The sequence below is a fragment of the Lissotriton helveticus genome, chromosome 8 (genome assembly GCF_964261635.1).
Source record: "Lissotriton helveticus chromosome 8, aLisHel1.1, whole genome shotgun sequence".
Taxonomy (NCBI): domain Eukaryota; kingdom Metazoa; phylum Chordata; class Amphibia; order Caudata; family Salamandridae; genus Lissotriton; species Lissotriton helveticus.
The window spans coordinates 1,229,444,821-1,229,516,909 of record NC_136069.1 but is presented as its reverse complement, the minus strand read 5'-3'; positions in this window follow the sequence as shown (position 1 = coordinate 1,229,516,909).

The window sequence follows — 72,089 nt, the reverse complement described above, 5'->3', positions numbered from 1 at the left end:
AATTCTTTACATTTATCTCCAAGACCGGTACCTGGTACTCGTGCCTTATCTTCAGCTTCTAGAACTGCCCAATCGATCTTTTTCTCTCCCACCTCCCATTCTTTTTCCTTGAGTTTCTCATATACCCCTGCGGGCAACAGGACCTTTAACATTTTAATAATATCTGGATACGTGTATTCTCCCATACGGAGCATGTCTTTTAATTCTCGGTGGAACCCTGCTGGATCTTTATCATGACAGGGAATTAATTTTTTCATTTCTAAGAGTTCCATCTTTGTAATCGGAGTGTAAACAAACACTCGTTGCATTTCACCATCATTTGTCCTAACTGGGTGTACTTCTCGTAACGGATTCTGTCTGTCTATGTAAAACGGTTTACTTTCTGGGGGTGAGACATGAACAAAATGTGGGTTCAAAAACATACTATATTTGTGGCGCTGTTCTAGAATGACACTAATTAAATCGGTACCTAAACCTTTCCATTTATACTGGAGTAACTCGTTCAGGACATCGTGTAACGGACCTGGATCAGAATGTTGACCCTCATACAAAGTAATGAGGTGCTGGATCATATACATACCCGCCAGTCGTTGCTCGGCTGGGGGCAATTTCAGAAACATTTGTGCCACTATTTCGTCTGGAAAAGTGGTAGAATCAGTAATCCATCGGACTGCTGATCGGGCTAGTTCTTGTTCATGCATAGTACTTAATTCACTGTAACCGATTTGTGATTTCAGAATGTGATCGGTAGCTTGAAATACTTGTTCCAGAGAACCTTGTTCTGGTGCTGGATGATGTAAAACTGACTTGTGTTCTAGGCGCAAATGGCGATCTGGAAATCTAGATTTTCCTACATACGCTATTCTGGCGGGATTCTCGTCCTCTACCTCTTCTGTAGAAGAGTCATTTTCTTTCTCGCTTACTTGTGCTGCTTTACGTTGTTCTTGTAACTTTAATATTTCCTTACGAATTTTCTTGTACATACTCTCTATACTACTGATAGTTTTGTGTTTACCCTCGGCTATATTATCACTCCACCTCGTCAGGATTTTCATTTCGGCTTGATCTTTGGTCGGATAGTCTTGTTCTCTTATTAGACAATTAATCAGAAACTTTAATAGCATGAGCTGGACTTCAACTTTTCTTTGGCACATGACGTCACTAATACTTTCTGGATCACTCCCTGTACGGATGAAACGATATATTCTGTCTAGATCTCCTTTCATATCTGGTAGGGTGACTAGATACTCGGTCACCTTTCTCACGCGTAATGAATATAAAACCATATTATCCTCGCCTGGGACTGGATCATAGCCACATTCGTTAAGGGCTTTTCTTATTTCTGCAACAGACTGATATCTGGGCGTACGCTGTGACGCTTGTGCATGTAATTCGGCTAACGTTAAACGCTTGTGTGGCGGCGGGGTTCCTGGAGGACCTCCCCCTGCGGCCCCTAAACTAGAGTCGTCTACTGATGCTCTTCGTACTAGCGCGGCGGGAAATTGAAATGCGGGCTGAACTTGTATGGCGGGCTGAACCTGGGGGACCGTAGCAGGTACTGCAAGGGGTGCCCTGGTGTCTGGAGGAGCAGGAAGTGCCTGATTTACAGGGACTGGCGGAGCAGGAACAGGATTTGCATATTCTGGGACTGTGTCGTCCAGATAGGACGAAATGAAAATATCAGCTGCGGTCGGTTTGTGACGTAGCTTGGTCGGAACTAGTGGTGGCGGGAAATTACTGGATGCCTCTGGGGTCGTTTTTGGCAAGCCCTCGGCAAGAAGAGGATACATACCCTTGATAAGAGCATGCCTCTGTCTGTCTGACTGTTCTGTTTTAACTCGTTCATCTATCTCGATTAGTTCCCTTTCCTGGGCTCGTTCTAAGGATTCTCTACTTAGTTCTGACTTTCTGATTTCTTTTTCGGTTCTTTTATGAGATTCTTTGCGCCATAGCTCGATGGCATCTTTCTGTGACTGTCTGGCTTTCTTTTTCCATAATGCTTCTTCTACTCGCATGATGCACTCGGCATCCCATGTGCCTGATACAGGCCATCTATACTTTTCTTCTAACTCTTTGGTATACTCTACCCATAAATCTAGATATAATATGGCACTTATGCCATGCTTCTGATACATAAAATGACCTGGACTGTCCCTAGGCGGGACAGGAACTGCTTCTTCTAGCAGACCCTTTCTAGTTTTTAACTGACGTAATCTCGAAAAGAGGGACATTGCAAACTTGAATCTGAACACAATACAATACACGAGGAACAATAACAATTGAGAAAACAATTCAGGCATACCACGATATTGAAAATACATTGAATAACATTATGAAGCAACAGTTCGGACAGAATACTACCTGGAACACTGAGAACAGAAACACATGAATTTCTCGAGAACGGAACAGACTAGAATTACTGGATGCGCTGCTGAAACAGCACGGAACATACCGGTCCCATAAAGGGACGCATCAAGACCCGTATCCACCTAGGTGAACACTTCGTTTCAGATCTGCGTACCCAGACCCATCGGACCAGAGACAATTTAGATTGACCCTGTCTAGATACTACCCCAGCAACGGTACTCACCGGGCAGCAAGAACGGAAGGCCTCGGACTGGACTGGACTGCTTCGACGCCGGACGGACGAACTTCGGACTTCTGTTACGGGTGGGCCTCCGGATACCTCGGACCTTGGACTCTCGGCTTGGGCTCTGGTCGGGACTCGCCGCGTTCCTCCACCGTCTCGTCTGGATGCTGGACCGCCTCCTCCGTCTCCTCCGTGGGCCTGAGGGATACTTGAAGCAGAAATATCTGCCGGTGCGCAGAAGAGTTCCGTCACGACTGCAGAGGGTCAGGGGGCCGGCGTGGCTTCACCGACGCGTGGGGAAAGGGCAAGTCCCTATTCGGGCGCCATTATGTGGTAAATAAATAAATAATACCTCTATTTTTGAATGGATAAATGAATAACAGATAGCTCAATAAATAAGAGTCAAGATTCGAGGTAGTAGGAGTTTGCAGGTTTATTACAGCATAAAGGACAGGAACAGGACAACCTGCACAGGAATAGGATGGCAGAGCCCGGCAGCTGCCGGGGCTGGATCTGGGATGAGCGCGCTCGTATTTAATAACAATACACAAGTATATATAGTAAAACAGTTGCATTACAGTACATATGACAGGCGGAGCAGTGGGTGTGGTCAATAGCAGTCGCGAAAGATAAGGGTGAAAGTAGGTGTAACAGGGCGTATACATAGACATGTGATGCAAACGTAACAGAATATGTCATGAATGGGGCGGAAACATGGAGGGGGCTACCTAAGGAGCCGGGACCTCTAACCTAATGGTGCGCGCAAACTGGCAATGACGTGTTACTAGGAGAAGCTGGGGGCTACGAACTCTGTGCTAGGAGCAGAGACTGAAGTCTGGAGAGTCAGGGCGACATGTACCTAAGCAGTATCTAGTATCTGATGTTTAGAGAACATGTTGATATAAACTAAGAGTCAGGAGGGGAGAGGCTAACGGACTCTAAGACTGGAGCATGCATTATTCTACATGTAGTGCGTGATGAAGAATATTAAATGACCATTAAATGCAGTATTTCTCTTACATGGAGACGTAAAGGCTAGACAATGACGGAAACTATTGATGCGGTTCAGTAGCTTAGGAATGCAGAGAAGGAGGGCTGGACTGATAACTAGAATCATAAAATACTCTTGGCAGATTAAGAGGCAGAGCCAGGCTGAGCCGGGCACTGTGAGGCAGGAAGTAAGTGAAGGGTCGAGGATACAGGTGGGGGCTGTATCGCTCCTCAGCGAGGCTCAGGAGACAGGAGCTGAATCTGGTGTCCGGGCCCTTTTGAGGCCTAGAAACGGGGACTTTATAATGAAATAACGTGCACACTGAGAAACGTGGCAACGTGGCTTTACATAGGCCTGATATTCGTAGTATTCACGAGAACTGGAAACTGGCATACTAGAGATGGACACAACTGTAATTGCGTCATTAATCGAACATGGGGAATACATATGCATATTAATCATGCACACACAACATATGATGGAGGACGCGTAGGGACACAGAACATGGCAAAATTTACTTTTCCACATGTCCCTGTCTCTGTCTCTATCAGTCTGTCCTGTCTCTGTCTCTATCTGTCTGTCCCTGTCTCAGTCTGTCTCTGTCTGTCCTTGTCTCTGTCCCTGTGTCTGTCTCCGTCTGTCACTGTCTCTATCTGCCTGTCACTGTCTCTATCTGTCTGTCCCTGTCTCTATCTGTATGTAAGAACAATTTTTAACCCCTTCGACGCTCATGACAAGCTCAGCTCGTCATGAGGTACGCCTGTCGTACACTCATGACGAGCTGAGCTCGTCATGAACCGCGGGATTCCGCAATCTTCAGTGCACATCGGTAAAACACTTAAGGCTCCATTAGGATGACGGGTGGACATTGTCCGCCCGCCACCCTATCGTAGAACGGGACCGCCCGCCATAAGGGCGGGGGTCCCGTGGGGCGAATTAGGATGTGCCCGCCACAGTGGCGGGCACATCCTGTAGTTTTAGCATTGTGGCAGGCGGTGCACTCTGCACCGCCCGCCACAATGTTAAAAATGCTTTTTTGCATTTGCATATGCAAAGCGGCAGGCACCGCGCGGTGCCTGCCGCTTTGCATATGCAAATGTGGGGGGGGTAACATAGGTACGCCCCATGTGCCCCCCGATAGTGGTGGCAACCTGGGGGCCCTGCAGGGGGCCCCCGTGTAAAAGGGGTCAGGAACAACCAATAAACAAAGATCCTTAAGTATTGCCCGGCGGTATCGCCTCTTTAACCCACAAAATATTAATCAATGAAGAGGCAGGCGCTGGAGACTGGAAGGCAGGAAACAAGGGTTTATTCTCTCCGGAGGAGAACACATCAGTTCGGACAGCAAGTATCGTCACGAGGTGCTCTAACCGCATCTCTGAGGCCTGGCCTCTTATACACAGGTTTATGATCTTTATTGCAGGTAACACATTCTTGCAATGCTTTGAAGTATGAAAGGACATCCTCGGAATCTACCCTTCAGGCCCGTTCCCACACACATTTACAGTTGAAGTCCCCACCCCGGTCACAACAGGTGATGATTATCGCGCAGCTGGACATTCCGCCGATTCACGGGATGTGTGGGGTTGATCTGATCTCATAGGGAGGGGCTTTGATCAATTCGAGGGTCCTTTAATGGGGGAAGCTTCCTACTGTACGGGGGGGGGCAATAAACGGTATCCGCAGGGCCAGGTGGCGGCCTGGGAACGAGGAAGACAAACGGGCACACAGGAAAAGGGGGTTTGTATCGAAGGGCCTGGGACCATGAAAGGAATGAAGGGAGGTGTCGCGCTGGGAACAGGATGGGATTCCGGGGCAGAGCTGCGCTGAAGAGGGGTTTACGACCCAAGGCATGTGAGAGCGGGGGGGGTCGTCAGCGTGCGGGGTTGAGAGAGAGAGAGAGAGAGAGAGAGAGAGAGAGAGACGCGCTGGCTATCAGCGAGGGGCAGGGAGGCCATGGTGCTCAAAATGGTTGCCGCTTACATGCACGGATGGGTTCAAGAAGAGCAAGATGGCGCCGATAATGTTGATGTTTGCAGCCTAACTTTTAACAGTCCTCCCTTTTCAACATATCTAGCCAACTTGCCTACTCAATGTCAATCTTCATCAAATTCCTAACCTCGGCATCATATAATGCTCCCATGCGTTCGTTCCCAAAGTCCACAGTCTTAGGGCAAATACAATTTGTACATAATGAACACAGAGGTGGCAGACATTGAATTCCTAAGCATAGACCGCATATCACAACTACAGGAATCAGGATAATGGTGAACAGTCTCCAGCCCCAGTTCTTAACGGTGTTCCAGAACCAACCACCAAGCGACCATTCTTCCTGATCCTGGTGGACTTCTGAAGAGAGTCTGTGAAGGTGTTCGATGGCTTTGTACACTGAGGGTGAGTTGTCCGGTATGTATGTACAGCAGCTGGACCCAATAATGCGGCATGCCCCACCACGGTCCGCAAGAACCACATCTAGGACAAGGCGGTTCTGGAGGGCCACCAAGCGGACCGCTTGAAGCTCGGCAGTGTTGTTAGCAAAGATACCAGCTGTGATGTTCATTGTTGTCTCAACTGCCTGAGTCAGATGTCGGATGGCACGGCTGTTTGCCATCGGGCCCCAGAGGGGAACAAGTCCCTTCATGGCATCGAGGAACTGCGCTCCTGTTGAGTCGGCTTGTTCAATGTCCTTGGCTCGTTTTTGTCTATGATGATTCGCTGGGGCCACATAAGTCGGAGGAAGGATGAAGGAGATGAAACAAGTGCCCCCCCAGCCTTTGGGGAGCCAGGTGTAGGCTTTTGTGCCGCAGATGAAATACATGTTTGGGGACGACACAAAGGAAGGTGGATCCGTGGAGTCCAAAGTTCTGGTAAAACGGCAAGCACTGCGGCCCACCAGCTGTGTCCCAAGTCCTTCTATGCACATGTGGCCTGTGACGTTGATGACTGGCAGGGCCACAGTCAGGGTGGCAGCCGTTCGTTTCCGCAGGTAGGAGAAGGTGGGTCTGGTTGGATTGTTGAACACCTGCATTTTAATTCGCTCTTTAGCAGGGATGTCCATGTGGATTGAGTCGTTGGAGGTCTGCGGGCAGAAGTGTGTCTTTGATTTGTTTCGCCAGACCCCGTGGAAGAAATGCGTTACGGTTTTGCTGGAGGTGGCATTGTCCTTATAGCTTTCTTGCAGGAGGATCAGCCAAGCAAGGCAGGAGCCATGAACTGAGAAGGGTGAAGGGATGAATGGTATCGAGTGTCCAGTGGCGTGGGGTAGCAACCCACAGATCCAACAGTTGGTGGCATTGGTGACGAGATTGTGCTGGTGAAGTAGCTGTACGAAAGAGTTATTCCAAAACTCCTTTCGTCTCTCTCTGAGTTGAGGAGAGAGCGAAATCAGATAATGTTCCTTCATGGTGGTAGGCTGAGCAGTGGTCAGGAATGTTTCGTGAGCAGGTGCATTTTCTTCCATAATCCAGAGTGTGGTCATGAGGAGAAAGCAGAAAAGGATTGTGATGAAGAGTGCAATTGTCTTTGAGCTGTGGAGTCTGTCTGTTCTTGGGTTTCTGTAGTGGGTATTTCCTGTTGCTTCCATCATCTTCTTATCTGGCGCTTCCATCATCTTCAAGGTGCTCGGTAGCGGGCAGAGCCACAGACTTCGTTTTGCTTCTCTCCGGGTGACCCTTGGTGGTGTTTAGGTCACCGTTCTGAGATTTAACTTAGTCTGTGGTCTACTTAGCCGAAGCTCCCTCCTTTCGACGCAGGAAATACCCTTCTCTGGATGGCACAGTGGGATCAGAGAATTTTGAAAGTTCAAGTGCTTCGGTATCAGGATAGCAGGTTAGTGACGGTCGGTCCTTGTTCAGGAGCTCTTCTTGGTTGTCGATGTTTTCTGTCGTGGCCAGGGTCGAGGAGACCTTCTTACAGTGGTGTGCATGCAGCCAGTGCCGTTTCCCCTCCACACGAAGAGCCGTCCGGGTGGTGATTAACACTTGCCAGGGGCCCGTCCACCGGGGTTCCAAACTCTTCGACCGCTGAAAGTTTCGGATCAGCACGAAATCTCCAGGTTGGATGGCGTGACCCGGACCCCTGGAAGCATCGGGGATGGCCTGCTGCACCTGCTGATGAATGACAGACAGAGTTTCAGTCAATTTATACAGATAATCAGACATTAGGACGTCCGGGACGTCATGAATGGAAGTTGGTTTCGGTGCAGACCAGACACTCATGGGTCGGCCGAAAACAACTTCATAAGGTGTTAAGTGATGTTTGGTGGGGGTGGAACGCATCGATAGCAATGCCAGTGGAAGGGCGTCTGGCCATTTCAGACCCGTGGTAGCCACTATCTTGGCCAGTTTCAGCTTTAGTGTGGCATTGTGTCGCTCAACAAGTCCAGCAGACTGGGGGTGGAAGACTGCGTGGAACTTCTGCTTGATGCCCAACCCCTTTAAGATGAGCTGGATGACTTCGGCTATGAAGTGGGGGCCATTATCGCTCCATAAAATACGACAAAGGCCGTAACGGGGGAAAAACTCCTTTAACAGTACTTTTGCAGTGGCCATAGCAGTGTTGTCACGGGTTGGGTATGCTTCCACCCATTTGCTAAATGCGCATACCACAACAAGTACATATTTCAGACCTTGGCACCTGTCTAGCTGGATGTAGTCCATCTGCAGGACTTCGAACGGGTGATTTGGGACCCCAAATCCTCCCCGGGGTACTACAGTTCCTTTCCCGGGGTTGTGTTGCAGGCATATCAAGCATTGTTGGACCAGACGTTTGGCGGAGTCTGTGATTTTATCATTGTGCCAAACTCTGGAGACAAGTTCAATCATGGGGGCTGATCCTATGTGGGCAGGGGAGTGTGCCATAGTCAGTATGGGAACCAGGTACGAGTCAGGTAGCAACCATTTGTTTGTGTCTCTTGTCCGCCAGCAGCCTTCGTCATCTTTTAATCCCACCCGTGTCCATTCAGTCAGTTCGTGCTGTGTGCTAGCCATTTGAATGTCTCTAATAGTGTCCCTAGCGTCAGTCCATTTTTCTGCTTGTGACCTGGTCACGTACATATGTGTTGTCGTCCTATTTTCAGCTGTCGTTCGGGCAGTGATGTCGGCTAGTGCATTTCCCTGCCCAATCATGTCTGTCACCTTTTTGTGGGCCTGGCATTTGACGACTGCAAGCTTTGTGGGGAGAAGGACAGCTTCGATCAAGGCGGAGACTAGATCCCCGTGCAAAATGGGGGTGCCGTGTGAGGTCAGGAATCCCCTTTCCCTCCAAAGGAGCCCAAAATGGTGAACCACCCCGAAGGCATACTGGCTGTCGGTGTAAATGTTCGCTGTGGTTCCTGCTGCCAGAATGCAGGCTCGTGTCAGGGCAATCAGTTCCGCTGCCTGGGCAGATCGTTGCGTGATGCGGGCTGTCTCGACTACAGTTCGAGCCGTGGTGACTGCATAGGCAGCGGAAGTGGTGCCATCGGGGAGTTTGATGCATGAACCGTCCACCCACAGCTCTCCGTCAGGGTCAGGAAAAGCCGTGTCTCTGAGGTCAACCCTACTTCTAGTCTGTTCGTCCGTAAGAGTCACGCAGTTATGTACAGGGTGCACATTGGGATCGTTCTCTGGTAAGGGTAACAGAGTTGCCGGGTTCAGTGTGGTGCATCTTTTCAGGGTGATATGGGGTGCAAGCAAAGTCAGTTCATATCCAGTCAGTCGTGCACTCGTCAGGTGTTGCGTCTTGGTTTGGCTCAGGAGGGTGTCAACTGCATGGGGAACCAGTACCGTGAGGGAATTCGAGAGCACGATCCCCTCACTCTGTCGGATAGAGATTGCAGCAGCAGCTACAGCTCGAAGGCAGGCAGGCAAGGCTCTGGCTACAGGGTCATCGACATATTGCACTAACACCACTCCATCGGGTAACTGGACTTGATCCAGTTGTCTCTTGAGGGCCTGGCTGTAGATGCTAGGGCTTTCTGTGTAGCCCTGGGGTGCTCGGCAGAACCTATATGAGCGGGCTTTTAGGGTGAAGCCGAAGAGATATCGGCTGTCTGGGTGGATGGGGATGGAAAAGAATGCGTTTTTGAGGTCAATGACAGTGAAGGTGGTGGCAGTAGAAGGAATCAAAGTCAGGATGGTGGTGATGTCTGAGACCACGGGGTACTGGGGTACCACCACTTTGTTGATCTCTCGAAGGTCAATGATAAAACGGTATGCTTTCTCATCTCCCTCTCCCTGTTTCTTGATGATGGGCAAGATAGGGCTGTTGCAAACGTTTCTAACCACTTCCTCTACCACTCCTGCGTCTATCAGCGACTGAATAATCTTTACCAATGCCTTCTCGCCCTCGGGCGATATCCGATATTGTGGAAGTTTTGGGAGTGTTGCGTCTGGTCGGACAGTAATGTGCACTGGGTCAATCAACATGCGCCCTACGTCCGAATTCGTCTTGGCCCACAGATACGGAGGCAGAGTGTCAAGCAGGGATGTGTCGGCGTCGGTGATGGAAAACATGCGTCGGGGAGGGCAATGTCTAAGCAGAACGGGGTTGTCGTAAAGGAAAACTCGGACTCCGTCTTGAGAACATCTGATTGTCGCTCGGAAGTGTTTCAATAAGTCAAGTCCCATAATGGCGTCAGGGCTATTGGAGGAAAGCAAAAACGTGGTGTCAGTGGTGTTGTTTTCTAAGTCGAAGAGGATCGGGGCGGACAAAGGGTTAGTGGAGGGCGTTCCATCGAAACCTGTCGATGTTATAAGTGAGCCAGACAAGGGTGCCCTTGGAATCAGTCGTTTAGATAACGCACTACGTGTTGCGCCAGTGTCTACCAGAAATGGAGACTTTGTACCCAAGACCTTAGCAGTGACGTAAGGGCCTTGCTGGTCAACATAGAGCTCGACTGGATCCCTCCCTTGCCCTTGGCGGTCCTATGCAAAGTTGTGGGCGTCATCGTAGTCAGATTGCTGGCATTGGTTCTGTCTGGGTCGATCAAATGTATTTGGTCTGCCTGATCTGTCGTTAGTCGCGTCATTTGGGGGCCCTCGCTGTTGTCCCTTATTTCTCGGTCCATTTGCTATGTCCTTGGGGTCTTTGCTTCTGATTATTTCCAGAAGAACTGGGCATTGGGATTTCCAATGGCCAGTTCCTTTACAGAAAGCACACTGGTCCTCTCTAATGTCTGTACGTCCACCGTGGGGAGTCAAAGTGCGGTCCTTGGGAAGTGCAGTCTTAGGGACGTTCGTCTGATAGTTTCCCCGGTATTGGTCTCGTCCTATAGTCACCCCTTGCAGTTGGGCAATCATCACCCTCTCTTTCAAGTCCTTCTTCTTTTTCTCTGTTGCTCTATCGTTTTCATTTTTCTGATGTTCATAATATTGGGCCATCTGGAGGATAGCCGTAGGTTTGGAGGCTGCCCAACTACTCTCGCTAGCCTGCAGTTTCTGGGAGATCTCCGGTGACAGACCCTTAACATAATTCTGGACAAACAGATGGTGTCCGGTTGCAGTGGTCATGTCCTGGCCGCTGTAATCGGAGAACACCGTTTCAAACCGGGAGAAGTAGTCCGATACATCCTCCTGGGGTTTCTGGCGACAGGCCGTTACTATTGACCAGTCCACTTTCTTTTCTGGAATCAGGGTTTTTAATTTCTGTACGATTTTATCTGGAAGGTCTAGAATGGGTTTCAAAGGCTTTTGTCCAGGTCCTCGTTGTTTATCAATGCCATCGAGTTGTGACCAGGTATGTCCAAACAGTTCAAGGTGGTCGACTTTCCGGATTTGCTTCCACACATCAGCTGGTAGACATAACCCGAAAAACAAGTCGATGTCAGCCAGGGTCATAATCGTTGAACCTAGGGCTGTACCCAATTCAGTATAGAAGGCAGTGGGGTTTTTTCGTAGGTCAGGCAGAGATTTCCGGAATGTCAGAATCTCTTGCCGGTCCCATGGCTGGTAGACCCAGTTGTACACTACCCTTCCTTTTGCATCTTTGTGGTTTGCATCATCGTTAGTCCCTTCACCTCGTGGGGGAACCCAGTAAGGGGCAGCCTCTCGTATCGGCATCATGGTGTTAGATTGCTCAGTTTGTGGTTCGGTCGCTACGGATGTCGTGGGTTTAGCTCCCGATTCTCGTTCCGTGAGGTGGCGGAAAACCTCGAGCGTACGCGCAAGGAGGTCCGTCACATCACACTCGCCCTCATCCCCGATATCGACCTTCCGGTACAGAGTCGTTAGGCTCCCGGGACCTTTGTCTCGATATCGGTCCTCGTATGCGTTCAAGACGTGGTAACACAGTCGTACGGCAAAATGTCGTCTGTGACTCCCTGTATACGAGTTAAACATATCCGTGATGTACTCTTCATCTTCCTTCCTTTCTACCAGTGTCCTTGCTATCTTGTCGATCCCTGCTCGCTCATCTTTGCTTAGTCTGCTTGTTCTTGCAGAACCAACCCTTCGGGTCTCAGGATCGCCTAACGTTGTCGTTTGCGTAGTACTTAATACAAGGAGTTCGGCCGGCACAGAGGCCATGGGGGCCGAAGCTGTGGCGCTACCCTCGTTTGTACCTGGGGGTGGTGGGTGCTGCGCTAAGGGTTGGGAAGGGGCATATGGAGGGGGAATGTAGATGATCGGAGGACCTAACAGCAGATCATCGTTGGCTCGTTGTTTCGAGGGTAAATCAGGGTAGAGCGTGGAGGACGTTCTAACCGGACACTGGCTTGATGTTTCCATTTCTAGTTTCTGTTTGGCTTTCTCTCTTTCCTTTATCTCTCCTTCTAGTTTCTGAGCAGCTAGGTGGGCTGCTTTTCGCAGCTCTTTTCCCAACCTATTCTCAGTTTTCTTTTTACGTTGTTCAGTTTCTTTGCGCCACATGCCGAAACTATCAAGCATAGTGGGCGTTGTCTTGTTTTTACCAAGGGCTGTTTCTAGCGCGTTTATTTTGTCATCATCAAAGGATCCTATCAGTGGCCACTGACTTTCTCGATCCTTTTTCGTGTATTTATGCCACAGCTTGTTATAGGCTATAGCGATCAATCCATGCTTCATGAACATGTCCTTATTAGGGGTGCCTTCCAGTGGAGCCGGATGGTTCATCTCTAATAAGCGGTCCGGGCTAAACAGGCTACCAATCAGTGGGGAGAAGACGGGCATGACGGATCACAACGGGGACAAAAGTCAGCACTGCCTATCTTATCACTGCGTGCAAAGACTAAACAGAATATTTCTATTCTACGTTGTTTGCAGGCAGTGAATACCTCATGAACCAATATCGAATAGTCAACGTTCGGTCAATCAAACAATTCAGTGGGGAGAATAAGTAGGCCCGCAAAGGTCTGCGTTACCTACCGTTTCACTATCTGTAAAGGGGGGAGGTGCCTTCCTGTTTGCAGACAGAGAATCTCCAGAAAACAATCCGTGGACAGTAGTCCAGGTTCAAATAATTAATCAGTGGGGGAGAAAGATAGGCACGACGGCTGCGTTACCTATCCTTCACTACTTGCAAAGAGAGAGCCTGTTGTTTCTCCGTTTGCAGACAGCGAATCTCCAAACAAATCGAAAAAGAGTAATACTAGTATTTTCCAAACAATCAAACAATCATTTCGCAATTCGTCGTGTTTACACGACCTTACCCGGACCGCATGGACAGTTTCTTGTCTTCCGAATCCAGCGCCCGATCGTCCTCTTTTCTTCGTAATCCTCGCGGCACTCCTGATGGTTCCCAGTCAGGACCGTAGATCACTCGAGAGAGGTCTGTTCGGAACCAGTGAAGTTCGGATGATCGGCTGTCAGACGAGGGTCTATCGGACAGGTGCACTTCCCGATCGTTGCAGTCGTTCACTCTGTCGTCAGGACCTCTCCCACTGGATCCACGAGTCACTGATGGGCCCCACGTATGGGACGCCAATTGTAAAAGGGGTCAGGAACAACCAATAAACAAAGATCCTTAAGTATTGCCCGGCAGTATCGCCTCTTTAACCCACAAAATATTAATCAATGAAGAGGCAGGCGCTGGAGACTGGAAGGCAGGAAACAAGGGTTTATTCTCTCCGGAGGAGAACACATCAGTTCGGACAGCAAGTATCGTCACGAGGTGCTCTAACCGCATCTCTGAGGCCTGGCCTCTTATACACAGGTTTATGATCTTTATTGCAGGTAACACATTCTTGCAATGCTTTGAAGTATGAAAGGACATCCTCGGAATCTACCCTTCAGGCCCGTTCCCACACACATTTACAGTTGAAGTCCCCACCCCGGTCACAACAGGTGATGATTATCGCGCAGCTGGACATTCCGCCGATTCACGGGATGTGTGGGGTTGATCTGATCTCATAGGGAGGGGCTTTGATCAATTCGAGGGTCCTTTAATGGGGGAAGCTTCCTACTGTACGGGGGGGGGCAATAAACAGTATCCGCAGGGCCAGGTGGCGGCCTGGGAACGAGGAAGACAAACGGGCACACAGGAAAAGGGGGTTTGTATCGAAGGGCCTGGGACCATGAAAGGAATGAAGGGAGGTGTCGCGCTGGGAACAGGATGGGATTCCGGGGCAGAGCTGCGCTGAACAGGGGTTTACGACCCAAGGCATGTGAGAGCGGGGGGGGTCGTCAGCGTGCGGGGTTGAGAGAGAGAGAGAGAGAGAGAGAGAGAGAGAGACGCGCTGGCTATCAGCGAGGGGCAGGGAGGCCATGGTGCTCAAAATGGTTGCCGCTTACATGCACGGATGGGTTCAAGAAGAGCAAGATGGCGCCGATAATGTTGATGTTTGCAGCCTAACTTTTAACACCCGCAGCAATCTCCGCCTGCCTTTCCGTGGCGGCATTGCCGCCGCGGAAAGGCATCTACTTTTTGCCATTGTAATATGTGGACACCGCCACCATGTTAATCTATTACTGCCGCGGTCGCAAGGCGACCGCGGCGGTAAAGCGACGGACGGTCTTTCCGTCCGCCGCTGTCCCCTCCGCCATCCTAATCTGGCGGAGGGGAAAACGAGAGTGCTTGTCAGGCGGATTGCCTCCGCCAGGGTGGGGCCACCGCCACCCTGGCGGAGGCAATCCGCCCGACATCCTAATGGGGCCCTTTGCGCGGATGCGGTTAAACAAGACGATGGGGGACTGCTCCTGTGTGCACTGGAAAGCTATTTAATATATGTATACATCCTATTTCTTTACTAAGAATACGCTCAACCTCTTGTGGTTCATCGTCACCAACCACTACTGACTATATTACCCCTAATCCAGAAGGAGCGTGTTAATGTTACAATAGATTAATTTTAACACATTTCAAAATCAAAAGTCCAACATTGGGCTTTAACCACATTGGTGCTAAGGCAATTCCCGCTGGGTGCTGCTACTCCAGATTTCCCATTGTTCATGACAAGGTCAGCTCGTCATCAGCACAGGATCAGTGCACTGCATGACGAGCTGACCTTGTCATGAGCATGGAAGGGGTTATTTCTGCTACAACAGATTGGTTCATTCTAAGAGGGAAACAAAGGCTTTTCAACAAATTGATATAGATTTTTTCTTGCAAGTAGTTGGAATTTGGACACATAGGCCCACATGCATCAAGCATTTTTGTAGTCGCAAACGGTGCGATTCCTTAAAATCGGCCGTTTGCGAATGCAAAAGTGCTTTTTGGGATGCATGAAGCAATTTTAGAATTCGTAACATTGTTGCGAGTTCTAAAATTGCGGGTGCTTTTAAGAAGTCGCAGATGTGCGATTTCTTAAAAGCAATGCATCATTACTTTTACAAGTGGAAATTCGCAATTAGGGTGCCAAATTTACCGAGTGGTTGAACCACTCGGTAAATTTGGAAAAAGTGTTTAAAATGGTGAAAATGTTTTTTTTTCAACATTCATGTCTCACACACACATGTCCTTAGGACATGTGTGTGTGAAACATGATGCGAAAAATACATTTCAGGGGTGCATGGGGGGTCCTTTGGACCCCCCCTGCACCCATGAAATTTTCTAAGTGCCACTCTCAATTTGCTGATGCCTTCCCATTGACTCCTATGGGCCTTTTGGCCCATAGGAATCAATGGGAATTGCGAAAATTTACTTAAGAATTCGGTATTCATTTGGGATTCGGTAAAAATTGAGATTTTTACCGAATCCCAAATGAATACCGAAAATAATGATGCATAGCATTTTGCACTTCTTAATTTGCGATTCCTTATTTTTCGCAAATTAGGAAGTGCAAAATGTAACAATGATGCATGTGGGCCATAGTGAAGATGGTGAGGAAAATAGGATGCTAAGAAAGAACTCTTTCATCTGAGATACTGTTTAGTTTTTGGAAAGCGAACTAATAGATATCAAGGTGAGCCAGTGGGGTATTTTGATATGGATAATTAGGGTGAAGTTATAAGAGTAGAGTTATACATATGTATAGCCCTTTAAGAAATGGAAGGATATACATCTTTTTTGTTTTGACAGACATATTACAATTTGGACCAATCTGTTGTAGCAGAATTAAAGCTCAATTTTAGCCACCGACCAAGTGGATTCAAATTGGTTGGAGGTGAGATTACTTTGCCTTTGTTTCTGGTGGGATCTTTCTCTTACAAGGATATGCCTTCTGGGTTTATTCACATCAGAATGATGAGGTTTAAGAATTGATTCTTACAATCACTTATTATAAGGAAACTGAGAGCATAGTGATAGATTTAGATAGAGATGTAATGTATGGAATCCACCTTCCGCTTTAAGGAATGTTGTTTGTAATGTTTTTCCATGGCGCTAATGTATCTATGTTAATTTGTTGAGATCCATGAAAATGTTCTAAGATTGTTGAATAGGCAGAGTAGTAATTTAAAGCTCTAGTTATTACCATCCGTTCTTGTCTATGTTTATAATCTGTAATGTACAGTTTGGATGATTATATGTTTGGATTTTGATTGTGTATTCTTTACTTCACAGCCCCGACGATGTCCCGGATGGGGATGAAACACGTTGGGTGTTAAAAGTATTAACTATTGTTTCAAGTTGGCTGACACTGAAAACTTAATTGAATAAAGAAAAATAATTGTACATCAGACGACTGGAAGACCTTCTTTTGGACTTTTGATTTTGAAATGTGTAAAAATTAATCTGTTGTAACATTAACACGCTCCTTTTGGATTAGGGTGAACGCTATCTGTCTGTCCCTATCTCAGTCTGTCCCTGTCTCTGTCCCTATCTGTCTATCCCTGTCTCTATCTGTCTGTCCCTATCTCTTTCTGTCCCTGTCTCTGTCTGTCTCTATCTCTGTCCCTGTCTCTGTCTCCATCTCTGTCTCTCTGTCCCTGTCTCTGTCTGTCCCTGTCTGTCTCTATTTGTCAGTCCCTGTCTCTATCGGTGCCTGTCTGTCTGTCCCTGTCTCTATCTCTGTCCCTGTCTCTGTCTCCTCCTGTCCCTGTCTCTGTCAGTCTCTTTCTCTATCTGCCTCTGCATCTCTATCTGTCTATGCGCCTCTATCTGTCTTTGTCCAAACAGGAAGCTTCCCAAAAGGCCCTTTTAAAAGTCAGCTGTGAAGGTGCTTACAGCTGACTTTTAAAAGACCTTTTGGGAAGCTTTCCAAAGCTGCCCTGACATGACAGAGGTCGGCAGTTAACAGGAAAGATGGCCACAGGAGTATACGTAGTGAATACGTTCTCACTACCTATGCTTCTGCAGTCTTCTTCTGTGTTTACTGCCGGCCGTAGAAACTGCAAGGCAAGGTCTGTGGGCTGCCAATGAAGGCCTGCTGGGCCGCTGGCAGCCCGTGGGCCGTACTATGAGTACCACGGATCTAGACCAATCAGTGTGCAGGGCACCTATATCTACCAAGCTCAATTTGAGAAGGTTATCAATAGGAGCAGCTGTTGTCTGGAAAGAGTGGTGGTGGGGGGTCACGGAGGGGGAAAGAACAGATGAAAATAAAAAATAAAACGATAGAAAAAGAACTTACCAGCCGCCGCCACATTGCGCTGTTCTGCTCCTCTGCACTGCAGGCACAGGCTCCTAGACTCCCCTGCAGCCAATCCAGATGTCAGCATGAGTACAGCATCAGTATTGGCTCGAGCTCCCTCAATTTGCACTTCTAAGGAGACTGGGAGCCTGTGCCTGCTGTCTCCAACCCGGCAACGCAGCTCGGTTTGGAGACGGCTCAGGGCGCATGTCGATTTGACCATCCTGAGACAGCCGGCCAAACCAACATGTGCACTGATAACTATGCCCACCACTCCTCCTCGTCTCTGTCACCCCAATGGCCCTGCCCTAAGAACTCGGTCCTGGAAGGAAAATTAAAACAATAATAAACACATTTTATTATTGTTTTATTTTTCAAACAGCCTGGCAAAGTAGAAGAACCAATATCATGGGTCTCACTTGATGCCAACAAAGCATTTAAATCAATAGAATGCTCATATAAGTTCTGGGTATTGTTGCACAACGAAGATATTTACAAACATACACCACTACGTATACTAAAGAGTACTACTGTAGCACTACTTCCTGTACTCATAATTTCATTTGTGAATTGGCCTCTAACTGTTTATGAATCTTGACTGAAAGGGGGCACTGTTTTTCTCATTAACTTGACCTTGACCGCACCAGATGTACTGTTGAGGGATTGGAGGTTCCAGATATGTCCAGATACCCAAAACTATTTTTAAAACAAAACCTCTTTGTCGCAAAAAAGACAAAATTGTTAAAAATGGGGGAGTCGATTAAGCAATGGACCAGAAGCATGGATTGGTGTATGGCTATTAAAAAAGGTGACATACCAATGTTGGTCTCTACCCATATAGAATTTGGAGATCAATATAGAGAAAGCATATGGTCTCAAAAACCCACATTGCCATAGTAGTATATTGCACTTAAAGGGAGCTACTTTGTGTGAGGATGTGCTCCTAGTGAAAAAGCAGAATGTCATCACTCAGAATGAAATTAGCCAATAGCTGAAGTGGGCTGATTTATTTCCCCATTCTCCAGCTCTAGTGGGTGGGCGAAAGAAAGTGAATGACACAACAACAAACCGGATCACTGACATAATATCGACGGACAATATATCGAGTAGCAAAAATATCGAAGAAAATTTATCGACAGCAATTATATCGAGTTCCTATATTTATTTATACAACGGCAAAAATATTGAGGATAAAATATTGAGTATATAAAATATCGACAACACTAATATAGATAGCCAAAATATAGACTACAAAAATATCGTTTTGTGAACATTTATATATAACACTACAAAAATATCGACAGCAAATATATAGATAGCTAAAATATCGAATAAAGATGAATATCGACAGCAGATTTAATACATTAAATATGTAAAATACTATAAAACTATCAGTAAAATAGACATTATACACTCCACAATACATATACAAATAAATACAAACATTTTTTGAAACATTTTAAAAGATTTAAACGTTTTACCCACATATCATCAAAACATTGCTGCACATATATATCAATAAATACTATTGTTTCTACATATATGATCACATTATTATTACATATATTTGAAAATATTTAAAATCCAAACGAACTTCAATGCAGAAATCCTCACAGATTAAGATTCCCACAACAACAAACCAAGACAATTAAATGTAAAAAAGTTCAAACTAGCCAATGAAATACTCCCTTTCTTAAAACATCCAATCAAATGAAGTGACACAAAACATACACTCTATAAAAGGAGTACATTCCCACTGCTATTTCCTGATTCTAACTCTACAGAAAAAAGAAGGCTACAGTTTGACAACGTTATTCCTGAGAAATCTACTTTGAAAAACAAGATTACTACCTAAATAATTCAAGTAAGCTAAACATTTATTTTCTTTATTAACAAGTATTAGGCTTGAAATGTAACTATATCTCTTAACATTTTAAATAACATTTATTTTTCTACTTTTACTTTTGTTCTACAGAAATCACTAAAACACATCAAATCACCTGTTACAAAATCTTTGCCACTAAATACTGATTGTAAGTATATATAAATGTTCTCTAACACACCAACTGCATTTCTTTTTAACTCTTTTGTAATAACCATTTCTTCTATATTCTATCTTCTTAACAGATATTCAGAATACATCCTAAATCTACTCCAGCAAAAGCAAAGACTATACAATTTTAAAAAGTAAGTATATTAGTTGTCTCCCTAAAACGCCCTAAAATGCTAAAGCTTTTTTGTAATAGCCTTTTTTCTATCTTCTATCTTATTCACAGATATTCATAATTCATCATAAATCTACTCCACCAAAGCCAACAACGACACATATTTTAAAAGTAAGTATATCTGTAGTCTTCCTAAAAGGCCCTAAAATGCAAAAGCTTTTTTCTAATACACATTTTTTTCTTTTCTATCTTCTTTACAGATATTCAGAATACATCCTAAATGTACTCCACCTAAGGCAAAGACTACACAATTCTAACAAGTAAGTATATCTGTTAACTTCCTAAAATGCCCTAAAAAACTAACTACAAAACTGCTTCCCCCTAGAAAATGCTCAAAATATTATAAAAGATTAGTTTTTTAAAATCTTGCATTTCCTACCAACAGAAATAAAAGAACATACAAGAAGAATTTTGAAAACACCTCTTCAGCTTTTCTCTAAACAAGAAAAATTAATTGTAAGTATAAACAGTGAAATATAAATGTCTAAAACACATTTAGAACTATATTTTACATTAAAATATGTTTCTTTCTATTTTTTCCTAGCACAACTATTATAAAAATGACAGAAGGTGCTGAATTTGTAATGTCACAGAAAAATAAACTTTTGCTATGCTACTTGGGGTATGTTTATAATCAGGAAAGACAAACAGGAACCAAAGTTTTTTGGAAATGTACTAAATATTATTCAAATAAATGCTATGGTAGGGCTACTACTGAAGTAGCAAATGTATTATTTACTAGAGAACACAATCACCCCCCTAATGTCACAGAAATAGAAATCAGGGATGCTTTGGAAAGTATCAAAGAGGCAAGTACAGGGACTAACAAACCAACTACCCAGATCCTAAAAGAGGAACTTTTAAAAGTTCCTGCCCATGCTTCAGGTCAACTACCCTCAATTGACTCCCTAAAACGCACAATTGCACGCCAAAAAAGACTCACAACTACAACTCAACCTAACCCAAAAAACGTTCGAAGAAATTGTAATTTCCCCAGAAATGAGCATCACACATAATAAGAATAAATTTGTACTATTTGACAACGAAAGCCCTACAAACAAAATTATAATGTTTGCTACTGCAACAAATTTAAGGAAACTTCAACAATGCGAACACTGGATGATGGATGGGACTTTTAAACCATGCCCTAAACCATTCTATCAACTGTATAGCATACCTGGATTGTACCATCATTACAATATACCATTTATTGACTGTTTGTTACCTAACAAACAACAAAACACATATACAGAAATACTAAATGTAATAAAAAATGAAACTAATAATTATTTTCCCCAGAAAATAATTATTGATTTCGAGCTAGCAATGATTAATAGCATTTTAAAAACATTTCCCCACACAGCAATCCAAGGATGCTATTATCATTTTAACCAAAGCATATGGAGACATCTCCAAAAATCCACATTAAGCATCCAATATGCAACAGATAGCAATTTTGCATATCAAATAAAAAAATTAATTGCACTATCCTATGTCCCTGTTACTGATGTAGCAGAACATTATAATATACTACTTGACAGTCCATACTACAAGAAATATGAAGATAAATTAGCCCCAGTTCTAGACTACTTTGAAGATACTTGGGTGGGAAGGTTACATAGATCTGGACACAGACGCCAACCTAAATTCCACATAGCTTGGTGGAATGTATACCTAAGTACATTGAATCAAGAGGCAAAAACAAACAACAGTGTAGAAGGATGGCACAATGCATTCCAAGCTACCACTAGCCGAGGGAAACCCACCTTCCACAATCTAATACAAGCTTTACTAAAAGAACAAAGCTACCAAGAGCTACGAATAGAACAATCTGTAACACAAATAGGACCTAAACTAACAAAACAAACAAAACAAATGTTCCGACTACTTCAAAGCCAGGTCACACTATATCCTTCAACAAGAGGTCTAGACTACCTATCCCTAACAGCAAAAACCCTACTGTAAATTATCTGTTAAAAAATTAACAATACTTTCTAATATTTACTCAAAATGTTACAAAAACTTGACATTTTGGTTTAATAAAAAATAATACATATTTGTTGTACATATTTATAAACATTGACAAAACATTTTGTAGACAAATATGAAATATTTATTATTATATCAAACATTAAAATAACATTAAAAATTACATTTCCCACCCTAATAATATAGATTTAAAAATACTTACAATTTCTTTCACAAAAGAAGACGTAATACAGCCACTGATAATGCATCCAATCCCTTGGCAATCCATTACAAATCCAATTTTGGAACAACTCAAAAACCCGAAAATAAATAAAAATAAAAAAAATGCTACTGGAAATTCCGATAAAAGAAGTGTGGTAACTTTATATTTAAAGTGATACACACACACATAGGTTAAAAAAAACGCTTATTCTTCTCCCAATCCAATGCGATAACCTCAAAACTCGAAAAACAGCGGAAAAAAATTGAAATGGCTCCAGCAACAAGAAACTAAAAAAAGTGTGTTGACTTTCTAAAAAAAAATTAACATACACACAGTTAGGGCTCCATTAGGATATCGGGTGGATTGCCTCCGCCAGGGTGGCGGTGGTCACCGCCACCCAGGCGGAGGCAATCCGCCTGACAACCACTCTCGTTTTCCCCTCCGCCTGATTAGGATGACGGAGGGGACAATGGCGGACGGAAAGACCGTCCGCCGCTTTACCGCTGTGGTCGCCCTGCGACTGCGGCGGTAATAGGACACCGCCAGCCATATTACGATGGCTTACATTAGGGGCCTTTCCGCGGTGGCAATGCCGCCACGGAAAGGCAGGCGGTGATTGCTGCGGGGGCCCCCTGTGGGCCCCCAGAGTGACGGCCAGAGGGGGGTGGCACACGGGGGGTACCTGTGGTACCCCCCTGCATTTGCATAATCGCAGCGGCAGGCACCGCGCGGTGCCTGCCGCTTCGATTATGCAAATGCGTGCATTTGTTTTATCACATTGTGGCGGGCGGTGCAGTGAGCACCGCCCGCCACAATGTAAACTTGAGGAATGCGCCCGCCACTGTGGCTGGCGCATCCTAATGCCAATGTCGGGCCCCCGCCCTTTAGGCAGGCGGTCCCGATCTCCGTTAGGGTGGCGTGCGGACTAAGTCCGCCCGCCATCCTAATGGACCCCTTAGTTTCTAAAAAAACACATTAAGTTCTCCAAGTCCATTCCAAACGGATAGCCATAAAAACCCGAAAAATATTAAATAAATGTAAAAATCGCTCCATGAAAACATGAAAAGAGGAGAGAGAGTTTTAAATATTAAATTTAAAAGTAATACACTCTTTTCTCCCAAAAAAAACGCTCCCTTCTCCGGAAACAAACATCGACATACGGAAACCTGTAAAAAAGCATACAGAAAACAAACCCACCCACACAAACGCCCACACATTTCCAAATATACATAAACAATAATGTAAAGCATTTAAATCCAAATATAATAATATCCTAAGCATTAAACTACACTATGCCTCAAACACTCACGACACCTCCGTCAAAACGAATTTTCACCTAAAACATTGCAAAACACGACGACATACACACTATAGCACTATAAACCTCTAATATACACTCAAAGACTACTACTCTGTAAAATATATTAGTTAAAATAGACCTTACCTTTCTCAACGCGACGCAGCTTCCAACCTCGAGCTTCTCCAGTCCTGAATGAAGCAAAATAACCTTACGCGGTAAAAAAGTAGTCCCCTTGAAACAATATTAGCAACCTAAACATACTAAATACAATGTTCTAAGTCGAAATAAAATATATAACTACACTTATAATTTTATACACAATTTTCTAACACATATAAAAATATTATTAGATTAAATATCCTTTGTTAATTAATATATAAAAAATATTTCATTATTTAATATTAATATTGTACAAATATATAAACATGGCAATAAATACATAATTCATATGTAATGTGAATGTATATATTATATATTTTTTCCTTTATTTAAGTGACTCTACAACTATATTCAATTTGTAAATTAATAATATTAATAAATAAAAGTATTCATTTATTATTATTATTAATAATATTTATATATGTCAATTGTAAATGAATAAAATAAAAATATAAATTTTACTTAATATTTGTTGATGAGATATATGTTCTTTTATTTAAAAAGTTATAATGTTTTCACAATTGTAAATTAACTTTAATAATGAATATACTATATTAATTATTATTATTAATAATTCTAAACATGTATGTTAAAAAATTTATTTACCAATGAAACATTATATCCAACTAACTAAATGATTTACTAATTTATATTGCATTAATAATAATGTTTTTCCCTAAAAGATTGATATACATGTAATAATAATTGTTTCTATAACTTATTTTCATTAACAACATTGTATCTAATATGTACCAAAGTTTTTAAAATTCTATATAGAATTAAAATTATAAAAATAAATATTTACTTGCTTATTAGTTTGAAGTCATGTGTATTGACAACATCTGTTTTTAATAATATTAATATATAATATATTAACATTATTAAATAAATGTGTAATATGTTTTAAAAAAATTAGTTATAAATAGGTTGTAAATATTACAATTTCTTTGCCAAATGTAAGAAACAACACTTTATAATTTATTTTTGAAATATTATCAAAAATATCATTATGTAAAAATGTACTACATTTATGAATATAAATAAATGTTATGTAATACATACTATTTAACTAACTACTTAAGATAATTGTAACAAATGTTGTATACTGTACAGTACATGTTATAAGTACAATTTGACAATATAAATTTTCTAAACATCCATGTCTACTTATTTAAAAAAAAATGAATAAACTGTAATGTAACAATTAGAAAATGTATGATTACAGATATAAATGTTAATCTTCATGTACCATTACATATATTAAAAATACAAATAAATAACAAAAGAATTGTTATTAATATTGTATTTTATATAGATTTTTAACATATATATAACTTACTATTCCCACTTCATTGAAATTACATAGAAAAATAACAATACGGTGGAGACTTACCCAATGAAATATACTACTCAAAATACAGTCAAATCAATAGCAGTGAAGATGCTGGACACTGACCAAATGTAATTTACTATTCCAACTCCAGTCAGTCAAATATCAAGGAAGGTGCTGGACACTGACCCATTATAATGTACTATTCCAACTCCAGTCCGTTAAATATTAGGGAAGGTGCTGGACACTGACCCATTATAATTTACTATTCCAACTCCAGACAGTTAAATATCAGGGAAGGTGCTGGACACTGACCCATTATTATTTACTATTCCAACTCCAGTCAGACAAATATCAGGGAAGGTGCTGGACACTGACCCATTATAATTTACTATTCAAACTCCAGTCAGACAAATATCAGGGAAGGTGCTGGACACTGACCCATTATAATTTACTATTCCAACTCCAGTCAGACAAATATCAGGGAAGGTGCTGGACACTGACCCATTATAATTTACTATTCCAACTCCAGTCAGTCAAATATCAGGGAAGGTGCTGGACACTGACACGTTATAATGTACTATTCCAACTCCAGTCAGTTAAATATTAGGGAAGGTGCTGGACACTGACCCATTATAATTTACTATTCCAACTCCAGACAGTTAAATATCAGGGAAGGTGCTGGACACTGACCCATTATTATTTACTATTCCAACTCCAGTCAGACAAATATCAGGGAAGGTGCTGGACACTGACCCATTATAATTTACTATTCAAACTCCAGTCAGACAAATATCAGGGAAGGTGCTGGACACTGACCCATTATAATTTACTATTCCAACTCCAGTCAGACAAATATCAGGGAAGGTGATGGACACTGACCCATTATAATTTACTATTCCAACTCCAGTCAGACAAATATCAAGGAAGGTGCTGGACACTGACCCATTATAATTTACTATTCCAACTCCAGTCAGACAAATATCAGGGAAGGTGCTGGACACTGACCCATTATAATTTACTATTCCAACTCCAGTCAGTTAAATATTAGGGAAGGTGCTGGACACTGACCCATTATAATTTACTATTCCAACTGCAGACAGTTAAATATCAGGGAAGGTGCTGGACACTGACCCATTATTATTTACTATTCCAACTCGGAGTCAGACAAATATCAGGGAAGGTGCTGGACACTGACCCATTATAATTTACTATTCCAACTCCAGTCACACAAATATCAGGAAAGGTGCTGGACACAGACCCATTATAATTTATTATTCCAACTCCAGTCAGACAAATATCAGGGAAGGTGCTGGACACTGACCCATTATAATTTACTATTCCAACTCCAGTCACACAAATATCAGGGAAGGTGCTGGACACTGACCCATTATAATTTACTATTCTAACTCCAAGCAGACAAATATCAGGGAAGGTGCTGGACACTGACCCATTATAAGTTACTATTCCAACTCCAGTCAGACAAATATCTGGGAAGGTGCTAGACAATGACCCATTATAATTTACTATTCCAACTCCAGTCAGACAATGTCAGGGAAGGTGATGGACACTGACCCATTTTAATTTACTATTCCAACTCCAGTCAGACAAATATCAGGGAAGGTGCTGGACACTGACCCATTTAAAATACTATTCCAACTCCAGTCAGACAAATATCAGGGAAGGTGCTGGACACTGACCTATTATAATTTACTATTCCAAATCCAAACAGTTAAATATCAGGGAAGGTGCTGGACACTGACCCATTATAATTTACTATTCCAACTGCAGACAGTTAAATATCAGGGAAGGTGCTGGACACTGACCCATTATTATTTACTATTCCAACTCCAGTCAGACAAATATCAGGGAAGGTGCTGGACACTGACCCATTATAATTTACTATTCCAACTCCAGTCACACAAATATCAGGAAAGGTGCTGGACACAGACCTATTATAATTTATTATTCCAACTCCAGTCAGACAAATATCAGGGAAGGTGCTGGACACTGACCCATTATAATTTACTATTCCAACTCCAGTCACACAAATATCAGGGAAGGTGCTGGACACTGACCCATTATAATTTACTATTCTAACTCCAAGCAGGCAAATATCAGGGAAGGTGCTGGACACTGACCCATTATAAGTTACTATTCCAACTCCAGTCAGACAAATATCTGGGAAGGTGCTAGACAATGACCCATTATAATTTACTATTCCAACTCCAGTCAGACAATGTCAGGGAAGGTGATGGACACTGACCCATTTTAATTTACTATTCCAACTCCAGTCAGACAAATATCAGGGAAGGTGCTGGACACTGACCCATTTAAAATACTATTCCAACTCCAGTCAGACAAATATCAGGGAAGGTGCTGGACACTGACCTATTATAATTTACTATTCCAAATCCAAACAGTTAAATATCAGGGAAGGTGCTGGACACTGACCCATTATAATTTACTATTCCAACTCCTGTCAAAAATATACCTGGAAAAGTGCTGGACAATGACCCATTATAATTTACTATTCCAACTCCACTCAGTCAAATATCATGGAAGGTGCTGGACACTGACCCATTATTATTTACTATTCCAACTCCAGTGAGACAAATATCAGGGAAGGTGCTGGACACTGACCCATTATAATTTACTATTCCAACTCCAGTCAAACAAATATCAGGGAAGGTGCTGGACACTGACCCATTATCAATTTATATACATTGACCTATTTTTTAAGATCTTTTAATTGCAAATGAAAAATTTATTTTTCTTAAATGTAGTAAAAATCAGATTATTTAGATACATTTATTAAAATGAACAAATGTTGAAAAGTATTTAATTTATTAGACATTTGTGGAATATCTTTTGTATAAATATCAAATAATTTCCTCCATATTTTACAAAAATTTGATAATGTGATATTTTTTTATATGTTTTATTTCTATTCATTTGTAATTATTGTGTTATAATCTTTGGAAAACATCCAACATATTTTTAACATTTACACTATTTATATATTTTGTATTTTTTAAATTTCAATAAAAATGTTTTGAAAAATTAAAAAAATTCTAAAAAAATGTTTTATTTTAAATTTTGTTTTTTTTCAATTTATTATCTACTTTTCATACACATTTTTTCATTACTCCCCACCCTTATCCCCTAATAACGCAACATCCCACTCCTAAACATTACATTTAAAATAATTATTTTTACATTTTTATAATTGGATAGTTTGAGTAAAAATGTTTGTAAAATTGTTATATTTTTAAAATTTTTATTTCATTTAAAAAAAAATCTATTTATTATCTACTTTTCATACACATTTTTAAATTACTCCCCACCCTTATCCCCTAATAACCCAACATCCCGCTCCTAAATATTAACTTTAAATTTAATATTATTTTTAAAAAAAGTAAAATATTTTTTACATTTTAAAATACATTTTTTTTAAAATACAAATTTCAATTTTTGTTTTATTTTTTTTTATTTTTTATTTCTATTTATTAAGTACTTTTCCTCCACATTTTTAAATTACTCCCCACCCTTATCCCCTAATAACCAACATCCCGCTCCTAAACATTAATATTCTATCTTTTGTTTTTTTATTTAAATGTTTTATGTTTTTGGATTCTTTTTATTAAAAAATAAAAATTTTATTTTTAATTTTTTTTTTGAATGAATAACCCAACATCCAGCTCCTAAACATTAACGTTAATTGTAATATATTTTAAAAAAAATAAAAATGTTGGTTACATTTAAAAAAAAAAGAAATTAATTATTTTTTCCAATTTTTGTTTTCTTTTTAAAAAATTTTATTTTCTATTTCTTAAGTACTTTTCCTCCACATTTTAAATTACTCCTCACCCTTATCCCCTAATAACCCAACATCCCACTCCTAAACATTAATATTCTATTTTAATTTTTTTAAATACATTTTTTAATGTTTTAGGAATATTTTTATAAAAAATAAAAATGTAATTTTTAAATTATTTTTTTAACATTTCTAAACATTAACGTTAAATTTAATATTTTTTAAAATACGTTTATTTTATAAATTTATAAATAAAAAAAAAAAATAATTAAAAAAAATTGTTTTTCAATTTTTTTTTCTTTTTTATAAATTTTTATTTTCTATTTATTAAGTACTTTTCCTCCACATTTTTAAATTACTCCCCATCCTTATCCCCTATTAACCCAACATCCCGTCCCTAATAGAAAACTTTTTCTAACAAATTACACATTTATTACATGAGAAATATTCACTAAATATAATTTTATTTATGTTTTATACACATTTTTATTTATTATTGTTATTTTATTATATTATTAACACTTGATATTTATATTTTCAATATTTTTACCAATACTAAAAAAAACGATATTAAGACTACTCGATATTTTTGACTAGATATTTTTGTGTTCGATATTTTATTACTATTACATTTAACGATATTTTGCACATCGATATTCTATTTTTTGATATTTCCCTATACTTGATATTTTGTACTCGATATTTTGTCCATTCGATATTTTGGAATCGATATTATGACCAGTTACCCAACAAAGCAATGGATGAAGAAGGCTGACTGAAAGGCCCTCAAATTATATATATATATATATATATATATATATATATATATATATATATATATATATATATATATACACACACACATATATATATGATTATATGATATTTGCATAGTGCACTTTATGGGATTTTTGGGTGCATACCTGGAAATCGGTGGTGACATGAAAATGTAGTGATCTAGCTTAGATTCCTGTTATGACAACAACGATGCACTGCATCAAAGGTATTGGTTTTATGTTCCAAAACCAATAGGATTAGTGTTGTGACATACAGATGTAGATTCATATCAAGAAATTCAACACAATGTACTCAATATGGCAGCAAAATGTTGACCTAGCAATGATGTGAGAAGCGGTCTAAATGCTTAGAACAGGAAGTGACAATGCGTCATGTGAAGTTCACATGTTTTTAAATTTCACAGTGGTTGTGGTAATGGGGTTGCCCGGTTGAAGGCGTGAGTCAAAAAGCGTAGGCCTCGTGTGTTGGGTGTAGAAATTGAATGACTGAAGAAAGTGGACTCACCAGTATTCCTTACTGCTTCATGGAGTGAGTGTGGCTGGACCATTTTAGATGAGCAGCCTTAAGTGAGTTGAACAATAATTCCCTAAATCTACACTTCAGGGGGCAGCTGAGCAAAAAAGAAGTCTCCTTCCTAGACCTTAAAGTGTATGTTCACAAGGGTAGGATTTGTACAACTTTATACAGGAAAGAGATGGCCGGTAACTTCATATTAGAAGCTTCAAGTAGCCACCAGAAAAATCTTAAGGAGAGTATACCATATGGGGAGCTTCTACGTATTAAAAGAAATTGTACTAACATAGATGACTTCCATATTGCTGCAAATGAGGCAATAGTTAGATTTAGAACACGGGGCTACAATGAGGAGTTACTACTTAAAACCTTGATGAGAGCTGAGAAAATACAGAGACACTGACTACCGAAAGACAGGGAAAAGCCAATCACGAGAGAAGATGATTCATGTCGATTTATCACAACCTACTCTAATGAGGCAGGCACTCTAAGAAAAATGTTGTGCCATAATTGGCATATCTTAAAAACTGATCAGGCAATAGGGAGTACACTTCCTAACTATCCACAGATAACATACAGGCGAAGCAAGTCTTTAAAAGATGTGCTGGTCAGAAGCCATAATGAGCCATTTCCATTTGTTCCTAGGATGAGTAATGTCACAGGATTTTTTCCATGCTCTAAATGTAAGGCTTGCAAAAATAGTCCCAGAGTACTCTCGTATACAATACCAGGGATGAAGGGTGTCAAATTGATAAATAAATGTTTAACTTGTAACACCCTTTTCTGTGTATACTGCCTGCAATGCCCATGTGCTAAACAGTATATAGGCAGCACTATACATCCAGTTAAAAAGAGAATTCTGGAACACGCCAGGGCGATTGAGAACAAGGACTTTTCGTATCCTGTGGCCAGGCATTTCGCCCAACATCATAATAGTGACAGGAACCTTCTCAAATTTTACTGCTTAGATCACATGCCTACCAGTGACCGTGGTGGTAACCGTGAATTGAAACTCAGAAGACTTGAGTCTAGGTTCATAATAGACATGCAAACAGTTATTCCAGATGGCTTAAACACTGAGGAAGAGCTCTCAATTCACTTGGGTTAGGAATAATATGGAGGTGTAGAGACATGTTAAACATTAATTCCTGGATGAATAATAAATTGATTAGGTATGAATATGTCCGCGGCTATACCCAATGGTTTGCTTAATATATTCAATTGTGCAACTTAGCGCCCGTATAAGAAATCAACTAGAATAGTTTATTTGATTTTCCAATGAATTATTTGTTTCATGTTTTGTTATTTGGAGTCGAGAGTGCAAAATAATAAGCCCATTCAGGGCTTAATTATGTTGGTCACATCAAGATCCAGGGTTCGAAAATCTATGTAGGAACAATTAGGAGGAATTATTATTTGCTTAATCATGGTAAAATGTCCATACCTTTCTCTTGAGGAATACACCCATCGAGAGTTTAATTAATTTAAGCTTTGGACATTTTAAAAAGGAACTAGTAGAGGTCTTGTAAATAGATGTGATGCACTGACTGATAAAGTATGTTGAAATTTCTTTGGTATAATGAGTGTATACTAACATCAGAACACGAGCAAAACAAAAGTGAAAAATGTATATGTTTAAAGATGGCGCCCGTTTTTGAATACTTTGTTAACGTCGAAGTCCACTTTCTATGTCAATTAACTGTGTGATGGAAACACTGCTGGCGGGAAGTTTAAATGGCGTTTTATTTTTGTGTGCACTTTATAAACGGTGGAAGAAGGCGCGAAAGCCGAAACGCGTCCTGTGCTCCCCAAAACTGATGCACGAATAAAGATTTGAAAGAAGTACCCCTGCGAGTGCGCCCCGTTCTTTCCTTCTTACTGGGGATTGAAAATTGAGCTGGATATATATAAATATATGACTTTGTAAGTGAGCAAGAATAAAGATTCTCACGCCAAATCCAAGAGGAGTTCGCGCCTTCTTCATCGCCGTTGGGAGGTTGAGGAAGGAAATCCAGTATGAATATATATATATATATTCACTGAAAAAAACATAGGTTTCAGTCACGATATAGTTGATATGTCATCAGCGATGTCATGAGTGATGTCACTGACCATGTCATGAGTGATGTAATATGTGATGTCATCAGCAGTGCATTGCGGGCGCGCGAGTTATAGTTAGCTGAACTAACTATAACGGGGGAATTTCAATGGTTTTGTATGAGTGAAATGTCCAGCTAACTATATCATGTGTGAAATCTATAATTTTTTCTGTGAATTTCTAATGTTTTTTAAATGCTAATTCCGAACTATAACGTGGCTGAAACCTATGGTTTTTTCAGTGAATTTCAAAGGTTTTGTAAATGATCATTTTTAAATGTATTAATTGTTATATTTTGTTATACTAATTTACTACATTGTTTTAAAGTATTTATTTTTAAATATATTATTTTTTATATTACATTACATATTTTTTATATAATTTGAATTTCTTTTTTAAATATTGAAATTGTAATATTTTTTATTTTATTCTATATATTTTTTAATTAATATATATTTTATATAGCAGGCAATGATATTCTATGGAAAGAAATTCAAGTTACTGTTAGTTCAGTTAAATTTACTTTTCAGGAACAGTAGTGAGCTGAAAGATGCAGCACTGAGGTCTCTCCAGATAACTGGTGAGTAAATCGGAATTCGTAGTTCAGCTGATTTTTGAGGAATTTTTTTAAGTTCCAAAATTCCACACACAGGAAAATTTCCAACTGAAACCAGTCAATTTTAGCCTATGACAGGAAATTCAAGTTACTGTAACTACGATTAGAATTACTTTTCAGGATCAGTAGTGGGCTGAAAGATGCAGCACCGAGGTCTCTCCTGATAACAGGTGAGTAAATCGGAATTCATAGTTCGACTGATTTTAGAGGAATATTTCGCTCAATAGTGAAGGAAGGGGGCGGGGCCTGAGGTGACATGTGTGCAAACACGCCCTGTGGCGTGTATTAGTTTGGGGAATTAATCAATCCTGAAGTCCCCTGTGAGCCCACTAGCCCACTAGGTACCTCCAGTATGCGCCAGGGAGCTGCGTTGCAGAGAGGTGTTCAAAGGGCATGTCCCCTATTTACAACACTCTGCAACGCAGCTCCGTGGTGCTTACTGGAGGTACCTGTTGGACTAGTTGGCCCCTATGGGACCTCTGGATTGAAGAGGAATTAATTCTCCAACTTAAAACGCGCCACAGGGCATGTTTGCACACATATCACCTCAAGCCCCGCCCCCTACCTTCACCACTGTAGCGCGTTCTAAATTGGGGGATTAAGTCCCCTTGCATACTGGGGGTCCATGGGGGCCAACTAGCCCACCAGGAACCTCCAGTATGCGCCAGGGGGCTGAGTTGCAGAGAGGTGTAAAAAGGGGCGTAGCCTCATTACACCTCTCTGCAACGCAGCCCCCTGGCGTGTTTGCAGAGGGGGAACTAATTCCTCTTGCATACTGGGGGTCCCTGGGGCCAACTAGCCCACCAGGAACCTCCAGTATGCGCCAGTGGGCTGCGCTGCAGAGAGGTGTAATGAGGCCACGCCCCTTTTTACACCTCTCTGCAACTCAGCCCCCTGGCACATTTGCAGAGGAGGGACTAACTCCCCTTGCATACTGGGGGTCCCTGGGGGCCGACTAGCCCACCAGGAACTTCCAGTATGCCCCAGGGGGCTGCGCTGCAGAGAGGTGTAATGAGGCCACGCCCCTTTTTACACCTCTCTGCAATGCAGTCCCCTGGCATGTTTGCACAGGGGGAACTAATTCCCCTTGCATACTGGGGTTCCTGGGGGCCAACTAGCCCACCAGGCACCTCCAGTATGCGCCAGGGGGCTGCATTGCAGAGAGGTGTAATGAGGCCACGGCTCTTTTTACACCTCTCTGCAATGCAGCCCCCGCGATTTAAAAAAAAATGGGGGCCTTGGGGTCCTTGTGGGACCCCCTGAGCAGGCCTAGGGGGTCAGGGTGTGTCTACCCTGCCCCCTTTGAGTATAGAACGTAGCTATGAAGGTCCATTGTATCCAGAAACTATAATAAAATGCTTAAAGAATATATGTAAAATAGGTGAAGAGCACGGATGTTGTTAAACTTGTTATCTAAGAATTTCCAAGATTTCCATCCTGGTTGTTCTTTCTTCCACCATGCCCTATTCATGCCTCTCGATTGTTTGAGAAATGAAACTAAGCTAACTAAAGCCCATGTTACTTGAGTTTCATTGTTTTACCTGTATCTTAATCACTGTGAGTAATTTTAGCTGCCAGATCTTGTTACCTTTGTTATAATTTTACATTTTGTGTAGTTAACATTCCATTATACTTTATTTTCAAACCAGAGACTCATGGATCCTAGGGCGGTGTTTAATACACTTGAAATTTGAATTCAGTTTGTGATGAAGTCTTTAAAATCGGAGTGAGAAAGCCCTGGAAGCTATGATCGCTTTGAGGCCATACTAAATACTAATATCATGATGCATGATGTTTAAATGAGTCTAGCATAACATTAGGAGGTTTAAGATATGTTTGACTCAAGTCTCTTGATTCTTTGTGGGTTGGAAGTCCAGCTAAAGGTAAGTTGTGGAGATGTAAGCGGTCAGGTGAGATGAGGCTACCCTCAGAGGGACCAGAAGTATGGGGTTAACCAGTTGGACCAGCATCTATTCTGTGTCTGAGGAATTGCTTTATATGAATATGTGATGTAGGCTCCAGCCTGGTGTTAGAAATCAGATATTCAAGTATGGACTAAACATAGGTATCTGGACCATAGTCGGGATAGGATTTTGGTTTTCAAGTGGAACCATTCTATTCACTGTTAAGGCATAAAAAGAGTGAATAAGAGAGGCCAGTCCTTGATTTTAAAAAGTGTGTATGCACTGGAAGATGAGTGCAGTTCCCTCAAGAGCGGGAAGTGATCGAATTTTGTATTTAATAGGTGAGGTAGCCATAAAGTTATTACAATGCTAACCCTGTATAACAACAGGTTCTTTAATTTCTTTATAATTGGTGACTTGTGATGCACCCAGTCTCCAACGTCAGAACTCAGCTGTTATAACTTATTACAGTTGAGTTCTGATGTCACAATGCCTGCTGCTAACAGCCGAAGGGAAAGGCAGGTCAGGTCACAGAGAATAATAAAAGTAACTATTTAAAGAAAGCAAAAGGCTGCTTCTGCTCCGTAATTCTAGCTTACAGTGACAAGCAGAAAGGAGATATTTATGGCAACATGATTAGTTGTAATTATACAAAAGTTAGAATATTTCTGCATGTTGCTACACATTCGAAATACTGTGGCTTTTTAAAAAAACTGACATGTATTAAGCTTAATATATTTTTGCAACAAATATCTAATAGCTTTGTTGATGTGTTAAATGTTGCCATAGAGCTTCTATTTCTATTCTTCATATTTGTAAATATGATCTCTCTTTCATATGAAAGAGCTACTCACCGTGGGAAAAGGTGATGGTGTGACCATGTATTATATGGGATAAAGTAGCCCCTGCAGTACATGATAAGGATTTTGCAAGTCACCTCGGAGTTCCATAACCTTATAAAGCAAATTGACATTCAGCCTCATTTCCTTATATGGTCAAGGAACTCTTCAGTGACTTGCAATATCCTTATAATGTACGGTAGGGGGAACGTCATCCCATATGTCCACAGTGGTCCAAAAATCCCATTAAAGACCTGCGTCTCAAGCCCATCCAAAGTAATGGCATTTGAGGAGTATGCTACTGAGTAGTACTGGCTAGAATGCAAGGCCCAGTATGTTTGTGTATCCCTCAGTATGTACTACATGTGTGTGTATCCCATGCACAAATATTTTATTAAAGCAAATGGCGCTGCTGCATCATTGGACACTCGTGTACAACACTGCTCAGTGGGCTTTTGGGAGATGAAAGAGTGTTTAAGCAAATGCGATCAATCTGTTGATGATCTAATGCTGCCCATGTGTAATTTTAAACAATATGTTTTATTTCATCTTTTTTAATAATTCCTCAAGTTCAAGTAGGTCAAATAATTATTTTCAATTTTCCTATTGTATTGATTTTATATCTCATAACAAAAAAGATGATCTATTTCTTGTTCCATTATATGATATTCATCATACTTCTTTTAGCCAAAGTTGGATAATGGCCCCAACTTGCTTCTTACGTGGCTCTCATGTCACAGTATTGAAACTCGTATTGTCAGGTCAGTCAAGGACAGAACACCAAAACGGACAGGGAGCTGAACCCTCAAGTAAGCCTACTTCGGCATAGGAGTACCCATCTTCCTGATGTCTTCATATGGATTGCACAAAGAATCGTTTAACTGAAAATCTCGACTCACAAGAAAGTACACAAGTAACCCAGCCTATCTACAATGGATCTGCAGTGCAGATAAAATAATTGCCATTCCCTCCTCCCAGAGATGGGCAGAGGGTCCCTCTGGACACCCAGCATCAGGCCTAGGGGGACAGGGCCTCTCTAACCTTTCCCCATGTGTTTTTCCCTTTTCTCAGGACAGGGGACTGAGTCCCAACTCCTAAAATGGCTACCTGCCACATCATTGTTGATGTGATGTCAGCTAATCAGATCTTATCTTAAGATCTGTGGGCTCCATGGATCCCAAGCTGCATGAAACATACAAAGGTTTGGAGGATTACATTTCTCAAAAACTACTCAACGGCTTTATACCATATCACAAAAAGCATGCTTTCTGCCCAATTTGATGTGTAATTAAATTCAATTATTTTGGCAGTAGCTGTGTCTAATTTTCCTTTGGAAAAATGAATGGGGATCCCTTGCTTGATTGATCACCCCGAAACTTTCCAGTTAGGAACTGAGGTGGAAGAACATGTTTTTGGAGAGTTTTGTGAAGATTCCTAAAACGGCGCCAAAGCAAACTAAAAATGCTTTTCCTATGGAAATGTAGTTCTAACTATAACTACCCAGTGGCAGTGTATGTATATATTGCCACTAGGTAGTTATACTTTGGTCTGCTTTTCTATGCAAGAGTATTTTTGGTTTGCTAATAACTTTGGCCCCGTCTGACGCATCTTCACAAAACTTCCAACAAAATAGTTCATCCATCTCATCTCTATCCTGGAGAGTTTCAGGATGATCCGCCAAGCAGGGGTTGAGAAAAAAGGTCCTTCAGTCCAAATTCCCCATGCATTTTCCATAGATATCACAAAAACAGCTGTCTAGTAATTACACCAAATTCAACAGGAAGCTTGACCTTGTTCTGCAAATTGGGCTTTTTGCAATTTGTTGTAAATCCGTTCAGTAGTTTTTGAGAAATTTGGGGGCAAAAATAATTGTATATTTAGGTAGTTGGGTCCCCGAGAGTCTCGACAATCTGTTGCGGGAGCACTGATTTAAAATTAGACCATTCTGATTGGCCCAGGGATCTTTATTTCCCTAGGGCCATCTTGCTCCCACAGAAGTCAGACTCCCTCAGGAGCGAACGCTCTGATTGGTCGCCAGCAACATTCAAAAAATTGTTGCTGGCAACCATTACAGGACTCGGGAACTTAGTCCCCTGTCCTGAAGTTATGAAAAATAAAGATATATGGGGGCAAGGTAGGAATACCTTACCCCAAAGCCCCATGGGGAGACCCAGAGCCGCTGAGGCCCAAAAAAAAGAAATCGGCACAAAAGGGCTGAATTTTTCAATGAAGGGGAGGGGTACTGTGGGGCCCACCTTCCTGAGCCTCTAAAGGCCCTGCGGAGCCTGCCCCCAGTGTATTAAAAAGGGAGGGGGCCACACGCCTACCCTCTCTGAGCCTCTAAAGGCCCGGGGCCGCTAACCTTATGTAAATGTGATGGGGAGCCACGTGGCCCTCTCTGAGCCATTAATGGTCCTGAGGACCCCATGCTCCGGAGCCAGCTCAGAGTTTATTTTCCGAGGAGCACACCCCTGGGTTCAATTTGGCAGGAGCTTTTTCAAATCTTCCGCCAAGCGGGAGCAAACACCAAGTCGCTCCCAGCAGACAGGAGCTTCAAAAATGGTGCCACCTGCTGGGTGCGGACTTTTGATCTGTTTCCTTGTCCACAGTGATGCATGTAGGGAAACAGATCAACATACTGCGCCTGCCTGCAGTTGATCTCTGTTACGTTATGTTATGTTACTGGGCACCTATAAAGCGCACGGCTACTCCACAGATTGTACCGGTGCTGGAAGGACCCAGAGACTGACAGTGCGCACACAAACGGGTAGACCTCATTTAAAGTTGCAAAAGCCAGGTTTTAAATTTTTTTCTGAAAGCAAGGAGATCCTGCGCCTGTCTTAAAGAAGGAGGCAGGCTATTCCATAACTGCGAGGCCACCACTTGAAAAGAGCGACCACCCATGCGTGAGCTGGAAAACTTTGGATTGGCCGACAGATGCTGAGCAGAGGATCTCAACGTCCTTAGTGGGGCATAGTGCTGAATTCTATTCCTGATGTAGGGAGCACCTGTTTTGTGAAGGGCATTGAAAGCCAAAACTAAAGCTTTAAATTGTATTCACTTCCGCACCGGGAGCCAGTGCAAGGACCTCAGGTGGGGGGTTATATGCGTCCTGGGGCCTACCATGAGTATGGCTCTGGCTGCTGCATTCTGTAACACCTGCAGACAGCCAAGTAGATAGTCTGGGAGGCCAAGGTACAGAGCATTGACGTAATCCAGCCTGGATATAATCAGGGCCTGGATTACCGTCTTCTTGTGTGGAATCGGGAGTCACTGGAGGAAATTGGTCAACATTTTCAGTAACCCAAAACACGTGCCAGCCACCGATTGGACCTGGTACTTCATGGACATGTCAGCATCCAGTTTAACCCCAAGGTTTTTAACTGTGGTTACTGAGCTAGCAGGGGGGACATATTCTGAGGCCACCTCTCTGTGGGCAAGAGCAATACTGAATCCCACTGTTTGCAGGGAGCCTGCCGGGGCCGTGGGGCTCCCCCAGCAGCCCCAATGAGAGCATGGTGGGCGCCCTTGGTGGGCACCAGGGTACCCACCTTTTACTGTGGAGGTCCCAGGGGATGGATTGCCCGGGGCCAACATTGGCTTGGTTTGGGGGCGCGTGCCCCTCTCTCCTTCAAAATTTCGCTGGGTCCCAGGGGATTGGGTTCCTGGGGACCAAATCAGCCAGGGGAGGGAGGCTGCTTGCCCCCTCTTCCTGAAAATGTCACGGGCCCCAGTGCATGGGGTCCTAGGGGCAGAAATCAGCACAAGGAGGGGGGCTACTTGCACCCCCCTCCCCTTTATTTTAAAGGCTTGGGAAGGCAGGTCATGCAGCCCTCTTTCCCTTTATTTATATAGGCGGCCGATAAGGGATCAGGGATGGGGAGTTATGTAGTCCCCTCCACTTAAAAACATACCCAGTCCTGGGGGATGCAGTCCCCAGTGCCTGAAGCGGCTCGGGAGGGGTACTCATGCGGGATTAAAAAAAAACAAGATGGTGGCCGGGCCGCATTCATTAAAGATAGCCCATACCCAGGGCTGTATTCAATAAGGGGAGAGGGCTGCATGGCCCCCTCCCTGATATATATTAAGGGCCCAAAGAACCCACCCCGGGGCTCAAGTTTGCATATAAGGGGAGAAGGTCCACCCTGCCACCTTACTTGATGCTCAGAAGCCTTGGGGGGCGTTCTTCCCCCAGTACTCAGTTCAATAATAATGGGGAGGGGCAGTGCAGCCCCCATCCTTGAGCCATTAATGGCCCATGGGAACCAAGCCCACCAGGCCGGCTCACAAGCTATGTCCCAGGGATCCCACCCCTGGGAAATAGCAGTTTCCTTGCCCGTACCGGCATGAAGATGGAAACCTGTGTTTGCTCCGGCTTGGCGGGAGCATTTTTGAATCTCCCACCAAGCAGGAGCAGACACAAAGTTTTCTCCCAGCGGGCGGGAGATTTGACATTCTGATGCAGACAGGGAAACAGATGAAAATATTGCTCCCGCCTGGAGGTATCAGCATTAGTAGCTGCTCCCAATGGGCTCCTACAGCATTTGAGAAGCCAGGTAGGCCAATAGAGACCACAGGGCTCCCCCGTGGCCCCCAACGAGTATATTCTCAGAAATGAGGGCACTGGGGGACAGGGCCCCCACGGCCAGAAAAGCCTCGGGCTATATGTCCTCTTTCCCCTTTAATAAAAAAAAAACAGCACTAGGAGTCTCCAGGGCCTTAGAAGGCTCGGGAGGGGGACCATGCTCCATCCTCCCCTTTAATTTTAGTAGTAGTCTTGGGTGATGGGGAGCCCAGGACTTAGCAAAGCTCAGGAAGGGGGGCTGTGCACCCCCTCCCCTTTATTTTAAATAGTGGCCCATGGAAGGGGTCCCCAAGGCCATTACGCCCCCCTAACCTTCAATAAAAAAACAGCCCTGGGAGGATAGCTTTCCGAGGGCCTATTATCATTCAGGAAGAGCAGCTATGTGGCCCTCCTCTCTTTTGATAAAAAAAATGGCCCCGGGGGTTAGGGTCCTCAAGACCTAATAGGAATCAGAGAGAAGGGCCATGCCCCCCTTTAATAATAAACAAAAGGAGTTGGGGATGATGCTCCCAGGGCCTATCAAGGCTCAGGGAGGGAGCCACAGTGCCTCCCTCCCTATTAATTAAAAAAACACAGATCTTGGGGATGGGGTAACCAGACTTAATACGTATCGGGGAGGGAGACCACCCAGCCCCCCGTTTAATTTAAAAAAAAAAGAAAGCCCAGGGGGATAGGGTTGGGGAGACTTACCCCACTCCCCTTTATTTTAAGTAGTGGCCCTGGTGGATGGGTTCCCCAGGGCCTAACACGACTTGGGGAGGGAGGCAATGCAACCCCTCTCCCCTTTAATTAAAAAAAATGGCCCTGTGGAAAGGGGTCATCTGGGCTTAATAAGGCTCGGGGAAGGGGGCCACACAGCCCCCTCCCCTTTAATAAAAAAAGAGTGGCAATGGGAGAAGGGGTTCCCAGGGCCTAATACGGCTCAGAGAGGTTTGCAATGTGCCCCCCCACTTTCATTTGAAAAAAATGGCCCTAGGGATGGGGTCTTCAGGGCCTAATAAGGCCCACCCCTTAATAAAGAAAAGGCTCTGGGGGATGGGGTCCCCACGGCCTAATAAGGCTCGGGGAGGCTGGCCAGGCGGCCCCCTCCCATTTCATATAAAAAAGGCCATTGGTTCTCCAGAGACTAATTTATTTATTTATTTTATTTATTGAGCTCGACATTCATCCCCAAGGAGATATCACAACACATAAAAGTTCCCTACCTTTCCCTACAACTGTGATAACAAGACTGGAATTAATAAGATCCTCAAAGAAAACATTAACCTCTGAAAAAGCAAGTTGTAAACTTTTTCCTGAACCAGAGATGGTTTTTAGAAAGACGGAGATCCATGGGTAAAGCATTCCAATAGGACACTGCCAGGTGTGAAAACGAGCGTTCGCCAGTTCTAACTTTTTGTATCCGCTTGACTTGGTGAATGTGCCATTCTGTTTTGGACTGTAGAATTACATGCCCCAGTGTTGTAAATTGCAGATGAGCATGGCAAAGCAGCTTCAAACGGCCTCTCTTCGCATAGGCAGCCAATGTAGGCTTGTCAGGCAGGCTGAGGCTGAGGGAGAGTGGAATCTGTCCATGTTGCAAACTAGCCTTACAGCGGCCTTTTGAATCATCTGGAGTCTAGTACATAGATGGTCAGCCATAGCCACATACAAGGCATTACCATAGGCCATAGTCCATAGTAAATAGACCATAGTTCATAGTCTAGTGCCCCCCATCCCCTTTGATAAAAAAAAACCCTGGGGTGTGGGGTCCTCAGTGCCTACCTAGTAAGGCTAGGGAGAGGGACCGCACATCCCTCACCAATTAATTTAAACAGAGTAGCCCTGGGGGATATGGACCCCTGGGCCTAATCAGGCTTGTGGAGCATGCCACACAGTCCCCCTACCCTTTAATTTAAAAATACAGCATAGGGGATGGGGTCCCCAGTGCCAAATAAGACTCGCAGAGGGTGACCATGCGCCCCTCTCCCTTTTCATAAAAATAGGCCCGTGGGGATGTGGTCACCAGAGCCTAATAAGGCTTAGGGAGGGTCGTCACTTTTCCTCTCTCCCCTTTAAAAAATAGAGGCCGTGGGGGATGGGGTCCCCAGAGACTAATAAAGCTCAGGGATGGTATCCATGTGCCGCCTCTTCCCATTTAAAGAACGTAAGGTACTCTGGCCAACCTCCCACTATGCACTGCCTTTGGCAGGGGTTTGCTTTATGTATGAGTAATAAAATGTAACTTTACATTTAAAAAAACTAGAAATTTGCCAAACAAAACAAAGTTTAAAGTAACGTTATAGTTGGGTGTGATAAGAAGATGTTTTTGTTTTAAAAAAATCACTAGCAAAACCAAAGGATAATGTAACGTTACAGTTAGGCGAATAGGTTAGTGACAACATTATAACGTGTAATTTTAAAGTGCGCCCCGCCATGCACTGCTTATGACCTTATATATCACATCACTCATGACATGTTCTATGACATCATTTATGACATCACTGATGACATCGTCCAAGCTTCTTTTGTACACATTGCTCTATAAATGGGTGTAGCATTAGAGATATGAAAGCAAGTGCAAAATACAACCTCCATAGGTAAAGCCAGCTTATGTTATGTGCTACATGGGCCCTTTACCATACACTTCATGGGTAGCTGAGTTCATGTTGACTATAAACCACAGATGAAAGGGTAAAATATCCTGTACATGGTGTTCAATCCGTATACAACTGTTTAGGAAAAACCTAGAGGCTTATTCGTGCGAGCCCTGCATCACTTTTGCACCATGTAAAGTGGTGCATGCATGTGAAGGACTCTCATAAATATTTATGAAGCCATGCAAAGCTACCCATCACAAATCATGAGTAAGGCGACGCAGCGCTAATCACTGCATCGCCTTACTCTGTGCCCATGAGGCATTCCATCGGCATTGCTGTGGGTTTTCCCAAACAACAATCATACAATTTGATGCTGCCTCAGATTTACAAAGTGATGTAAACATTGAGAAACACCAAATCTGTATGCCTCCTGAGGTGAGGCATAACAAGGAAAAATATGTTCATTTCTCCTAATTTTTACTCTTTCCATGTATCGTGCCATCTGCAGCACACATAGAAAGTGTAAAAGACCACGAATTATTGTTTTTGCGCAGGAAGGTGCCCCTTCATGCACAATAATAAACCTGCCTGCAATGGAGGCACCCTTGCACCATGGTGCGGACCCCTCCTGAGACCAATTTCACCCCCAGGGACCCGATCCCCCTGGGCCAGGCCTTAACCTTTTTTTTTTTTTTTAAAAGGGCATGGGGAGCCTATGCAGCCCCCTTACCTGGGACGATATTGCCCTGGGGACCCTATCCCCCAGAGCATGACCACGTCACTGGGGACCGCTAGGTCCCCGCGGTCCCTGTCGTCTCCCCGCCTCCTGTGGGAGCCGGCATCGCTTTTGGCCAGAGGGAGCTACAGACATGCAGCTCCCTCTGCCCAAAAGTAATTCTGCTCTGCTTCATGAAAGCGAGAGCATTTTTCATCCTCTCACTTCCATGACACGGAGCAGTGTTTGCTATGACTTGGCAAGAGCCTCCCCACGCATTTTGTAATGTATCCCATGTAGGTGGTGGCCCCCGGGACAGCAGGGTCCTGCGCGGCCCCCGCATTATTACTGCAGATTGCCCCCGGGACCTAGACCACCCCGGGGCCTAATTAAATGTAGTACAGGAGCCCCCCACGCTTTTTATTATACAATTAGCCCCTGGGAGGTGGGGCTCTCTGGCTACGGGGGCCCACGCGGTCCCCGCATTATTACTTCAGATTGCCCCCAGGACCTGGCCCACCAGGGGGCCTAATTAAACGTAGCACAGGAGCATGTGCTTTTTAATTTTTGTTGTTCCTGTGGGACCCCTTGAGCAGGCCTAGGGGGACTGGGTGTTTCTACCCTGCCCCTTTTATTGTTTTTTCACGTTTTTTCCTGTGACTCGGTTCAACCGAGTCACAAAATGGCTGCCCACACTTCCTGGTTTGAAGTGTTGGCAGACAATCAGATCTCAGGCATGAAATCAGGAGGGTTTGAGGATCCACCGTGGCCACAGTTGTATATCTGAGAAATCTTTACATTTCTCAAGAAGTACCGAATGGATTTACACCATTTAACAAAAAGGGTGCACTCTGGACCAAGAGCTACTTTTCCGCCAAATTTGGTGTAATTCCGTTCAGCAGTTCGGGCTGTAGCTGCGTCAACAGTTTCCAATGGAAACTAACAGGCAGAAAAAGCATTTTGGGACCCCCCTTTTTCTCTGCCCCTGCTTGACAGATCACTCCAAAATGTTCAGGACAGAAGCTGAAGTGACCGCTCCATTAGTTTTGAAAATGTTGTGAAGATTCGTCAAACTGCACCAATGTTATTGGCAAATGAAAAAATGCTTTTCCTATGGAAACTGTGTCCTAATTATAACCATCTACTGGCGATCGCCAGTAGATAATATACATATATATAGTGGTGTCTCTTTGAAGAGCAATACTTAAAAATCACCTCAAAATTATACATTCTTTTAAAAGTATAGTAAGAAATCACAGTGAACATTAAATCATAAAGCATTAAGCCTGAACATCCTATTATGCTTTAAAGTTACTGTGCAGAATCAATACAATGATCGAAATCATTGCGTCATTACCAATCTAGTGTTCTCACAAAGATTGTAGTTCTCCCTCATTGGAAGCAATGAACCAATGTAATACTACACTAAACAAGTCCTACTGTGCTGTTCGTAAACAGCATGCTGATCCCAAATCATCTTTCAATGTATGGATCAAGATCCTCTCTAACATGAAAGACTGGATTAATGTTATATTCTGGGAGACTACCTGAATACTGATCCTTCCACCTAAATTGATCGAATTTGGCGTACTGTTCATGATCACCATCAAATACACAACAATAATACAATTGATATACCTTGATTAAAACGTAGGTAAAAAGTTCAAACATCAATATACTTGTTTCCAATGTCTGTGCTTGAGGTTTCATACAGTAACCTCATCCAAAAGCCCCAATATGGCTCCAACTTTAGGATTAAAGTTTTCCTATGAACGAAAAGTCTTCTGTCTTGCGACCACCAGGTGCTTGCAATATTGGTTCAATGGTTCCATGTACAGGAGGGAGATACTTTGCAAATGAAGAGCTTTAAAATGGGTCTGACGTTTGAATGCAAATGGGGTGATAGCCCACAAGGACGAAGTTGCAAACAAAAAGTTCATTGCAGGTTCTTCCTTGTGCACTGGATCTAGCTAACAATAAAACTAACTGGGTGCTGGGTCATTGCATAGACCACAGTCTAAAAAATAAACATAAAATAGAAGTCTCTTTCTGGCATTTTGCCAAGGGAAGAAAACAGATCACTCTTCAGGACTTGAACATCACAGCCTTCTTTTATGCTCTCTCCAAATGAATTATTAACTTCCTATTTTATAGTCTTGGGGGTGAGGTGATGTAGCAAAGCCATTTAGGTCCTACAAACCAAACAAAATCCAACAGAGCAACAAGCACTAGTTTTTTCATAAAATTGGTGGCCCAAAACTCAAGGCAACTACAAAACATTTTGCCCAAATATTATTTGTGGCCAATCCATAAATCAGGTGCATGAGCTAAGCTACCAGGGTTGGAGGATGTAGATCATTAAATATCTACAGACATAGCCACTATGGGCCCGAGTCTGAAAGCCATTTGGATCTAAAAGCTCAGTGTGCACATGCAAATTGCTTGATTTACAAATGCAAATTCACATTTACAATTCACAAAAGTTACATTTCCACTCTTAAATCAAATTGCTTAAACTTCATATCACCGCAGTACTGAGTAGTAAACTATGGGAGTAAATCTGCCCCCAGTGACAAGTAGTGGATGTTCAAGGGTAGGGATGCCCTGAAATTTCTGTGCACATCCACAAACTAAGATATATTAAATTATTTGATTCATTTATGTGAGCCAGCACCATTTAATGGCCATATGTAGATTTGTGGTAATATACAACATTTCCAAATAAATACATAAAAAATTAGTTTGCAAGTGTTCACTAACTTTACACAGCTTATTCCCATCATTTACATTTCCTGACACATAACCCTGTTAAGAACAGGAATAATTATCTTTCCATGGTAGGGTTTGTACTCCCCCTCAAAAAAATGTGGTGGAGGTTTTGAGGAAAAGGTTTCACCACAGAAAAAATATTTGTCACGTGGGGAAACACTGAAAAAAATAAGTGCATTTGTAATAATTCAAATTTTCATTCAAGACAAACAATTTCCATATGTTTATTTGTTCAGAGTATGCAATAACCCAGCAATCAAGGTTTTTGGAGGCTGGGTGACTGTGCACAGGATGTGGCTGAAAGCCACAACCATTGACTAGAGCTGGATGGGCATGGTGTAAGGCAATACCCTTCAAGCTCTAGGGTTAGCGGACAGGATGCTGGGCGCGTCTCAATGACATACCTTACACCCAGTGTGTTAGGCATGGATATAGGCTGCAGTCAACAGCCTCACAGGGTGGGGACACTGGGCACTGAGCATGATCAATGGTCATATCTAGTGCCCATCCAGATCTGGCTCAGCATGGCTAAATTTACTTCCACCAAGGATGGATGCAGGATGGCTGGATGCAGTGTGTTACTAAAGGGCAGGCAATGAGTCCAGAGCATACTGAGCATAGCGGGAAGCCCTGCCCAATAGGCTCTAGGATTAGGTGGACTGGTACACAAAGCTTGCCAGTCATTTCTGGGCTCAGGGGTGGCAGTCTGATTGTGCCCAGATTTTGGCTGAAGACTACACCCAGTGCATACTGGGCATGGCTGAAAGAGTAGGTGAACAAGGTACAAGGTGTGGCTAAAACTAGAAAAAAATTAAATCAACTATAAAATATTGGCCCTTCTGAAAAAATATTCTGTGGAGGAAGCACCCACTCTTCCCCGAGTAACATTATCCTTTTCACATATGTTTGCAAAGAAATGCCCAGAGATTATCGTGCCCTTTAAAGACCAACAGGAGCTTGATCTAGGAAGGAGAAGAAAAGAGGTCTAGTTGGCATCTTTTTCTCACTTCCTTATGCATGAATAAACATGAAGGTAAGTGTGTGTAACAATGTTGACAACTGGCTAAGATTATGATGCTTGAAGAAATGAAGAAATTTATTGGGGAAACTAATAGTAGCCATTACCATCCATATTACCGGTGACAAAAATGTATGGAAAACCCTGTTGTGTCACTGGTGACATTGAAAACTGAGCTGAAATACCTATAGCAGCATCAAATTCATGGGTGTGAGTTTTGTGCCTGCAAATCCCTCCTAGTCATCATGCATCACATCAAGCTTTGTTAGTTCCATCCTGTTAGCGAACGTCTTGGGGAACGTTTTGGAAACACAGTAACATGCTTGTATGTATTGCACCTCGGAGGATCATTTTACTTTATAAGAAACACATAGATACCGGCATGATTCCATTAACTTTGGCAAAGTTTGTGGAAATACCATAATTCACCGCCGTATAGTTTGGGATGTGATCTAGAATTGTCAGTACAATGGGAATTTTGAAAGAATGTATAAAGTCCCTTTATTCTCTACAGACCATATACATATTAAACATTTTTGAAGATGCCTTAACCTATTTTGGACTAATCTTGCACTCTTCAAAATATTTTAGACTTGAAATGTTTTCAAAATATTGATGGTTTGAATAATAGTATGACCAAGGTCAAACAAACAATCCCCGTTGGGTAGCTGTGATCACATCACTCTCATACTCAAATGAAAAATTGTTTCTCACCAAAACTTAAATAAAGTTAAAAACCACAAAACCAAAAAACTCAATATGGGTCAATTGCACATTGTATATTTTATTCTACATCCATTAAAAACACATTATAACACATATATTTATAAAACAGAATGCATTCTTCAATAAAAAAGCTATTTAAAAAAATCATTCAAGTATCAATACATTGTTCAAATATGCATAGAGTCAAACAAATGATTACATAAAAATTGTTATACAAAGACAAAATAATACGATATTGGAGAACAAGCAAGACAGTTATTTCTAGTCAAAAAAAGAACCACACCAATCTGACACAGATCAATTGTTACACAAAGAGACAACCTGTTCTTTTATCATTCGTTTAGTGTAACAATTGTCCCCAAAGATCGAGTGGGCTTTTTCATCAAAGCATCGATGAGTTTCGGTGGATACTTTTATTCAGAAAAAAGACGATATCTCCCCAATTCAACTGGAGAAGGATCTACGATCCTTTTTCAGGAAGGTTCAGCTTAAAAGGTTCTTTGATGGCCTGCCTACTCGTGAGTCTGTAAATGTGCCTGGCCTTAAACCTAAATCTTCATTTACCCCTTCATTGGCCATGGTAGGGAAAAACCTGGAGGTTTTTGAAAAGGTTGTGGAAAGTGGTGTCCAGAAAGTTCTTTCTGAAACTTTGAGATCTTTTTCACATAATATTAGCAAAGAGAAAAGAGACGCTATTACATCATTAAAAGAAGATCTTAATCTAACCATAACACCAATAGACAAGGGTGGTGAAGTGGTTATTTTTAATACCCTCGACTATGAGGATAGGATAGTCAATATGCTAAATGTAGTAGAACATTATAAACCCGTGCATAGAAACGGTGTTACAATTCTGTCTAAAGATTGTCTGAAGTTATTAACTGAAGCCAGGGACAAAAACTGGATTTGTGAAGATGAATTTACATTTTCGAACAATACTGAACCTAGAATTCTGGCCTTATATAGCCTTCCAAAGGTACACAAGAACAGCATTGATCCCCCATGAGACCAATAGTCAGTAGTATTGATTATTTTCTAGAAGCTTTAAGTAAGTACGTTGATTGCTTTTTACGCCCACTTGTAAGTGGTCTGAAATCTTATTTGATAGAATCTTCCCATATTATCTCCCTTTTAGAGGGTAAACCCTTTATCGGAGAGACTCAGTGTTTGGTTACACTAGACATCTAGTCTCTCTACACTAATATTCCCCAGGAAGACACAATAGAGGTTGTACGTGAGGCACATAAAGATCAAGACCTGGATGGTGTCAATAAGGATTTTTATAATTGAGTGTGCCAGGATGATTCTGAAAAATAATATTTTTCTGTTCAAGGACAAACTTTTCAAACAAAAGAAGGGCACCAGCATGGGGGCCACCTGTGCCCCAAGTCTGTCATGTCTCTATGTTGGGGAATTCGAAAAGAGACATATTTATAACGAACTTGCGCTTTTCTTTGCAAATGTAGTGGGCTGGTACCGCTAAATTTATGACATTTTTTTCATTTGGGATGGGGACACCGAACAGTTGGATGACTTTTTAATATGGCTAAACTTGGGGGATCCCAATCTAAAATTTACCTCGCAACAGAGTAGGACTAAAGTTGGTTTCTTAGATATCTCAATCAAGGGAAGGAATGGGGTTTTAGAGGTGAAATTATACTCTAAACCTATGGACAAAAACACTTTGCTCCACTACTCAAGTTTCCACCCTAAATCCCAAAGGGACAATATCCCCATTAGTCAGTTTTTCCGACTTCAGAGAAACTGCTCGAATCTTGAAGACTTTTATAAACCTGCAGAAGTCCTCGAAAAGAAATTTAAAGACAGAGGTTACCCCAAGAAACTGATATCCCATTAATGCAAACGAGCAAGATTCTATGATAGAGATGCCATGATTAATAAAACTTGACAGAAAAAGAAATAAATAAATAGAGTAGCTTTTGTTAGTAAATTTTCTAACATCAGCAATAAAATAAAAAATGTGGTCAACAGGAATTGGCATATCTTAAATTACGAAGAGGAGTGTAAATTGGACAAACTCCTCCTTGCATTCAAGAGAAATAAAAACCTTAAAAACGAGTTGGTACACACCTATCGAGAGGAACCACGAAATGCACAAAGAATTCTAGAGATTGCTGCTGCCATTGGAAACGTAAGGTGTGGTACTTGCAATGTTTGCACTCAATGTATACAAACTAAAGAAATTAACCACAATGGATGCTGTGTAAGATCTAGAACATTAAATAACTGTAGGAGCAAGAATGTGATTTATCTTCTACACTGCCTGTGTGGCAAGGGCTAGGTGGGAGAGACAAGTAGGGAGTTGCGAACAAGAGTACAAGAACACAGGTCGGCAATTAGGACAAAAAAAAACAATACCCCCCTTGTCGCCAATTTCCTAGAAATAGGACATAGTGAACATGAATTTTTGTGGTTTATCCTGGAGAAAGTGACCATTGGGAAAAGAGGTGGTAACATCCCCATTAAACGTAAAGCACGAGAACAATTGTACATCTCTTGTCTCAACACCGTACGTAATGGTCTCAATACCAAGGAATAATGGGATCGTCTGATAGGGACAGTGTGAAGAATGCTTAGGGTGCTTCTTACCTATTGATATGTAGACTGTAGCTGTTGAACAATTAAGGGTTGTATAATGATTTATCTTGGTGGTTCTTTCTGTTAACCCCGATATGGAACACTTAGTCAATATTTGGGCGGATATGGTGAATGACGAATAGATCACTGTAGCTCCCTTTTGATACTCTTGAGGCGAGTAGAGATAAGGAGCTCCCCCCAATGTTTTTTGACTATCGCAATGTGGGGCATGCCACTCTAAAATGGTGCTTGTGTTTGGCACCTATACTGCCCACACTTATTAGAAGAGGTTTAGAAATTGTCCGATATTGTGATGTTCCCCTGTTTTGAGAACATGGACCTGAAAAGGCTGACTATGTGTGGGAAATATCAATCTGAATCCAAACAGTGTTTAGAGTTCATAATATAACACACTTTACTGGTTTAGAGACATTGCCAATACTAAGCTGGTGTTTAATTTGAATAACTTACGTTTAGATCATTGGACTTTTTTACTCGGTTTGACTGGACGAGGGATGGAACTATTTTTTAGGACTTTATTGGGTGAGGGTCCTCCCAATGCATAACACATACATTGACCACTATAAGATGATGGCCATGTATGGGAGCGTAAACACGGCACGTACGCTATAACAGCTGAAGAAAATCCTCTACGCAGTCATGTGTGAGCAATTGGGGAGAGTTAAAATTTGTCCGCAGTTTCCTCTGTGCCATTTCTAAACACGGAGGCATATACTCCGTGCTTTGATTGCAGACCTAAGGTAAGGATCCTTTTTGGGGAGTAGACGCTGGATGTCTGGGTCTCAAGACGCTGGCTGTCTGGATCTCAGGTAGCGCGCTGCTTTCAATTAGGTCCAGCAATATGTCTTTGCGGTTACTTTAAAAGAATTTTTGAGACATAGGGTGGATATTTTGGTATTAGTGAAGTAGAGACCGTGTGGTTCGATATGTCATAGGATTTCGTGTCGGTTAGTTTTAATCCTTGTGGCCGGTTAGTACCTACCAGGATCATATGGTTTTGTCACCCCAGCTGATGTTAAGGGACTTAGTACCATTGAACTGGGAGCCCTTACCTATCTATGAAAAAAGTAGGGGATAGATATTGTAGAAAAAGGCTGATATTAATGGACTCAGAGAGTTATTCAAAACGACTGCATACTGCATGTGTGTACTTTTTTATATCTCTGCTTCTAGATACCTAAAAAGGATCGCGACATAAGATACAAGCGATTACTCCAGGCGATGATACTAATGTTAGCACTTCCAATTGCCCTGTATTCTTCTTTGGAGTGTTGAAGGTAATTGAGGGCTCTGGGTAGTGGTGACCTCCCTGTGTAGAATTAATCGTGACTATGATTATTTGAATATATAGAAATAGTAAGGAGTGTTCTCTTCCTCTCCTGCATATGGGGACTGGATTTATCCACAGTCTCCTCTTTTAATCGGGGTTTAACCTACGAAGTCGATGGAAGCAACCCGCTTTAGATTATTCATTGAAAATAAATAGCTGCTTATATGTCTGTCTCAGGGAGGATAATAGTACATCGTGCTGTGTAATTTCAGAACCCCGTGGTACTCATGTGATAGGGAGGTAGACGTACATCTCTTTCCTTGAACCAAGAAATAACCTTCTCTTGGATTAAAAATACTTCTGGACGATTCCAAGGTACTTCCATCATGATACTGAAGTGCTAGCTTGGTACTGAAAGCTTGAGGTGGTGTGAGAATGATTAGGAACTCATGTGTGAGTGTGGTTAGCCGGACTATCACCAGGATATAAGTGATGTTTACAGGGCCATAAACCAGGAGTTAATTGGTTTTTGTGTGTTTTTTTCTGTTTCAAAATGTAGTGTAGACAAAGATTTGAATTGGGGAGATGTCGCCTATTTTCTGAAGAACGTGGCGGTTGAATAATAGTACCCACCGAAACGCATCAATGCTTTGATGAAAAAGCCCACTCTAGATCTTTGGGGACAATTGTTACACTAAACAAATGATAAAAGAACAAGTTGTCTCTTTGTGTAATAAGTGATCTATGTCAGATTGGTGTTGTACTTTTTTTCATAGAAATAACTTTCTTGCTTGTTCTCCCATATCGTGTTATTTAGTTTTTTGTATAACCATTTTTATGTAATCATTTGTTTGTCTCTATGCAAATTTGAACAATGTATTGATGCTTGAATTATTTTTTTAAATAGCTTTTTTTATTGAAGAATGAATTCTGTTTTTATAAATATATGTGTTATAATGTGTTTTTTATTGGATGTAGAATAAAATATGAAATGTTCAATTGACCATATTGAGTTTTAAGGATTTGTGGGATTAACTTTATTTATGTTTTAAGCAATTTTTCATTTGAGTATGAGAGTGATGTGATCGCAGCTACCCAAAGGGGATTGTTTGTTTGACCTTGGTCTATTTGGGGCACCACTCCTTTGGTGTAAAAGGGCCCCTCTCTTTCTTTTGAGATTGAATAATAGTATGCCCATCAGGCTTCTAGATCTTCTTCTGATGTTGTATTTTGTACCTTTAAGTTAAGTAAGCCAAGAATTTTTCCGATTTTCTTTAATTTTCACGCTAGTGTTGGAAATATGTCGCATATAATTATTTTGCACTGTTTCAGCTAAATGATTTTCTTTAAAGCTGTTTTGGCTTGAGTCCTATCATTTTGGAAGGCACGTGTACATGAGTCAGGCAAGCAAATAATTTCTATTCACACCAACTTTCCTTTCTTACTTGAGTTCCAGTTTCACACTAATGATCATTGAAGACATATGATTTGAAACAGAAAAGCAACATATAAGAAAGCATTGTGGTCCAGAGCAAATATTTGCCCACAACATCTGCTAATATTAGGGGTGCGCTACGTTTGTATTACATCTAGTCCTGCCTAATTCTAGATAATTTGCTTACCCACACTGCACTTGCAGCCTGATTCATGAAGCTAAATTGCACTCGCAAAGGGCAAGATTCTCAGAATCTTGCCTTTTGCGAGTGCAATTTTGGCATTTGGGATTCACAATCCCAAATGCAAAAATCGCTAATGAAGAATTAGCTAATATGCGAGAATTAGCATTTAAGGAATCTCTATTAGAGATTCCTTAAATGCTATTCATGACACTTTCAAAAATTGCGATTTTGCAAATTTGGGCCGCTATTTACCGAGAGGTCAGACCTCTCGGTAAATAGCAAAAACTTAGAAAAATGCTTTTAAAAGCATTTTTCTAAGTTGCATGTTGCACACACACATGTCCTTTGGACATGTGTGTGTGCAACACCTGTTCAAATGTGCATTTTAGGGGTGCTACAGGGTGTCCTTTGGACACCCCTGGCACCCTTAAAATCGCTATCTTATTTGCGAGTAGTAAATTGCTACTCGCAATTAAGGGATACTCCCCATTCATTCCTATGGGCCTTTTGGCCCATAGGAATGAATGGGGAGTTATTCCTTTTTTTGCGAGTAGCAATTTTCTACTCGCAAATAGAGAACATGTAGGAATCGCTATTTATTTAGCAATTCCTACATGAATACCGTTTTGCGTGTCCTCAATAGCGAGTCGCTATGATTCGCTATTAGGGCCACGCAAAACGGCCCGTACATGAATCAGGCTGTTGGTTTCCAATTTTTCTTATGACTAAGCGCTTATGTAGTTTTCTCTTGTGAGTGTTAGTTGGTAACAGTATCTCATGAGCATTTTGTGGGTGAGTTCATAGTTCCCTTAGCTTTTTGTGGTATATACTCTGAAAAAGTAACCTTTGAGCATTTTATATGGCAGCACATCACTCTCATAGCTTTTTCTAATGAGTGACCCTACACAAATTTCTCTTGAGTATAAACTGCTTGTGAAAGACCTGTGAGTGCATAACTTCCTCAGCTTCTTCTATCAAGTGACCTGACAGAAATTACTCTGGAGCATAAACTGCTCCCAAAGACCTGTGAGCGCATATCTTCCTCCACTTCTTCTGAGTGACCCTACACAAATTACTCTTGAGTATAAACTGCTTGAAAAAAGTCCTGATTCTCATATGAAAGCCCAACTCATTTAGAACTCTGCAATCTTCATATATTGTTGACAGTTTCCACATGTAATATCATAGGTTCAAACCAAAAGGCTTTGAAACTTACAGCAGCCTAATAAATGCACCTTTGGGTACATCACAATTTATGATCAAAGACCACTGGCGACTCTTCTATCTTTTTGATGCAGTGAGAACAAACAACAGATGAGGCTTTGGAGAACACATAGAGTACAGTAGTGAGAAAGGTGTGAGAGAAAGAACCCACTTCGTGAAGGGTTTATTCATGACCCGAAATTAGAAAAAGTAAAACGAAAGCCAAATAAGGGAGCAGCTTCTTTTGGAAGACAGTGAGAGTAATACTCACCTCTCCATTACTCTGTTTCTTTCTCTTCATATTGGCGTGGAAAATGTAAATATTGTTGTAAGATTGCCTGCTCCTATTGTGCCTAGTTTGAAGAACAGTTACATCTGAAATGATCAGTTCCTTCGTATAATAATGTCACCCATCCTTTCTGTGGCTCAAAAAAACCAGAGATGCTATTGTTCCTAAAGAGGAAGGGCGCCAGAAGCAACAACATTGAATGAGGATAGTTGAAACAAATAAGGGCTTTTAAAAACAATTTGTTTTCAGTTTGTATAAAAGTTAACACATTTTGGAGGGAATACATATTAGTCTAACTTTTTGAAAAGGCCTCAACTGATACCAATTAAATGGAAGGCCAACCACAAAATGTAGTGAGATCTATAACTTCTTTCTATTTCAAACATACATCTGACATTTGACATTGTTCGTGCACTTTCTACACAATAGTTTATTGACAAAGATAACCCCGTACACAACTATATTTCAATAGAATTGGAAAGGTGGTCCCACAAAATATAAAGACATATTTGGCTTGGAGATCAGCAAGGAATATAATAGGCTGTATTAAAACAAGTGACTGGAGGGCTGCAACAGGCACTCTCTCCATTTCTGCGACCCAGGGATATTTGGGTTCATAGAAGGGTATACAGATAACGCTGGGGCACATTTAGCGTGTGTACACAATCTCAAATGAGCATTTCATCATTTGCATATGTGTGTTACAATGCAAATGAAGAATCACTTTTCCTCAGCACCTGTGTCCCATTGTAGATGTGTATGCAGAGACAAAGGAGCTGTCAGAATGGGCACCAACTCAGCCCCACTAACTGGTGGCTCACAGTGTCTGCGCTTCCTGAGAGAGCCCCTTGTAAAGGGGGGCAGAGCACCACGGACCTCTGTCCCCCTTTTAATTGCAGCCCTGTTGCTGCCTGCATAGTGAAAGACTCCTTCAAATTTAAGGTCTACCTTTCACAAGTGCTGCCCTCAGGCCAGGTGTCAGCTGGTGTCTACACACGGGGCAGCATATTAACTCTAACAGGGCACACTGAACCTGCCCGTGCCCTTCACATCCAGTTAAAAGGGCTCCATGGAGCAGACTAAGGCAGAGCGTCCATAAAAAACACAGGCCCTGAAAGTAACCGAAAAAATCTATGAACTCCCAGAAGAGCTGGCTACCAATCTAGAGATGGTCAAACCAGAATTGGAAAAATAAGGTTCACTGCGGGTATGTGTTGAACCTGACATTCTTGGGATGGTTTTCCCCCAACTTTTTGGCCACAATCCTCCTGTTTTTGCTGACTTCGTATTTGCTGGTCTTAAGACTTTGCACATTTAACACTACTAACCAGTGCTAAAGTGCTTGTGCTCTCTCCCTAAAACATAGTAACATTGGCTTCCACCCAATTACATTTAATTTACTTGTATGTCCCTAGTAAATTGGTACTACGTGTACCCAACCCTGCAAATTAAATGCTATTAGCGGGCCTGCAGTACTCATTCTAACACCCACTTAAGTAGCCCTTCAAGCCTGTCTCAGGCCTGCCACTCCAGTCTGTGTGTGCAGTTTTAAACTGCCATTTCCACCAGGCAAAATAAACCTTTTGCCAGGCCTAAACATTCCTTTTTAATACATATAAGTCACCTCTAGAGTAGGCCCTAAACAACCCAGAGGGCATGGTGCAATGTATTTAAAAAGTTGAACATGTGCTTTTAAGTTTTACATGTTCTGATAGTGGCATTTTCTTGTCCCAACCATTTGGTGCCTGCATCCTGTACCTTGGATCTCATGACTAGGTGTAGCTGGCAGTTGGTGTTTGTGTATTACTCCCAGACAGGGCGACAAAGGGGAATAGATGTTGGTAGGATGGGCCATCTCTGGCTTGATGGGAGGGTAGAGTTGTCACCAATCACACTTGCACATCACAAAGACTGCCTCAGCACACTTACAAAGGGTTTCACACTAGTCTATTATGCCTCCAGTGAAGCCGGGGCCAGGGAAGGGAGGCAGGAAATGTGAGTAGTACAGAAGAAGGACACTCTGCTGCAACTGTTGCTTCAGGCCTGCCCTGCTTGAGGAGAAGGAAAACTGACCCTGCACCTGTCATCCCAGGCTGAAATAACTCCAAGGGTCAGCTGACTGTCCCCCTGATCGGAGCTACAGGGACATAACAAGCTCCAGAGGCCTCCCTGTGTCTGCCCAGCTGAGCTTCTGCCTGGACCAGCAACTAGAACTGCCTGACCCCTGCTGGCCTCTGCTGGAATAAGTTTCTGGTCCCCAAGAGGGGCACCTCAAGTCTTAGACCCTTGGTGTGGCATCAGTTCAGCTCCCCTTTTAATAAAAGGAGAAATCTTGAAGTTTTGGGCTCTTTACGATCACAAACAGGCCAGTTTGCGCCAAGATCTTGCCACCTCCACTGACCGCCAACACGAAGCTCCAGTGAATCTGACTCTTTACGCTTCAGTGATCGCCAGCACCGACCGGCAATGCAAGATGTGTACTTCAAGCTACAACATCAGCAACCTGCGGTGACTGCCAAGCAAGACTGTCCACGACCCCCATAAGGATCATTGTACTACAGCAACAACTGTCCATGATGCCCAGCCTGCACTTCAATCTACAGCGATGACCATCCACGATGCTCTCCCTTCAGCCTCCTCCACCGTGAATGGAACTTTTTGTGCCAGACTCTACAGGGTAACTTTTTTTGCATGACAAACCTAGTCCCTGTAAACCCAAGGAGATGATGGACAGAGCACTGGGTTGAGTCCATCATCGTTCTTTAGCTCACTTTGCCACCCCAGTTCAGACCCAGCTATATGCAAATCAGTCTTGACCCTGTGCCTCCTGGGAACAGTCCAGCCCGAACTGCCAAGCCAGGTCTTCCCTGGACCGGAAACAAGCATCTTGGGACTGGTTTCGGGGTACCACCCCTCATCAGCCAGGGTATCTTGAATCCAGTGGCAAAGTGAGCAAGGGACCCACTTCTGGGCATACCCTGCCAACTTAGGGCAAACAAAGCAAACACAATGAGATTATGGACGGAGCACTGAAACTTTTTATACACTAAACCCAGTCACAGATCTGGGTTGAGTCCATCATCGTTCTTTAGCTCACTACCCACCCCAGTTCAGACCCAGCTATATGGAAATCAGCCTTGACCCTGTGCCTCATGAGAACAGTCCAGATCGAACTGCTAAGCCAGGTCTTCCCTGGACCGGAAACAAGCATCCTGGGACCGGTTTCAGGCTAGCTTGAATCCAGTGGCAAAGTGAGCAAGGGTCCCATGTCTGGGCATAATACCCTGCCAACTTAGGGCGAACAAAGCAAACCTGGTCCCTGTTTCAAGCCAGTGCGCCATCGTGATTGGCCTGACCTTGTGACTTTCACCTGGTCACGCATAACCAGATAACCACGAGTGGCGCTTTGTGCTTTTAGGCGCTATACTACCTTAAATCGTTGAAATTGCATATCTTCTGGGTCTACTTATTGTTCTTTTTTCGTTTTGGTGTCAAATAATTCAATAAATTGTACTCAATGTTTGTAAGTTGATTTCTCTTGTGTTGTGTTTTTACTTTATTACAGTTTGTGTACCGCATAAATACCAATTGCCTTTAAGTTAAGCCTGACAGTTAAGCACAGGTTAATTTGAGGTTTGCTTGTATTTCACCCTGACAAGAATTGTGGTTGCTGCTTTAGTAGGGTTTTTCCCCCTCAACCAATAACCCAATTTCTCATAGTCTACATATCTGAACAATGACACAAAGAATGATAAAACAATGATAAAGAAGAGAAATCCACTTGCCTTTCTCAGAGCAGGCCTAACGGAGGACATCCAGAGACAGACAATCTGTATACACTGGCCAACTTAAAATTAGCAAATATGAAATTTTATGTGGAGCTCCTTTTGATCTATTTGAAATCTGACCAATTTCTGTATCAGACTCTGGAAGTGGAAAGAAAAGCCTCTGGAACTGAGATTTGTATCTTATGATACCTGTTCACCGTCAGGTTGTTAACACTGTAAATACTCAGCATGAACTGAAAATCAATTTCTGAAGCAATTTAGAAAAGGCATTTGTCAATTTCTAACTTTGTTCCTCCCAAGTAGCGAATATAAGAGACCACTAATATGGTGTTAATTCATAAAAAGCATGAGCCAATTTACCATGTCCTTTGTAAAATATTTATTGTAAAAGAGATTGCACATTTTACTCCCAACTTGTTTGCTATTCAGCTTCTAAAACAGACCATTGTCTTCCTGTTCAGAATTGGCCACATAAATCTTTCAAATGCTGAAGGTGGGAAACCATTTCTAAAATTAGATCTATGAATGAAATGGACTCACTGGTTGAAGTATCAATGTGAATTACAGTATGGCAGCTACCAGACTCTGGGGTTGGGACGGGTGCACTAAAAAATCAATCAATCAATCAATCAATCTGAGTACCTGTAAAGCGTGCTACTTACCAGTGAGGGACTCAAGGCGCTGAGGGGGGGGGGGGGGTGCCGCTACTGCTCGAAGAGCCAGGTCTTGAGGAGTCTTCTGAAGGCGAGTAGGTCTTGGGTCTGCCGTAGGTGGGTAGGGAGGGTGTTCCAGGTCTTGGTGGTGAGGTAGGAGAAGAATCTGCTGCCGGAGGTCGTTCGTTGGATGCAGGGGACAGCGGCGAGGGTGAGGCTGGCGGAGCGGAGCTGGCGGGTGGTGGTGTAGAAGCTGAGTCTGCTGTTTAGGTAGGCTGGTCTGGCATTGTGGAGCGCTTTGTGTGCGTGGGTGAGGAGCTTGAAGGTGATCCTCTTGTCGACGGGGAGCCAGTGTAGGTCTCTCAGATGGGGGGTGATGTGGCTGTGGCGGAGGACGTTGACGATCAGTCGGGCGGAGGCGTTTTGGATGCGTTGTAGTCATCGTTGGTGTTTGGCTGGGATTCCTGCGGAGAGTGCATTGCCGTAGTCCAGTCTGCTGCTGACGAGGGCTTGTGTCTTCTTGTTTCGGTAGGGATCCACTTGTAGATCATGCGGAGGGTGTTGTAGCAGGAGGAGGAGACGGCGTTGACCTGCTTAGACATAGAGAGGGAGGAGTCAAGGATGAATCCTAGGTTGCGTGCATGGTCGGTGGGTGTCGGTGCTGTTCCCAGTGTGGTCGGCCACCAGGAGTCGTCCCAGGCTGAGGGGGTGGGTCCGAGGATGAGGACCTCCATCTTGTCCGAGTTCAGCTTGAGACGGCTGCTCCTCATCCAGTCAGCGATGGCCTACATTCCCTCCTGGAGGTTGGTTTTGGCGGTGTGTGGGTCCTTGGTGAGGGAGAGTATGAGCTGGGTGTCGTCGGCGTAGGAGATGATGTTGAGGTCATGATGGCGGGCCACTTTTGCGAGGGGGCCTTGTAGATGTTGAACAGTGTCGGGCTGAGGGATGAGCCCTGGGGGACACCACAAATGATGTCGGTGGCTTCGGATCGGAAGGGTGGGAGGCAGACGCTCTGGGTTCTGCCGGCGAGGAAGGACGTGGTCCAGTCAAGGTCCTTCTCTTGGATTCCGGCTTCTAGGAGGCGTGTCTTTCGAGTGTGATGGCAGACCATGTCAAGGGCGGCTGACAGGTCCAGGAGGATGAGGGCAGATGTTTCGCCGCTGTCTAGTTGGCGCCTGATGTCGTCTCTGGCCGTGATGAGGGCTGTCTCGGTGCTGTGGTTTCGTCTGAATCCGGACTGGGACGGGTCCAAGATGTTGTTGTCTTTGAAGTGGCAAGCCAATTGCCTATTGACGATTTTCTCGATGACCTTTGCCGGGAACGGGAGCAGGGAGATGGGCCGGAAGTTCTTGAGGTCCTTGGGGTCCGCCTTGGGCTTCTTGAGGAGGGCGTTGATTTCGGCGTGCTTCCAGCTTTCCGGGAATGTCGCTGTTTTGAAGGAGATGTTGATGACCTTCCGTAGTTGAGGTCGATGGCTGCGTCTGCTATGTTAAATATGTGGTGTGGGCACGGGTCTGACGGAGATCCTGAGTGGATGGAGTTCATGACATTGAGTGCCTCGTCGTCGTCGATGTTGGACCAGGAGGTCAGGCGGTTGGCGCTGGTGGTGTTCACAGGGGAGGTGGAGTCTGGCGTAGTCGAGGCGGTCGTGGTGTTGAAGTTGTTGTGGATGTCAGCGATCTTGCGGTGGAAGAAGATGGCTAGTGAGTCACACAGTTCTTGTGAGGGCAGGATGTCGTTGGTGTTGGCGCTGGGGTTGGAGAGTTCCTTTACGATGCTGAAGCGCTCTTTGCTGTCATGTGCGTTGTTATCCAGGCGGTCTTTGAAGGAGGATCTCTTGGCTAATCTGATGAGGTGGTGATGTCTGCGAGTGGCGTCCTTGTGGGCTGCGTGGTTGTCCGGTGTGCGTTTGTGGAGCCATATCTTCTCCAGTTTCCGGCATGCGCGTTTGGAGGTCTGGAGTTGGTCGGTGAAACAGGTGGCTATCTTGCTGGTGTGGCTGTTGGAGGGTCTCTTGAGCGGAGCGCGGGTGATGGCACAGTCGTCGATCCACTGTCTGAGGTTGCGGGCTGCGGCGTCTGGGTTGGTGGGGTCAGTGGGTGGGATCTGGGCGAGGGTGGTGATCAGCTGGTCTTTGGTGACTTTGCTCCAGCTGCTGCGAGGCAGCTGTTTGGTGTGGTGGTGCGTGGTTGGTTTCTTGAAGGTGAAATGGATGCAGCGGTGGTCGATCCAGTGGAGTTCGGTGGTGTGGTCGAAGGCGACGTGGGTGCCTGTGGAGAAGACGGGTCCAGCGTGTGGCCGGCGTCGTGGGTGGGTGCGGTGACGAGTTGTCTGAGGCCGAGGTTGGCGAGGTTGTCGATCAGGGTGGCGGAGTTGGCATCGTTGTTGTTCTCGAGGTGGAAGTTCAGGTCCCCGAGGAGGATGTAGTCCGTGGAGGCGAGGGCGTGGGTGCTGGCGAGGTCGGCGATTAAGTCGCTAAACTGAGCCCGGGGTCCGGGGGGTCTGTAGATGAGTGTTCCTCTGAGGGTGGTGTTGGGGTCGGTGTGGATCCGAAGTGCAGGTGTTTGGCGGTGTTGAGGATGTCGTCTGCATGGGTGGCGACCTTGAGGGTGGACTTGTGGACGATGGCTATTCCTCCTCCGATTCCATTGGCGCGATCCCTGCAGGTGATTTTGTAGCGATCCGGGATGGCTATGGCGATGTCGGGCGCCGAGGACTTATTCCACCAGGCCTCGGTCATGAAGGCAACGTCTGGGGTGGAGGTGTCGAGCAGGTCCCAGAGCTCGATGCCGTGTTTGCGTGCAGAGCGGGTGTTTAGGAGTATGCAGTGGAGGTGGTTGGGTCCGGTTCTTGGTGGTTTGGTGGCTCTGTCGCAGGTGAAGCTGCAGGTGCAGCCGGAGAAAGGTCCATGGGTGAGTTTCGGGGCGGCTGGAAGCAGCTGCGGCCTCGGCCGGCATTGAGTGCGTGGAGGGTGCTGGCGTTGTATCGGAGTCTGGCGTTGTGGCATTCGCGGAGGCCAGGGCTTCTGGCGTGGGCGCGGTCCAGGTGCGGACGGGCGCAGACGGGCTTGCCTTAGGCACGCCTTCGGCGCGGCCGCGCAGCGTCTGGCATATATGGGGCGGTGGGAGGGAGGAGCATCTGGGAGGCGGGAGCAGCGAGTGGTCATGGGGGCGGGGCCACAGGGGGCACAGCAGCAGGGAGAACATGTGGCACAGAAAGAAAAACGGGGCAGAAAAGAGGAGGAACATTTGGCACAGAGCAGAGAAAGCGGGGCACAAAGCAGGGGGAAAAACGAGTGACACAGAAAGAAAAACGGGGCAGAAAAGAGGGGGAACCGTGGACCAGAACAGAGAAAATGGCGTACAAAGGAGGGGGGAAAACAAGTGACATAGAAAGAAAAACGGGGCACCGAGGCGGGGAAAAACGAGTGACACAGAAAGAAAAGAAAACGGATGGGCACAGTGAGTCTTTAGCAGCGGCAGCAGGGGCAGGGGCACACAGGCGCAGCTGCATGGAGGGGGAGTGACCTACCAGGAGGGTCAGGGGTCGATAAGACAGCCTCTCCTCCGTCCTCTTCCTGTCTCCGTCCGGCAGCAGTAGGCAGGAGGAAGTGCCCATGCTCCCCTGAGCCAATTACAATGCTGGAATGCAGCGTTATGTTTGGTCTGAGCACTGTGGATCGGCTCACAGGCGGGGAGAGGGAGCATTTGCATGCTCCTTACCAGGCTGTGTAATGCAGCAGGGTGGGGAAGAGGCAAAGTGTGCGGGACGGTTTGGCCGGCCCAAAAGGCCGGCCAAGCAGTCCTGCGCTCTTAATGAGTGAAAACCACTCCTCTCCTTTCTCTGACCAGCCCCACTCACCCCCGGGAGTCACTGAAAACTAAAATGATAATAATGATACGTTATTATCATTTTAGTTTTCCTTTTGAATAGTGGGGTGACGCTCCTCTGCCTTAGCGGAGGAGCCACCACTGGTGAATTAACCAGAACTAAATCTTAACTCTTGACACAAAGGTATTTTGTTGCAATATGAATAATCTTCTTGTTTCAAAGAGCCATTCTGTGAATGGAGCCTGGCCTCTATATGAAAGGCTAACCAACCTACTATTCTGATGATTCTTTCAGTGAAATCAAGTGTTTGATTGCTCAGAGAGTTAAGTTTGAACTTTTGGTATTTGTTTGTTACCTGATTTTGAATCCCAGCAAGGCAAGCTCAACAATTCATATTTCTGCAGTCAATAAACGGGGTAACATTCAATTGGGAATAGTAACCCCAGTCATTTATTGGGGCTATAAAAAGCAAGGAATGCAGTGTTAAGAGTTGTAGAAGGTATTATTATTATTAACAATTACTAATACTACTATTGAGAGTTATTGAGATGTCCTCTTGGTGACTCATCTACTAGTGTAGCAGTTTCAGAAAGACTGATTGACTACCCAATGAAGGCCCAGAATTCCCTTGAACAGGTGAACTCTCACTTGTTGCAGTTTATCTTTTCAAAGAGTTACTAGCTCATAGAAACGTTAAAGCAAAACGTATGTATACCCATAGGAAAACAGGTATTCAGCATATATACATTATCATACGTGTTATCCGTGAGCTTGGATAGCAGAAGTAAAAGGATGTAATAGCACTGTGAAACAATTTGGAAGCAAAGACACATCCAGTAGGGCGCAGACACACTGCCAAGCTGAAAAAGCTCTAGATAGAAGCAAGGTCCTAGCTGGGGATGGATGCTTCCCTTTTCAGTAGTGGTTTTAATAGAACCCTTTCCATGAATGAGAGAGATGGGTCAGGGGTCTGAGGCCAAACATGGCTTCACAGCTTTGAATGCAGATGATGGGGGCTCATGTGAGCCAGCAGACAAAGGCTGAGCATGGCTTCACGGCTTTGGATCCAGTTGATGGCGGCTTGCACAGGTCAGCAGACTGTGGCTGAGCATGCCTTCAAAACTTTGAATGTAGTTGATGGGGGCTTGCAAATTTGTATTTTTGTGAGAACTGAAAAAAGTGATTAGAGGAAAGGTAATGGGCCAGGTCAATATGGTGGCATCTATGTTGGATCGATATGGGCACTTCATCGCAACCTTCTAGTGAAGGTCAAAAGTTTCAAAGTTCTTTTGCAGCTACTTTTTATCATTGAGCTCAGTAATAGTGCCAACTCAGCCGATTGGTAGACTTTAATTCTCACAAAACAGAAAGCAATACTTCCCCCAAAAACTTTTTGGGCTCTCAGTCATCCCATTCAACACCCACAGACAACTATAACGTAAAGTGGTTTTCATAATTCTGCTAGGGTTCCACCAATTGGAGGGGACAAATTGCCCCAAAAAGCTTCAAGAATGACCCCATATATAGAACAGTGACTCCAAAATGTTTCTTATCTTAAAATGGCACAAATCCTAGCATCGACCAACAACACTCCACCAACGAGGTGGTAAATACAATAAATGTTGCCGCCCACCAAGTGCAACAAAGACAAGGAAGCGGTACAAGGAAGGCAGAAATTGGAGTATAATCTATGATCAGGCCCAGAATTTAAATGAATGCTGATAAAACTCAAATCTGCCAATTTATTAATGGTCCCTTTTGTGCCTTTGGGTCATTGGGAGTTTGGAAAAGAGCAGAAATAATCCAGCTCTTGTGTTTTGTATAGTAAGGATAAAAAAGTAATTGTTATATAGTGTTTCATGTCATAGTGTTTCACATTTCTAAACGCTGTACCTAACAGGTATTAGCATTACCCAGTTTAACTGTGCTCTATTCACCAATCTCAGAAGGATGGCTCAGTAGTCTTTTCTCAGGTCTGAACCCAACATTTGAAGACTACAGCACACATCAGCAGCGAGCATATAAAAGCGGTATTATCAACAGAAACATGCACTGTGACATCACAATAAAATGATTGCTATTGATCAGAAATGTTACATTTTCGTGTAATTCTTAAGGGTAATTCATGGGATATTGAAAAAGGGCAGTCAATAAGAATTTCCATTTTGTTGTGCTTTAACACTCTGAAATCTACTTACAATAGCTTCTTCTAGCTTCAAACATGAAACAGATGTGAATAGATACCAAGCGGTAAACATTGTTTAGAACGCGGTGTTTACACCGCAGTACCTTTTTAACGCTGCCATTACAACGGAAGTCGTTACTACGACTTGCGCTGGATGGCGCTGTTGTGCAAGGAATGTTGTAATTTTATATTCCAACACCTTACCTACTGTTACGTGGACTGGTGTTGGAATATAAAATTATAAGATTCCAAAATCCGCGCCCTCCAACGCAATTCGTTGTAACGACTTGCGTTGTAATGCCCGCGTTGTCAAGTACCGCGATCTTTTAGATCGCGTTGTACTGACATACATCCATACCAAGCACCGCGCTGACGCTAGATAATAATGTGTAAGATATTTAAACATTCAAGTTTAGCCTAGAGTTTCATCAAAGTTCAAACAGTAACATATGCTTAAGGCTTGTAGATTCACAGTAGAGTCCACACACACAGCAACAGAAGAATCTGCAGTCCGCATGCTTTCTTCAGCTTTGTTGAAATTAATGTTTTATTCTCTTGCTCTCACCCCTGAAAACGCATTAAAAAGTATAAAACCTAGCGGTATTCAAGGATGACAGTCCCAGGGGGCACTTGGCTGATCACTGCTAACGGTAAAACAAATCAATATCATTGTGTTACTTTAATTATAAATGGCCAGGGAGCTTTGAGGCGGTCAACAGGTTTTCTGAAAGGTGCACACAATTTTAAATTATGAATTGATGTTTTCAGAGCAGAAATGTAATGATCAGCTAGCAGCAGCTGCTCTTGTTTTATATCTAGCTGGCACTGACCACCTGTGTTTGGAGTTAGATTCTCTTGTGTTGTCGAAATGTTGGTATACTATTTCGCTGTCAGGCTGTTGATTTGCCCAGTTTAGGACAGGAGGCCCCAGAACAATTGCCCTCACCCGTGTCATATCAGTGGGAAGTCACGTTACCTCTGCCTGTACTTGTGCTAATCAGACCAACAACAGGTCCTTCTCAATTCACCCAGAAGGGGTCTGGGTCAACAAATATAAACATAAAAGCTACCTAATAGCTCATTATTCAGTCTACCAGTTTATCCTTTTTAGGTTATTTTGTGTAACGTTGTGAACAACTACTTAATAAACCTCATAAAGTGCAGGCTTAAATAAACTAATATCAAATCAAATAATAGTGCTGAGAAAACTTTTTTTTTAAAAATAAATCCCATTTATTTACATTTTTAGAATATATCAATGAGAACAGAGAAACATCAGATACAGTCTATTATGTTCATATGTCACAATTATATCAAAGACACTGAACAAAAACATAAAAATACCCTGTTGGGGGGCGCTAGGCATCCCAAAAGTATAACATACTTCAAGAAATCCATGTACTATAAATTCATTCAGGGAATGTTGAAAAAACATTTCAGTTCTCTATCAGTTACTTCAGTCCATCATCAGGACTAGAGTGATCACTGGAATCAGTACTATATTATTGATATGAAACACAATACATTTAATTAACAAACAACTCTAACAGACCAGTCACGGCAAAAAACATAAAACATCAGCCATCATGTTTCATTATTCAAATCTAGCTTTTAACACCGAAAAACCAAATCATGCATCAGAAATGTTCTCTCATACCACAACATTTCTAACATGTAAAATATAAACAATTAATTGACATGTTGAAATTCAATATTTAAATGTAAAAATGTAAATGCATGTGTTTGATTAATTTCGTAAAAACAAACAAAATGAGCTTTAATATTTTATTTGAGTTTAGTTAATTTACCTTGTGCTTTAGTAGGCTAATTAAATATCTTGTGTTTATTTATTTATTTGAGGAGTTTTATATAGTGCCAACTTGACCCATCAGGGTATGAGAGCACTGTACAAATAGCAGACAAGTTATACATACAAGTAGACATGCAAAAGGGAACAATCAAGGAGCAATACAGATACAAGAGAACAATCGGCATGGCAGATTCAAAATCTGAAAGTGCCCACAAGCAAATAGTCAAGCTGAGTGGATTCAGGGCTGCTATTGAACGAATCTGTTCAACAGAAGCATTTTTACTTCTTTTCTGAAGGAGGTAGTCAAGGAGGTTGGCCTGATTTCAGGAGGCAGTGCGTTCCATATTCTTGGGGCAAGACTGGAGAATGAGCGGATGTAAGTTGACTTTTTGTTGAACTTCTGTGGTTTCAGCAGTAGGGAGGTAGCACTTCTTAAGGAACAACTGCAACCAGACAGTTGAAGTATTTGGTCGGGTAGACTCGTGTGTTATGGTGAAGAGCATTGTGTGTCATGCAGGCTACCTTTAATTGGATCCTTGATGTAAACGGGAGCTATTTTATATATTTTCGGACTGGTGTAATGTGGTTGAGTCTTTTGGAGCCCGTGATGAGCCTAGCAGTTGAGTTCAATGTGGCCCTTAGCGGCGCCAGCCTAGCTTTGGGTAATCCCGCAAGAGTAGCACTCCCATAATCTAATTGTGAGATGACTAATGAATGGACTGCTACCTAAAAGTCATCAGCGGGCAAAAAGGGTTTGTGTTTTCTTAATGTGTTCAAGTGGTAATTTGCTCCCATGGTAGTTGCACCAATATGATCTTGCATATTCAGGTATTTCTTCAACGTTATACGTAGAGACTTAGTAGAGTCATTAACGTTGGGGGCGCAGTTGATAGCTGTAAATTGTTTGACCAATTCTTCTATGGGAGCAGAATGATTGTGGAAGGTGATCAAGACGAATTCTGTTTTGAGTGTGTTGAGAATAAGGTGATTGCAGGTTAACCTTTGTTGGGTTTTCAGTAAGATGCAGTCAAGAGTTTTGATAACATCGGGTGGGGAAATATTCCAGTACAATTGTGTGTCATTCACATACATGTGGTAAGGAATATTTGAGTGCTTCAGAATTTCGGTAAGATGTTTCATGAACAAGTTAAATAACTTGGGTGAAAGTGGGGATTCTTGTAGCACTCTCATTGAGACTGGAGTAATGTCAGAAAGGGTTTGATTGACTTTGATGCTTTGAGCTCTGTTGTGTAGGAACGAGGCAAACCAGTTTAAGACAGGACCATATAGCCCCATCATACCCCCAACAGGTCAATCATGTTGACTGTATTGATAGCAGAGGAGAGATCTGGAAGTATGAGCAGGCAACTGTTGTCAAATTATATAACTTGGTCTAAATAAGAAAAACTGGCAGACTGAGTGATGCCCTTGTGGTAGCTTTGCCCTAAAGCAGAGCAGTTTGTGCTCCTGAAAGGCTACTGTTTCTCCATTCCATAAGCTAAAATGAGACAGCATGGTGACACCTCACAGACCAGCATTATTTAGAGTTAGGTGGTAACAGAAAGAACTTTGATTTATGAAAGTAGTGTTAAATAAAGGAGAATCCACTGGTGGCATTTTCTCTTCCATTGATATAGTATATTGGAGTATATTGAAGGTGTAGATTCTCAACTCAAAGCAACTTTAAGGGTCCAATTCATGAAGACTGGTGTAGAGCTTACTTCTGGAGGGAGGGAGAACATGGTGGCCAACTAGGCGGCAGGTCGCAGGAGTTCCCGATTTTTGGGATGCACGCGAGGGAGCAGCATAAAGATAGATAAAAAGCAGTTTAGCTACTGAAATTGTACTCACTGGCATTAGTCGTCCTGTTTTTGTTTGGAGTAGCAGGGCCCCTGTCCCCCCTCTCTTTTAGACAATCACGGTGGGAGAGGTGGATGGCGAGGCAGATGCTGAGCACTGGAGGAGAGCTGTGCTTGAGTTAAAAAAAGGACGTAGGGCTGCAGCATGGTGTACCCTATGGGGGAAAGATGGCAGCAGCAACACACGTAGGGATTGGCCTGCAGGTAGTTGGTGCGCAAGAAGAGTTGAGAAGGGAAGACTTGTTGCAAGACGATACGAGTACCTATCAAGTTCCAGTGCCTGGAGACTCTCCAGACAAGATCTCAGGCCAGAATGAGGCAATAAGAGCTTGGGTAGGGAGACAGAGTTCCATCGAGGGGGCTGGAGCTGGGATCAAAGTTAAGACCAAAAAAGGCTGAGGGGTTGAAAGCAAGATATTAATTAAAGCGTCCTAAGAGAGGAATATGTATTCCTTAAGAAGTGCAATTAAGGAGGTACACAAGGATTCCCCCAGCATTCCTTAACAATCTCTGTTCCCAATAGCCCCAATAATAACCAATAAGGAAAGTCAAGCTACTGTAACAAATACTTGTTGGGATTGTGATCTCATGTTAACACTGAAAGCTGATAAATCAGGGAGCATTAGCCTTATGACTAGAGCAGTCGACCTCAGACCTGGGGAACCGAGTTCGAGTTTCGGCAATGACGCACAGCATCCTGTGATTCTGGGAAAATCACTTAATCTACCCGTGCCTAACAAAAATGAATGTGTGTATCTGTAACGAAACTGGTGCTCATGTAAAGCGCTCTGATACCCGATGCCTCGGGTCTAGTTCGCGCTATATAAAACTCTTAAATAAATAAATAATTCAAATGCTAAAGGCTATATCAAAAGCTGAAAGACCAGAGGAAACTCATCTCATGAACAGATACTAAAACTAACCTCCTCATTAAGGACTTTTTTTAAAGATATTGCCTGAATTGGTGCCCCCTGGGAGCCTAGCTAGTAATTCAGTGGCAGAATATCTGGAAGGACACAGCAAGGTGCCTGAGAAGGAACTAGACCAGTTGTCTAAAGCTGGGGACATAGGAAGAGTCCCCAGCGCTGACAAAATGGTGAGTGGAGATGGTTTTATGATAGCTGGGACCAACAGGAACCATGTATTAAATTATATGGAAGGTGGCAGAGAGGAACGGCTACAAGAAAAGGTTGCCGGGTCAAGGACGGATTAGCTTCTGCTGCTCGGAATCAACCCCAGCTATCCAATGGTGTACCTGCAGCCAGCAAGAGGCATTTGAAAAGCACTGTGGTTTGATACAGACCATCGCACGCATTTCTAAACAAAGCTAATTGTACAAAACTGGACTAGCTTGTTCTACATTTTATTACTTCTTCATAAATTCACTTCACATAAATATCTTCGTACAGATCATTCTTTGGATAGCGTGCATTGATTGGAATCAATTATTTTGGATGGTACCTATGGATAGAGCCTTTAAAGGAGGAAACTGACTCTCCCACAGAGGATACGTTGACCCTTACGATAGTCTTCACAGGTGTTGTGCAGTGAACAAAATTGTTTTAAGTGGTTCACACACAACACGCTTGACTCTTGATTGATATTGAGCCAGGTGTCTTTGTCCTGAGGAGACCCTTTCACTCACAAGGGTTCAAAACGTTGATATCTATCTCCTCTGGTTCCCTGATTATTTGTAAATCTGTATTGTGCTATGTTGTGCCCACATGTGTGGGAGCATTAATGGCGTCTTTTATATATATTTTACGTATTTTTGCACATACTTAAGCACTGTATCATGTGCACTTTTTATGATTTGTACTGCCATTTGCATTTGTATTGGAGGAGATTACATAACAGCAACAGTAAATGTCTCAGTATTATTGTGTCTTACCTATATGCAACCCAAGTGAGAATTTACCACAGGGTTGTACAAATAATTAATTAACTGTTGGTTTCCCCAGACTCACACAAGAGGATACCTACTTCATACAAAGAGCCCCACGGTGGACTCTGTGCATGTAGCCTTGATAAAAGCATGGGCTCAGATAGAAGATAAGGAACTAGACAAATTCAGTGACATCCAAAGAGTCTACTATGACCCATTTAAACAGAACCCCAACAGAAGTGAATCCCAAAAGATTCTAGTTCACTTCAATACGTACTCAGTGAAAGAGCAGATTTCGTCGAAAGCTTTGAAGATGAGAACTTCGAAGGCAAATGGGATTTAGTTTGAGATTAGATCCCACTTCTCCCAGGTTACTCTGAGCAAGCATTGGGAGTTGGGAAGAGGCTGAAAGACCTCAGAAAGCTAGGTGTTACCACCCGAACTAAGATTCCCTGCTACTGTTAGAGGTATGTGTAATAACAAGATGTATAACTTAGGAGAGCATAAGGAGGCCCATGAGTTGATTGAGACCATTCAGAAGGGCAATTGTTTGTGGAACAATGGTAGCTGCCCACCTTGCCTAGATAATTCACATGCTTTTTTATTCTACTTTTCTTTCGCTTGATGATAAGAGCATCACAGGAGGAGCTCAAAAGGGGCTCTTGTAGTGGAGGGAGTGGAAGTGGGGGAGTGGGATGGGGGAGCACTGGGAGGGGAGCATTAAGAAAAAAGCAGAAAAACGCCTCAGGAATCTCAGGCATCGTGTTATATTCTTGGCCATTTATAAAAATGGATTATACATGAATAGGCAGGATAGAGGCAAAATAGCGCAACCCAAATTCTATCATGGTATGTAAACAGGTTACATATCAAAAAGAGGCAAGAAAGAATATTACAATTGTTAAGAGAATTCACAAGCCCAAATGATATTACCGTATTTATACCATAATGTGCTATTATGGTCCGAATATCGTTGACATTGACCTTTTAAAGATGGTTATCATGGAAGAAGATTTTAATGTTATAATGGATACCATAGACAGATCCTCCAAAAGTAGGTCTACTGTCTCTCCCAAAATGCTATCATATATTAAAAATATGATAGGCAGCTAGAAGTAGGTGATATTGTTATTACTAATGAAGCTTGCAGAGCGCACAACCACCTCCGACCTAGCAGCGTGTCCCACCTGTATGGGATGAGCCGGACAAGACAGTGAGCTCTAGGGCAGGTAGAACATCCATGTTTTTAGAGCTTTCCTAAACATGGTTTCTGAATTAATCTTCCTCAGGTGGTCAGGCATAGCATTCCAGAGTGTAGCGGTTTTCACCTAAAAAGCCCGGCCACCGATCCTGGCGTTTGCAAAGCCAGGGATCCCCAGTAAATTCTGGTCATTAGATCTAAGTACTCTGGC